Below are 71,765 nucleotides of genomic sequence, written 5' to 3' on the forward strand. Positions count from 1 at the left end.
TTTTGTAATGAGTTGGTGATAGGTAGACTATAACCAGCAAAACACATTCTTTGGCACTTTGTAAAGGTAAAATGTTTCACCACCCATGCAGGATTCAAATGGTCTGGCAAGTTTTATTTTCTCTTGCCAAGAAGATAAGTTAAATCATCATTGTTATTTGACAACAGAGAACTCAAAGGTCCCTGCTGGCAAAGCTCTTGGATGACCGGTGGCCATAAATTAGGCAGATCACAGAAAGGACCGTGTTTGCCAGGTGGCACTGTAACCCCCTGATGGTAATCTGTCTGGCCAATGCCAAGCTGGAGAAAGTGGCTGCACCAGCTATATTAGGATTGCTACAATTACACCCCTCCAAAGTCCATTACCTGCTATTCTATTTAAAGCTATACTGTAGCAAGCCTCCCTTCAGGCTGGCCTTTTTAGAAGTAACTTATACAATATATTATGCAGACTAAATAAAAAATATTGGGGATGCTTGCTTTTTCAGGAAGTACACTGATGAGGTGAATTCAGGTAAAGGCCACCATCCCTTACTGATTTCCCTCATTAAATGTATACCAATCACAAACGAGGAGATATACATGAAGAAAAACACACAAGGATTTTCAAGCTGTAAGTCAACTGAGACGTAGATTGTGCATAAGGAGCTGCAACCCAGTATCAGGAGGATGTCTGTGATGCTTTGCCCATTCAGCGTAGTTTTCACACATACAAAATGTTTTATATCCAGACGTGAAATTGCCCAGCCTCAGCTTTTCTAATTTCCTGTTCCATACCAAATCCAGCTACTGCACTGTATATTGTGTCTCACTTAAGATTCATGAATTCAGGTTGGACTTCTCCATGGCGCCGGTATTGCTCGGTGAATAGAGGATCAGAACTTATCCGCTGAAATCCTCTACACCTACTGAATCAGGGTGTAGACCAGAGATCAGAGGAGGGGTGCGGCAGCTCTACCAGCCCACAGCGGGCAGCACAGCCCACCAAGCTAAGAGACGCTCAACCTCAAAACCTCAACTGGCAAATGGAGTGATGACATCACCGTCTCTGCACCACATTTCAGCACATTGCATATGAGCTGCATATGTATTGCACAATGGAAAACAGACGCGAGCCAGGTTGTTCAATGCAGCACAGGCAGCACGCACTCCACGAACACAAGGAGCAGTGGAAGTGCTGACCTTCGGTGAAACTGAGCAGATGCCAGTGAGTCACAGGCCAAATTAAATGATATGCCTTTTCCAAAGTATTTTACAGAGCAGTTACAGTATCTCATATCACTCCCATTGTTCTTGTCAGGCTCCCCTTGCTTCTCGCAGTTTCTCCCTGTCTTAACATGTCATGCAGTCAAAAGCCATAACCTCAGCTATCCAAATGTCTATATTTTATCAGACATATTGTGTACAAGTGCCACAGGGAACTAAAACACCACTGTCTCTTCCACTCTGCAAATTTCTTCTGAGTGTTTTGCCTCCATATACCACTGGCCACAGGATATGTAAAGTCAACAAGCTGGAACAATGGCTAGATGTACAGGAAGGGAGATAAGCATCGAGTAGGTAATTTGAAGTTAAGCGGACTTACTGTAAACATGACCGTTATTGTTGGGGGTGTATTGCCAAGGGAACACATTAACAGCTGTGAACAGGCAAAGTGGCCATTACAAATAAATTATGGGATGTATTTCAGTGGTAAGATGAGTGAATGCTAGACAGTCCTCCAGTGAAATTATTTCCACTGTGGGAATACACAGGCTGGGGCTGCCAGAAGCCTACCAGCCTCCCTCAGTTTCAGGGGAATTCAGTGATATGCAACATCTGTGTCAATATTATGGAGGTTTTTGGGGGTCTTTTTGTTCTTTTTAAGTGGTGGAAAAAGAGAGCAACTTTCAGCGACAGTATGGAAGGCTTGGAGCCAGAGGGGTATAAGAGGGTTTTGGCAAACTTTACAGAGGAGCTGAAAACAAAGAAGTGGACCCGACTTTGGTCTACTGCTGTAAATATCTTTTGATAATGATATCATCACATAAATGCACAAATAAAGGGATGAAGAGACAGCTACACAAATAAATAGATCCTCTCAACCGCTTTTACTTGATAAGCCCTGAGATAATCAGGTATGTAGCAGTAGGGAAACCCAACTTAACTGAGCTCATCCACATCTGGACTTGCAAAGAGAGTTTACCACCTTTTAGGCTGACATTATTAAATCTATATTAATAATATTATATTAAGTGTTGCAGCATGGTATCAAATATGTGTTGATGATATATAATAGGAATCTTAAAGAAAATTCTCATGAAATTAATGATTTTCTGAAAACTTGTCTTTAACCTTATCTGTTTTATGAAGTTCAGTGATTGTTCATAGCACTTATCTCTATCTATCTATCTATCTATCTATCTATCTATCTATCTATCTATCTATCTATCTATCAAATTTGCCATCAATCAGCCATACACCAACTAACCATGCATACTTTTATTGCCCCTGCCATTTCTGCTTAAGAGTTTGATGACTTTCTACTAAAATGCTGAGTGTCAAGTGTCCTTAATGCTAATCAGCATCCAGCTGCCTCCCCACAGGAGCAGAGGGCTGTTTCCTCACTGCTGTGCTGTGTAGAGGGGCTGTTCCCTCAGCAGATCCAGGCTCAGTCCGTCCAGAGTAGCGGCAGGGATGAGCGCTGGGGACTAGGCGGCAACGCAACGACGCATTTCACAGGTAAAAGTGGCTCTGGGACGAGCGGCACATCGTTTTCAATGCAGATGTAACCGTGTGCCAGCCTTTGCTGAGGTTCATTTTTTTCATTTTACGACGTGTGCCGACGGCTGAGGAGGCAGGCTACTGTGCGGAGTAAACAGAGGTTGAGAGTCGCATCTGCTTTGCGTTCAACATTACAGCGGTCCCTCAACTTGCAGCCAAGCCAAGCCAGCTACCTCGGCGCTCTCCTGTCTCTGCCGGGATTAGAGGATTTAGGACAACACAGTGACACTTTCAGGACACGGCGTCAGAGGGTGAAAGACTGAAGAGGTGGCATATTGTATTTTCAACTTGAGGCAGTGTGGCGGTGAGTGCCACTATATGCGGACTAGCTCCTATCAGCTGAAGGTTAAAGATTGCTGATGGAATTAGCCAGGCTATCGCTAGCTCCGATTCGTGCCGCTCTTCTGCTATGGAAGAACGTCATGCCAGTGTCCACTGAAAAATCACGCCATTTAATGTGTCCTTGCCTTTAGGTGAATTTATGTACCCGGTGGAATATTAATTAAGAGTTTTTACGAATCATTACGACTGACTCTTTTATTCGGTGTGTATCCAACACACTAAGCGGGTATTACATAAATATATTGTCAACTTCTAGAACCGGTTCGCCTGTTATTTCCACTATTTCATCCCCACACAATATGCTGTGGTGGGCGGCAGCAGGCAACGTGAACCAATTAGAGAAAACTGCGATTTTATTGAAATGAAGGACTTGTCGATGAGTTATCTCTATGCCGAAATTACCTGAGGACCAGTGGTAATGCGTACAGTGCTCTAAAAGTATGTACCTAAGCCATTAAGCGAAGCAACCTTAAACGGCCAGATGTTTTAAGGGACTTTGGCGTGCCGTCTCCATCCGAGGGAGAGCGGCACGAATCGGGGCTAGGCTAGCATGCTACGGCAGCTACCTGCAACGGAGCCAGCCGGGCTAGCATCCTGCCAAGCCTGTCAATCAATTTCTTGACTACATGATGACAACACTCAAGTCCAATATCTGGCTGTTCGTGTAAGGTCGGATGTTTTGGAATAACAAATAGCGAAAGGGAGAGAGCTTCAAATAGCCCTTGGCAAATGGTCTGCCAAGTTTAGGTTGCTTTGATGTTTGCATGTTGTCACTTTGTCACACCTGCAGCATGTTTGCATGATGATGGCTTCTGCTTGACCGCTCATCTCTTTCCCCCAGTCTTCAGCAGACATTGCCTTATTACCTTACCTGGACAGGCTGTAGCCAGTATAACTGCTCTAAATTCAGTTTGCTGTGATTGATAAATAGTTAAATATTTCACTTTCCACATCAAGCGATGGAATCTTTATTCACGGATGTCTTTTAGACCGTAAATGTTCAATTTTAATGAACACACTCATGGGATAAAACAAGTTGCGTATACTTAAGTATTTTCAAATTAAAAAAGATATATATATATCAGAATGTTGTTGCACTGGTCGATGGCTTTAATTGTGGAGGGTCTCGACCATAAATTGTTTCTGGCGGTCTTGTCCTGTCACTCAGGGACCTCTAGAGGCCAGATTGTCATAGCCAAAATTTAATCTGAGCTGCTCAAATGTAAGTTATTATTAAGTTATTACATAATAAGTTGCAGCATTGTACATCATCTCTTTGATGCCTTGTTAGGATATTTGTGTAGCCACTGGTTTTATACAACTAGAGTTAATCTGTCAGTGTCTGCGCTAGCCAGGGTTCCTTATTATTTTGGATCACTGTTTGACTATGTATCTTTTAAAATGGTCCAGGAGTAATCTGTGTATCATTTCCAGGACCTACCATAGCTCAGCATATGTCAAAGCCTGTTAGTAAATGTCAGTGGAAGGAATTTTTCTAGACAGAGTAGGCTGGATCCTCACACAAACTGCAGCTGACAAACTACAAAGCCAAAGCCATTATCATTGCAAAATGTAGCACAGACCAGGTCCAACTAATTTGCGATTACACTGAAAAGAGCAGACAGGAAAGGGAAATCTTAAGTGTGTGAGTTTGTGTGTGTTTGTGTGTGCATGCTTTTGTTGGGATGTGTGTGTGTGTGTAAGTGGTGGGTCTTTCACACATCCCTGGGACTGAGATGGTGTGTGAACGCAAGGCCCTGTTAGATGCCCTGAGGGGGGTGCGGCTGGGGTGAGGTATGGCAGGGTGTGTGTGTGTGGGGGGGTGTATTAGGAGGGAAGCGGCTCATTAATTCCTTCCAGCAGAGGAGGAAAGGGTTGGTCAGCTAAAATGGGGGCCCTCCACGGCTATGAAATGAGTCATACCAGTTCAACTTTCAGGAGTGGTCCAAAGAGCCAGCGATAAGTGAGGGCCAGGCTCTTTCCTGGTCTTGGAGGCGGTCTGGTATCCCAGGGCTAGACTATCTCTTTCCAGTCAGTGAACAGCACAACTGGCCTAATGCATCAGACTGACTGTCTCATCATACCAATCTAGGTGCAGTCATTTTTATCAGATCTAGCTAGGCATATCTGCCGTTACAGCCAGAGAAGCCACAGCACTATCTGCTCCAACTCTCTTCACAACAGTGACAGTCTGCTAAATCTTGTCTGTTTTATTGCCCCTGACAGTTAGTCTAAATAATTATCCTAAAATGTTTCTCTCTCTTACACACACACACTATATCACACTACATACACACACACACACTATATATCTAATATATATATGTGTGTGTGTGTGTGTGTGTGTCTGTGTGTATTATCTATATATATCTATACCTATATCTATATATAGATATAGATATACATAGATAAATGTTTGTCTCTCTCTTTACATCCTCTCTGTCTGTCTTTAGCATTTGTGTGAGGCCAAGTGCATCAAGAAAATGAGTTTTTCTGAGATGTATCTGAAACCTTTTTTTGAAAGTCGTCTGATGTTTGCCTGACTACAGGGATCCCCTCGGAGATCCCTACGTGATGTCACATGTGATGTCAGAGCAGAGGTGACGCAGGCGGGAGGCTGGTGGATGAAGCCAGCCAGAAACGTGTGAAATCTACTGACATCTGCCAGTGTGCCTCTCAAAGTGAGAATGCAAGGCAATGAAGTGTGATCTGAAGCATGAAATGGAATGCACGTTTGGTTTATATTGTTATATCTTGGCTGGATGGTAGCCCATGACCATATGTTGGGCAGATGGTTGATCTGCCTGCTTTGAGATTTGGTGATTTCTGCTTGTCAGTGTTATGCCAATGCGATGATTAAGCCCCAGAGACAAGCCAGACCATTCAAGACTCTGAGGGAGATTTTTCTCACTTGTTTACATAGCAGTTTTCCACATTCAACATGTCGTCAATCATGACAACCCTTGTTTTGCTAGGCTACAGTATGAGGGCAGACTACATTCTGTGAGAGAGTCTTTGCATCCCATCCGAAATCTGCATCACAATAATGTGTTAGCCTGCTGAGCCCATGCTAACTCTTTAGAAGAGACTGCCAGACTGCCATACTCTAAATGAATATGGTCCTGTGTAATTATATCCCATGTTTCAATTCCGAAACAATGATATATGGAATATTTAAAATTATGCATTGCATCAATATGAAATAGTCCTTTTAGCTGTATTTAGCTTGTTTCTTTATCACCTTTGTATCTCAGTAGGCTTTGTCTGGTCTTCAACAAGTTAATGAAATGTTAAATAAAATGCAAAATAGGTTAAATAAAAGATATTTAACAGCATCTGCAAAAATTTCAACAAGACTGGAAACACTATATTTCTATATTTTATTATATTTATAAGAAATACATATAGTTACGTGTAGCCTTTCCATGTCTGTGCAGAGTTCACGTATGGTGAAGTCTGACCTGCAAATGTGACCTCTCATGGTAGGCCAATACAAATTCTGGTTTGGGCACGTTGACCTTTGTAAGACACCGATCATTGTGGCCGTCCCTAATCGTGGCAATCTCATGTAATTCAGATTTGGACAGCACTGCTTTAGATGAACACACAAATAGGCTGCAGTTTGACTTGCTAACAGTGGTGGGGCAGGATTAGATAATACAGTAATATGATGATTTGGTTTGGGTAGCAATACAAGAAAACGAGTATGTGTGTAGCAGTAGCTAATCTTCTACCATTCAGTGTTGCTCAGAGCATCACAAGCTGATGCTCTGAACAACACTGCACAGAAAAAAGGTTGCCAACAGTGGCAACCAGACAGCACAAAATGGTTCACAGCTTTCCAAATGTGGTTGCCAAATTTAAGCGTTACTGTTGAGCCCTGGCATAATTGGGCTGTTTCCTGCCCTGTCACCTATTTTTGATACCATACATTTCTAAAGTACCAGGTATCAGTTTTCTTCTTCAAATTTGCTTTACCTTGTGATTTTTTTTTTTCTAGAAGCATGCTTATGTGAAGTTCGGATTAGCATGTCATTGGAGTCCGAGCCTAGCTTAATTGTTTGTGTCTTACCTTTCCCTCTACATTGTTGAGCGAGTGGTGTGCAGAGTCCACATCTGATTAGCAGAAAGCCAGTGCTTGCTGACCCTTTGATCAGTGTGTTTCTGGCTGATAAACCATGCCACTGTCATCTCCAGCGAGCTCTGGACCTTGACAGACACTAATTACCATGAAACTAGTTGGGCAGGCTCAGAAACAACATAGGTTTGGAATAGCTCAATGCAGGTGGAGCCCACTGTTGTGCAGAGCAGTGCCTCAGTGGATTAGCCTACCTGCTAATCTCGCCGTTCCCCGGGTCTCTTTTTGTCTCACACTACATGATAAATGTTGTCAAATGCTTTCATTGGATGCAGTGATTTTTGAAGCATTTTCCCTGGAGGATTTCCTCCACACGTGACTCAGGTGCCGTGTGCATTCAGTTGAAGAAAATCTCATGACGTCAATTGTTACATTTTAGCTGAACCAAGCTATGCCTGCGTTACAATGGAAAATTACTCCATTCACATAATTACCCTTATGTCATCTTACTCAGGCTAACGCTGGATGATGCACAGCTTTGAACTGTGCATTAACAAGCTATTGTAATGTTCTTGTGGACAAGACTATTGTTATTGAAATGTTCATTGGAATGAGACATTGATGTTGTATTAGTCTTGGAGGACCTTTTAATTTCTGGGCTAGACTAGTTTTTGACATTCTAAAATGAATTAGGACCAGACCTTAATGTTGTTGTCTGTGATGTGTTGGGATATGGTGGAATAAAACAACATCCCCCATCCCATCCTGTCTTTGATTTTGCTGCCAATAGAGTCTGACTGTATTAAGTTTTGGACTCAAGCAATGCAGTGGGAATATCTTAGCAGCCCACATGCTATTGTCTGTGAACTGCCATTCACAAAAGCAAAACAACGGTTGCCATGGGAGATGCTCAACAAAATAATGTATTGGGTGTTTTTTTGGCTAAACCTTTCCACATGAGCTAATTGACTCACAATGCACAGGCCCTGCCCACTGCTACTCTCTTCACCCAGAGGGTGTGGATGTTAGAAATAGCACATGGATTGCAATGTGGTAAGCTGTTTTGTAATAATCAGTGGAAACCTTTTTGTTGTAACCTTGCAGTGATTGTCAAATTAACATCATTATGTTCTATGATCTAAAGACTTGTAATCCTAAATATATTGTGATTGGTCCTGATTGGCCTTAAGTATTTCTGCATAGCTCCTTAAGCTGATCACACTGGACAGAAAAATTGAATGTGAGAACAAAGACGAATATTTTGGACTGAAAAAGGGCACATAGCCCCTCTTGGCAGTATGCCCACACTGCATGTTATAGTTATACCTGAAGTCCAGATCATTTTGTTTTCTAGGGGTTTGGTGAGGGTGAAATTTGGCCTTGGGTTGTTTGCATGTTTATTCCTCTGGCCTCAGCCATAACACACCCTTAGTTCCCTTCTCTGGGAGAAACCAGAGCTTGCCGAGAGGCTGATTGGAAACAGTTGCGACACCGTCGGTTCTCCTCCATCCTCACAGTGGCGCACTTCCTCAGGAAGAAAGATGGCCCTCCGCTGGACAATGTGATGTCACATAGATAAACAATTTGTGGACGCTGTTTGCTGAATGTGATGGCCTGTCATCTCTGAGAAAGCCATGTATGTGCACAGTTGTAACAGATGGAGGCCAGAGACTAGCCAAGTACACACCCACTTGGGTCAGTGGTGTGTAGATCCAGGCAGACTGGAACAATGCAGTCCAGAGGTGCGGCTCCTCTGGAATATTTTAGGAAGGGGACTTAATGTCTTTTGGGTTCCAGCCACTGGTCTATGAGTTATTCCTAGATTTCTTTGGTGTGCTATCTTTTTGCTGGAGCTTGCTAGGCTCAGATGAAGTTTCATCTAGTCCTAGGCCTGATTCCCAGGACAGGTTAAGTGATTAAAGTTCACTGGTTGGTTGTTTCAAATTGTCTCAATAAATATGGAGCCATTCCATTCCTTCAGGAATGATTTGCTTCTTTAGCTGTGCTCCAGACTATTTTTATTATATGTGAATCATCTTCACTCTCACACCTAGATCAACTTTAATGAATGTCAAAATGTTGTCATCTCCTCAATTTGTTTTGACCACAATGCAAAAAGTGTTTTTTATTTTGTTAGTTTGGGCATGTTTTCATACACTTCCATATCTGCACAATATCAATTTTTCACTGTCTAAAATCGTCTCCTATTTTAAACCTCTATACTGTGCTGTAGCAGAGTATAGCTCATAGTATCTCTACAGTTTAAAAACCACAACATCGCCCTTTTTTTGTTGCAGTTCTGTCTTCCCCCAGGCGTGATCCAGGTCTCTGTCCTGCATTGTTTGCCACCCATGCTGTCCCTTTCCTCCCTCACTCCCTCCCTCCTCCCTAACCATCCTCTCATCTCAGTCGGGCCATGAATAAGGAGCTGACACCAAACTGTCAACCTGCAAGCCGTCAGGTCCCTGCAGCCTGCCGCTGGTGTAGCCACCAGTAAGGGCACATGCCCCCTACACAGCTAAAAATGCTTGTATCTGTTTTTAATAAACAAGCCATGGCCTTGCCAAAAGTTCACCTGACTACTAAACAGGCTCTCTTACATATCTCAATGCATTTTTAAATGTAAACAATATTAGAGTAGGGTACAGTGAGCGGTTAGTGATGTTGAAAACGTGGAGACTAGTTTGAGGGTCCTCTGTAGGGAACTGCCAGCATCAGCCCTCATGTGGTTCTGTTTATTTTTAGCTTACTTAGCAGCATATGTTATCCATAAACTCCATCATTAATTTCTCTTTTTTGAATGAGCCACATCATTAAAATACAGCAGATCTGCACTTTTTTTTTTGTCAATTTCCAGACTCCAAAGCAGCGCACTGCCTGCAATGCCAATCTTTTTCACACAAGAAGCCATTGTAGCGAAACACAATGTTGTTGTGTTTTGGGGAATGAAAGCGGGCCATTGTTGCATGCTGTTGCTTGAGTCTGAGGTTTTATTTGATATAAAATGGGTAATTCCGTTGCGTAAGAGCATTAGTAGTATTTAAACTGAGCTTGTCATGGGAAGGAAGACGTGAGGTGGAGGGAGGGCAGAGTGTGTATGGGGGCAGGTCACTTTCCAGGGGGAAATCCTCAGTTTTGGTGATGATGGAGATAAGCCCCATTTAGTGATGATAGTAAGAGCAATTTGCCTCAGATTTGGGACTTAGCTAGATTTGGCAGCATATGGATTCACTGTTAAGCCACAATAATACACATATCAAAGGTGAATTGCTGTGTTAATGAACATGGCCCTGAACTTGAAGCTAACCCATAAGTCTATTCCTGTTTTGGGGAAGAGGTTTAATCAACAGGAAGGAAGGGGTGGTGATATTGATCAGATAATGATCTCAAAGTCAGACACTGAAGGACCCTTTAAAGTCCTGTTTTGGTTGTTGCCACTGCTTCGGCATAGGCTTGTGGAGTATAGAGGAGAGGGGTGACATTTCACAGAGAGATGCTTGTTTATCTTGTGCGTTTGGGTGAAAATTCTACAGTGACACATGGCCACAAGTGTCTTGTGTTCTATTTTTGTGGCATTTGGCTCAGAAGCACTGAGTGAGCATGGGATAAACACAGTAACTGGCCTATCGCCTAGCTCAAGTTGAAGCTGAGTTCATAAAATAACAGTCATTGACAAAACGGATTGCCTTTGTCCCATGCCCAGATGCTCATCTAGAAGCAAATGAAGTTTGCATTGAAATTGTTCACAGTGAACCCCCTACCAAACTTAAAACTAGCCTGTCCTTGAGGGATTACTCAAAACACAAATGGAAAGAGTTAAACTCGACAAAAGTATTAACTGGGTAAGCACCAAGAGTCAATCCTCCAAAACTAACAGGTTTAAGGTTTTAAATGAAAAAGATAATCGTATTAGAGGGCCAGACATACAAAGAGAGCAGCATTTCACGGTCTTAGATCCCGTTAATCACCTAGTAGGCTATCTCAGGGTTCAGGTACAAGGAAGAGGCAGAAAGGAGCAGGAGGAGAAAAGAGAGAGTAGTGGCTCTGCCCTCTGGGTCAGGTCTGCTTTTATTAGGGGTGTAACAATATATCGTGTCATGATACTTTGTAATACTAAAATGTGACAATAATCAGATGTCACAATGCACATATTGGAGAGCTGCATGCAACTGCATTCAAGTCATCTAACAAAACTAATAAATAATAAAATATTAGATCAGCAGTAGGAATGAAAAAAGTAAATTTACTTTTAAAAAAGTTACTGCATTTGGGAGAGCAGGGCATCCAGTGCACAGCCAAACAATGGAGAAAAATAAAATAAGACTACAAAAAAGATTAAGCCTGGAGCACCTAGAGGTTGAGGATGTTAAGAAGACAAGAAGAAAACTCATTGTTTAGCAGTGATTATGCCTAAGAAATTATTGTGATTTTTTTCTTAATGAGAAAATCGAATCCTGTGTTGTGAGTCAACTTGAATCATGAATTGAGTGAACTGTTAACATCCTACCTTTTTTTCCAAAAAGGTTCACTGGACCAGAGTTTTTCATCTTTGTGGAGCTAAAAAAGTGCTATAAAATAATACAAATAATAATTTGTTTGCAGCTGAATACACTCAGGACTGGCTAAAAGTCCGAACAGCATTTGACTCTGGCAAAGACTCTTTTACTCCTGTTGTTGAATGCCATTTCTTATTATGGACAGCCAGTCTGTGGGCAGTCTTGAAATGGGGAGTAGTGAATGATTGGTTACAGTCCTGTTGACAATGCAGTAAGCATGACGTACCCAAGGGCATTACATTATGACTGGAGACTGGTACACAATGGGTATCAATCAATTCGTGCCTGTCAATTCTGATATCTACTTTTATTAGTTCCAGTCATATCATTTTTTTTTATTAACTTTAAATTGGTATTGTTTTTTCAATATCCATCCCTAATCCTAATTGAGCTGTGCAAAAAATATAGCTGGGTATTAGGGATGGGCGATATGTTATCGTTTGCGATATATCGTCAAAAAAATTCCCCATGGTAAGAATATGTCATCTCGCGATAATAACGATAAACTCCTGTTGATGACGTAATTACGTGCGCAACGCACTCGCCACTGGCAGCCGGCAGCTCACACGTGTAGCCAGTGTTGCCAACTTGGCGACTTTCTCGCTAAATCTGGCGACTTTCCAACTCCCCATGGCAACTTTTTTTGTCAAAAGCGACTAGCGACAAATCTAGCGACTTTTCCTGGTGTTACTGGAGACTTCTTGTATTTTGGAAACTGACATGAAAGCTCGTATCGTTCCTCTGCAGTTCCTGTTCTCAGTGAGCAGCGGGTGCTGCCGCGAGCCCCTCCCCCGCCCCAAAGTCCTCACAGGTGGTCACAGCCTCGAGCCGCACGCGGCAGTCGCAGGCAGCTGCAGTCAGGAGAGGAGCAGAGAGGAGACCCACCACTCTGCGGCCAGGCAGCAGATGAATCGCGCATGCGCAAAGCCGCTGTTGGTCCCGCCTTTCCCGTAAATTTGTAGTTCTAAAACATATTTAGGATGTTTTTTACTCACTTTTTGTCTCTCCCACGACGTTATTCCTCTCCTACAGCGTCCATTACAATCACGTGCAAATTGCCAATTATGCAAATTAGGCGATGACGTCATTTGGCGGTGATTACAAAGGATGCAGTACAGGTGTACTACTTAAACTTAATTGGTATAGTTTAGTAGCGTATTTGACTACAGTAAGTATTATTTTTGAGCAGTATTTGTGGGGTTCTCAAGACTGAATGCGGTGATAGATTTGTAGTCAAAAAGATGGAGTTGAATTGTTTTATATTTTTTATCGTCACTTTTATCGTTATCGCAATAAATGCCAGAAATTATCGTGATAAAATTTTTAGTCCATATCGCCCATCACTACTGGGTATCACAATATTATTTTACACAGTACTGTATAAATTCTATAGTACCTTGTATTGTCTTGTATTTATGCATTTTATTGTCATATGATGATGTGACATCTACATTTAGTGCACTGTGTTAGGAAAGTGCATTGTACTAATTCTGAATGTGAATTTTGATTTAAACTGAGTCAATTTGTCACCTGATTTATCATATGCTGTGCTGTACATTTTATAAGTCTACCCAGGTGTTATAGAGTAGGTTGTTTTTGTAGGTAGGCTGTGACATATTCATACAATTTCAGTCCATTGTGTAGACTGTTGCAACAAATTGTGATGCAAATAGTATCGTGACCCATTTATCTTGATACATATTGTATCACAAGGTCCTTGCCAATACCAGCCCTATTTTTAAGGCATATAGGCAAAAAATTCCTCAGTCTTTTACAATAGAACCAGATGATTATTTTGAGATAGATGGAAGAGAAAAAGAGATTTTGGGAGAGAGAAAGAGAGAATGACGAAGAGGGAGTGCAACATCTCTTTTCACCAGTCCCTAATGCTGTCCCCTAATCCCCTAGTGCCTCACTGATGCCAAATATGAATGCTGCTTGGCTGCTAACAGCTACCTTACAGCCACTCTATATAGGTCTACAGGGAACCCACTGTAAATAGTGACATTTTGTGTTTTGACTGTAGTACCAGCAACCTTCTGAAACTCTTGTCGTCAGTGATGCCAGTGTTATTGTGGGTCGTTTTTGAGAGGGTTTGTTTATCTCCCTCTCTTCCTTCGCTCTGGATGTAGATGGGTTTGGTGCCGGTGTTTCCGAGTGAGATGGAGAGAGGGTTGTTGCTAGGAGGACTGGAGAAGAGAGGAGGGAGGAAAAGGATAGGCAACACCAGATGCTGGGAAGGCGGGCGATCTCGGTTTGTTGCGGCGACTCAGAATTGGGGTTTGGGGTTTTTTTGTTCTGTCCTCTCGACTGTCCATTTGGGTTGGGACCCATGACAAAGACAGGACACGGGCAGAGGGGATAATGGTTTTAACGTCACATTCTTTTCTCTCTTTCTTTTTGTCTCTTCCTGTCGTCCCCCTCTTTCTTGTTTTCCCAGTGATGGCCTCAGCTGCGCAGCTGTGCCGGTGATCCCGCCGCTGCGCATAGGGAAGAAGCAGAGACGCCTTGACAACCGACCTCCCTTCCTCTCTCTTCCGATCAAAAAAAAAAAAAAAAAAAAAAAAAAAATAGAAAAACAGAAAACACACCAGCATAAACAAATGCGACCATGTACAGCGTGGAGGACCTCCTTATCTCTCATGGATACAAACTGCCCCAACACACCTCCTCCTCCACCCCTACCCCAACCCCTGCAACCTCGTCCCGCCAGGCGCCCCCCCCCTCACCACCGTCCTACAACAAACGCCATGAAATTCTGGAGAACAGGCCTGGCCACAGGACAGTGAACGGCTACGAGAGAGGGGCTGGGGGGCCTTATGGGAACAGTGGTGGCACCAGGCAACCCCAAGCCTACAGCGGCAGCTGCCCCAACAACAACAACGAACCCAGGGACAGGAGCCAGTCCAGACGAGAGGGTGACAGCCGGAACCAAGGTGACACCCACTCCTTGGGCGAGTCCCTGACCTCAGACAGCGGGTGAGATGTAGTCTGTTGTTATACTTTGAGACCAATCATATGCCTCTGCCTGACCAACACTTTTGCATGCTCTTGTTATTGTCTCTGTGGTTGTCCTTTTTGTTTATTGTAAAATGACAAAATCAGCCTTTTCTTATGGTGCTTTGAAAGATCAAATAAATAAAGTTAAAGATTTGGTCAAGGATCTTTTACATGAGGATTTTGCACCACATTTTGAGTGGAATTGCCTCACACCATCTCTCAATCCCTCTCTCCATCACTCTTTTCCGCTCATCTCTCCCTCCCTGTGTCCCTGCCTCCCATTTCATCTTTATTTCCCTCCCTCTCCCCCTCTTCCCAATAAAGTCATGGGCTGGGGAGGAGGGATAATGTGTGCTGGAGTCTTAATCTGCCACATGGGACATTGGAGTTGTAAACAAAGCTGCTGTTGGGCAGACCTCTGTGCCCCATTTGAGCACGCCCATTCTCTCTTTCTCTCTCTCACTCTCTCTCTGACATACACACTTTCACAATACAGGTACACATAAAGACTCACAGGTTTGTCAGACCCCCCCAAAGCATGATCAATATGCTTGACCCAACTCAACTGTTTCAAAGGCATTATGTGTCCTTATATAATGCATGCCCCATTAATAATACAGGTTTCATATAGGGTTTATTTAAATATGTATATGGAGGTTAGGCTATATTTAGCACAGTCTGGAGTTATGCAATTGAAACCCTCCTGGGTAAAGAGTGTTAAAATGTATGACGTTTCCAGAGATATAGCCTAGCTGCAGCCAATCTGTTTTTTCCTGAAAGCAGGCCTGTTTAGTTTGCCTATTCGCACCAGTTCTGGGGGTTAGTGTGCTGTAACTGAGACAAAGTCAATACAGCTGTTCCCATGTCCACACAATTAGACAGGCTTGTCAGTTTTTTTCCCTTTTTCCTTACATTTTGTTTGGATGATTTTCCTTTTTTGCCCCTAATCCCTTTTTGCCGACAGCCAGTGACAGAGCATCTGAAAATAGTCATATGACCTTGAATAATGTCAATGGGTGTGTTAGTGATTTTTTTTTTTTTTTTTTTTTTTTTTTTTGGAGACGGGTAATCCGCATTTTCATGTCTCTCCTCTGCCAGTGCTATCAGAGCATTCTATTGGGAATCTGGGAATTGCTAAGACATATGTTCTGCAATTTCAGTCTGTTGTTTGTTGATCCTTCTTTTTTTCCCCTCATCCAAATCCGTTTTGCCTGGCAGCTTTTAGTTTAGATAAGGAACAGGCCCCATCTTGGCACTCCCATTAGGCAGTGCTACTTAGACCCAATTAAACTAATGATGGTAACTCATCTTACATGAGATGCCCCGAAATGCAGCTGATTGGCATGGCTGACTCCCCCCCAGCACATGTCTCTGGCCAATGATGATCATGGATGGAAATGTCAAGGACGCTCAGCATCCTCGGCCCTGGGGGCGTACACATGTGCATGCGTCTTGTTTACATTGTCAGTCAGTCATTCAGTCACTCCACAAATAGCCAGAAATAACCTGGCTGTATCCAGAGATCACTGAGCCTTGCTGCAGCCCATCACAACTGCTATCACTAAGTCCCCTCACATGTAGGAGCACTCCTTATACAGTTCCAGTGAGGCATTACTCCTTTTGTCAGGTCCAGAGCTAAAGAACAGTAGAGTAGAAAGATGATTGTGAGCAAATCGTCCTCTGAGTGGTTGATCTGTCTTGAAGGACATCCAGGACTACCAGCTACACTGTGTCATTGTGTAATGTGTTCATTATGCCCCAGAGAGAATCACAGTACCAATCACAGTACAGATGCTGTGCTACTTATGATCATATGTCTCCATCTAGTGGGATATGTGTTGTAGGCTATTGCTATTTGTTATTGGTTTCATCTTTTTGCCTTTTTTCTTCTTTCATCCTTATTTTATTGACACTAAATAGTGAGAAATTAGTTTGAAAATTTAAGCATTTCAAAGTGATTGTAACTTTTGGGGCAATGTCTTCAGTGTGTCTTGTTCCCTTATTGTATTAGCTCATTTCTAAATCAGTTTATAGTGAATCATTATAGCTTTCCTTGTGTGTTTCCTCAGATTCTGTGATGGTCCCAGAGGTCAGCAGTTGCAGTCCAAGGATGTGTCCTACTGGAGGAGGAGGGGCCAGGACTTCACTGTGCTGCTAGACTATGCTGACTTCAGAGAGCCCCATGCAGGAGGACAAGGGGGCTACATCAGGCCAGAGGCACCACAACAGCCAAGAGGCCAAGATGTTTCTTTAGAGGAGCGCCAGAGAGCAACCCAGGAGAGGCAGCGCTGGGCATCCCAGGCCCAAGTCCAGGCCCAAGCCCGCTCTCGCGAGAGGGAAGCTGCTCTGCACCAGTGGAGGATGGCTGCTGAGAGGAAGTGTCAGAGCTTAGGGACTGATGAGTGGCGTCCGGCTGTGAGCTTTGGCCGCCAGCTGTCAGAGAATGAAGGTGAGCGCTGGGCACAGGAGCAGCAGCGGCTTCATGCCAGGACACCAGAGGGCATGGTAGTCCACCCCAGGACCAAAGCCAAATCTCAGTCCCTGCCCAGGATGATGCAGCCTGACAGCCTGCAGTATGTGGACATGACCTCGTCTGGTCATGAGATGTACAGGAGGGTCAATGGCCACCCACTGTCACCCCACGACCTTTACAGGGCTCCCCGCTGGCCGGAGAATGGCAGACCGGCTAGTGCCAGCCAGCTCTCCATGACACCAAAGCCCCGCTTCACTCGACCCCCCAGACCCCCTTCATATGAGGTGCACCAGCAGATCAGGGGAAGCTGTGAGGTGTTGTCTGGAAGAGAGTCAGCAGTTCCCCAGGCCAGGGACAGAACACCACTTCCCCTGTCCAGGACAGGTGACCCCCAGTTGGACTATTTTGCACAGGACTCTGGACCCCCTGGATACATCCCTCCCCCGTCATATAAAAGAGCCCCTATAATGAGAGGGGGTCACCGGGGCTATGGTGAAATCCCAGTTGACTACAGGTAAACTACTCTTTGTCACACATACATAAATTAAGCCTTGTTTAGCGCTAAAACATGGTCTTTACAGTGTTTTCTAGGAATGGGCTTGTGTCATCTGTCTGTATTAGCTGTATGTTACCCTCGACAAAAATACTGCTACTCATTTAAAGGTTTGTTCATGAACTGATTTACTTTTAATTAATTGATTACATTATATTGTCTTTGATCAACTAATTTATTATTGAAAGACTGATAGTATGTGACAGATGTTATACAAAGATGTAATACACATAGGGTTAGGTCACATTCTGTTGTTGATGTGGTTCTAAGTTAACAAAACACCCAGATTATTCGGTCCTCAAGCTGACCGAAGCTTTTAATTGAATACCCAGTTCCCCTCCATGATATACACTTGTGTCTACCCCCATCCCATTTGTCAACACTGGCGATTGACACAGGTGTTTTTAACAAATTGGAATTTGTTAGATTTGCGTACTGTCAACTAAGTGCAATGAATAAACACGTAGAAGTTAAGTACTATGTATTTGAAATTGTCTTTGCCCTTTCCCCCCCGACAGCTTATGTAAAAGGTTTAATAAGGGATTCAAGAGGATTCAGATTTGATATGAAAGTTTTACATGAATATGGTTTCGGGTTTGATAAAACACTTTACAACCCCAACTCTAAATGTATTTAGACAGGTTAAATAAAGCTATATTTAGCTGTCGTAAAGTTTAAAAAAATAGTTTCTGTGCATGTCAGTATACCTAGAAAGTACCAGAGCAAATAAATACTGATTAAAGCTTTAAGGGAGAACTGATATAATAACTAATATAATTGTCATGATGACAACATTACAATGATAATTTGTCACTGATAAAAGATGGACAATAGTTATTTATTACATTACCTTGTATGAACAGTAACACTTGAGGAGCCGTGTTTAGTTTAATCATCATTTTAGGTATAAAGTGAACACTTGCACAGAGCATTAGTATGTATTAGGCATAGGCCTAAGACTAGATATAGAAATGTAAAGTAGTGCAAATTTATAAAACCACCTAGAGCAGTTTGTAATGACAAAACAAAAAGCTCCAGGCAACACACCTTAGCTGTGATTTAATGTCAGTATATCACACCTAGTAGTGTATTATGGAGTAATTAATTACTGCATAGATAACTTTCTGACTGTTGGCCAGTGTCATGTCACTGTTTACAAATGCTGCTTAAATATACATGTGGTTCTAAATTTAGTTATTGCCCCACTATAATATCACTTGATAGTATCAGCATTCAAATGTTATTTTGCTGCAGGCAAATTCACTTGTTCCTGAAGAAAGATAGAACTGCACTTTAATGCATTACCTCACAAGAATATACAGCTCCACTGATTACTGGTGTTAAAAATATGAGAAATCTGAAAATAACAGTACCAAATATAATTATTTGCAAAAAAGCTCAGCTCAGATAAATCTACTCTAAAACTCAAGTTCAAGTACAGTATCTTTTCAACATTCTCTGGTGAAATTTGTTCATATTTGTTTTAACTGTCCAATGCAGTGAGGCTACATGATCTACTCTGAAATATAGAGGTGCTACTCTCTAACTCTCTAAGCAAATGTAAAATGGCTTATGTCCTTTTTATTATTTTACTATCATGTACTATTGTGCTACTATTTGATTAAGTCATTATTATGCAGACAAAGTGCATCTGTGTTTTTGTAATTCTCAGGTACAGAGGGGATGTGTACCAGCAGATGCAGATGGCTCCAGATGGATCTCACTGGTTCAGCAGACATCCTGCAGGTCCCTGGCCTGACCCCCAGAGAGAGAGAGGCATACCTAGCCAGAAGCAGCTCTACCCTGTCTATACCACCCAGGAGCGTCCTGGCGGAGGGGTCCAGTACATCCCCTTTGATGACCCACGTGTTCGTCATATTTCCTTAGCTCTGGGTGGAAATTCCCTGACGGATGCTGACAAGATCCGCCACATTCGCAATGAGCTTCCCAGCGTCACCGTGTCGGAACCTGTGTCCGACGACAGTGCCTTTTTACCCCCACCGTTGGGGCCCTTCATCGCGGCAAAACCGGCAGATGATACCAACCAGACGTCTTCTAGCGACTTTGACAATGATAATAACAGGTGGCACAGTGATTTGCACAAAGAGACTGTCGACAACTTCCCAGCAACTGACCAAAACTGCAACAACAGATATCCCAAAAATCATCGTCCTCCTCCCTCGCCTTCCTCAGCCTTCCAGGCTCCACAATCAACATCCTCCTCATCCCGCCAGGGCTCCAGCTCAGAGCAGGGCTTTGCAGAAACCATCACCCAGGTAAAGAAGATTGTCCCAGATTCAGGGCCAGAAAGCAGGCACAGTAAGAGAAGGGTGAGCGAAACCATCTTCTGCCTTGTGTCTGTCCCCATTCACATGCCGGCTAACATTAACAAAGACTTAGCGGCAGATCAGAACAATAATGAGACAATACCAAGCCTGACGGTCACCAACACAGACAGCATCACCTTAGGCCACACAGAGAGACAGAATCTCCGGAGCAAGTCGATGACTGAGATGCCCATCAGACCCCACCACTCTCACTTTCACACCAGCAGCACATCCTCAATGAGGAATTACAAGAGGGCACCTCTAAGGAAGGAGATAATAGATGCCTGGGCCCTCCAGGCCAATGAAGACAAAGAGCTATGCTACTCTGGGTCCTGGCCTGGAAACCAATACCGCAACCAGGAGACGCAGACCAACTCACCTTTGACTGTGGTGAAAAGCCCAGTCCCCCAGAGCCCTCCTGGGGGGCAGGAGCCTGGCCAGTCTGCCTCAGACACAACCACAGACAGTGGTGTGGGAACAGATAGTAGCTCTTCCTATGGCTACCCATTGGCAGGCCAAAAGAACCTCCATCCCTCCAGCAACAGCGCTTTCTCCCGTCTCAGCCTCATCCAGCCGACATCACTGCAACCCTCACAACAAGCCTCATCCTCCCCATCCAAGGAGGAGCGGGACCAGGGAGACCAGCAGCCATCCTCCCCTAGGAAGAGTTACTCCAGTCCCCCAGACAATGCAGAACAAGTGGCCTTTGGCCAGTTCCTCCTAAAGCCAGTGAACCGACGACCATGGGATGCGATAGGGGAGCTGGAGTGTTTCAATAAGGAGCTCCAAGACACAATTAGCAAAAGACCTAATGTGGAGCAGTGCATTGAGGATCTGGATGAGGTGCATAAGAACATTTTAGAGCTGAGTAAATCAGGAGATCAATCTCAGAACCCAGCACATTTCACTCCTGGTCCAGACCCAGGCAGGGAAGCAATCAGTCTTCCATCAATGCACGTAGACAAACCCAACAATATGAAAATCAGATCAGAGTCCTGGGCCTCTGCCACTGATTTAGACAACAGAGACATAAAGAGTGCATTCTCTAGGCCACAGGCCAACACCACACCATCAACAAATGAGCTGTCCATACTCTCAGACCCCAACCCCAGAGACTGCTGCCTCCTGTCCTCACTACCCCCACACACTGACTCCAACCGGATCTACAGACAGGACATTCCAGTCCCCCAAGAGTCATTGCTAAGGGATGTGGGGTTAACTGTCTACACAGAGACTTCTGGAGGTCCTGGACAACCAATCCAACGTTCACTCTCAGTCCCATCTCCACTTGATCACCCAGAACTTAGTCAGTCTGTGCAGCTGGCATGGGAGAGTAGGACAACACATAGTAAAAATAATGGTGGCTCTGAGCACAATTTACCTAAAGAGCTACAAACTGAGATGGAGACTGAGAGAAAGGCTAAAGCAGATAGCATGCCACAATTTAGGGGTGAGTTGAATCTGAACACCTGTAAGACCAGGGGTGAACACAGCAGATCACCCAAAGGTGATGGTTCGCCACATATCACCAGGCTGAGCAGGGAGGCTTCATTTGCTTTTGAGGGCAATGATGTTGATGAGAAATACTCCATCTCTGAGCCCCTTACATATAAAAATGAGTCAACAATAGCTGACAAGCATCTAGAGAACCTTCTGATTCAGGAGAAAGCCAATGCTCTCCCTGCAGAGGACCTCAGTAACCTGTATGAGGTCAAATATGCAAAAGGCATCCCAGAGAATGAGTCCATCGAGGAGAGGGCAGCCAGGATCCTGGGCATCGCTGTTCCAGTGGAGGCCTTGGGTGTGTCTGACAAACAGATAGAGGACAAGCAGGACCCAGATGTCAGTTTAGACATTAATGCGTTCCCAGGAGAGACTGAGGAACACAGCCCAGACAGAGAGACACAGCAGGTGATGGGACAGTGTGAGCAAGTGATAGAGGAGTCCCTGATTAACCAGGGATCAGAGACAGAGGAAGAGAAGGTGACAGGATCAGGTGTGGACAGTGTAGAGGGTGAAGATGCACAAAAGCCCAGCAGCAACCACAGTGACAATGAAGACAACCATGATAGTGAGACTCAGACAGTGGTAGTGCTGGACCTCCCTGAGTTCCCACCCAGTAAGCTTCCCCTGTCCCTACCTGTCACCCCTGATGAGAAGCTAGTTCTGAGCATGTGCAGTTGGGAGAAGAAGGGACGAGGTGGAGCCTCTAAGTTAATTGAATCCTTGCAGGACAAGCTAAGCTCTTCTGCCTCTTCATCTCCAGGCAGGTCAAACACAGACAGAATGGCTCGTCTGAAGGAGCTGGACTCAGTATCTCGAATAAGACGCCTCAGTCTCAAAAGTTCAGACTCTGGAGGAGAGGTTGACTCTGAGGATAGAGAGGAGGATATAGAGGAGAGTGAGGCTCAGGAAGAGATGAAAGGGGAGGTTACAGAGAAACAAGAGGAGGAGGAGGAGAAGCAGCTGGACGAGGAAATAACAGACGAGCTTGAGAAAGCACATGAAACACATGAGAGGGCAGAACCTGAAGAAGAGGAGTTGGAGGTAAATCAGGAAGTACAAAAAGAGCAGGCAGAAATACAACTTAAAATCAATGAAGAAGAGATGAATGCTGAGATTGCACTAATAGTGAAAGATAAGGAGGAAGAAAAGATTGAATTAGAAACAGACACAGAGGAAGGAGAGGTAGACATGGAGCTGAAAATTGAGGAGAATGACCAAGAAAAAGCAGCAGAGAGGGAGACGGATGACGAGAATACACTTGCGGTCAACAGAGCAGAAGAGACACAAGAGACTGAACAAGACGTGCCCAAGCCAAAGCAGCGCACCAGGCTCCAGAAGCCTCCTCTGCTTCCGAAACCCCGCAGTGTTCCCAAGAGAGAGATCACCCTGCCACTGAGTTTCAGCAGCAGCACCTGTGGCTCCTCAAATATGGAGGATGAGGAGATGCTCTCCGTCTCAGGTAGGAACAAAAGAAATTAGACATAATCCATTTCATAGGCATTGTTGTTGCTTCCACAGTGAAGCAGCATCAGAGCAAATGAAAAAGGAATATACTTGGCAAGTTACTATGTATTCAAATAAAAAATATTATTGACTGTCATCCTATTGCAGTTATCTTAGGATTTCCAAGTCTAAGTGGAAATAACATCTTTCTCATGTGTTTTTAATTGTGTCCTCATCTCTTCTTATCTCTCTTTTCTCATCAGACTCATATGACCCCAGTCGAGTGGAGAGAGTGTAACTCATATTGGCTTCACCACTGTGGAAATCTGTCCTTTTCAAGTTAACAGCTTTTTCCAACAGCAAAGCTTTCATCTCACCTCACAGCTTAGTCTGCTGTGACCCCCAGTGTTGTTACACAATAGTCCTCACAAAAGTGACTGTCCTGGTGCTGCAAGAGCATTTTTACAGCCAAATAAAGGTACCACTGGTGCCAATTCTCCAAGCCTTCACTCTTTTTCAACCTCCTCATCCTCATCCTGCTTCCATTCTGTCCATCTCTCAAAAGTTTTATTTTGCTTAAACAAGAAAAGGTCCTCTTATTTCACTTTCCAGAGAAAAATGCATGTCATTGTTCCATTCTGCACTTGGGCTCCTCTTGAGCTTTAGTGTCGAATATGAATGTAAAAGTGCTTCTGCTCTTCAAACAAAAGAAATGTAATAGAAAAACAAAATAAGAAAAAAGTATTGCGTTACAATCAGTGTTAACCTACACCAAATGTAAATAAGAAAGAGGTATGAGATTTTATTTAAAAAAAAAAAAAAAAGGATTGAAACATTTCATTGCTGAAGAAATGTATATTTTCTTACTTATGTTAAGAAAAGACTAGATTTTTGGAAATGTAGTTGTGGGGTGTATTATCAATAATGATCCCCCCTGCTCTTTATTCTTATACTTGTGTGATAGAGAATGTACTTAGAGAGCCTGGATTGGAATGAGAAACACTGTGGTCCTTGAATAGATTCACTCAAGAGCAATATTGTTGTTGTACGGGGCTTTCGTGTCAAATGTTCTGAGTAGCAGTAAATCTCCAGTGCAAGGAGCTGATCTCATTTAAATGCCTGCTTTAAAGCTATACCTTTTGGTACAATTTAGGGGAGTTTCACTGCTAAGATTACTGGCTTTGTGTTACTTGCGAGCACCTGATAATCTCTTCAAGTACTCAGAGATTACACTTGGTCTGTTATGTTCTTAGTGTCACTCCCACCCAACTCTTCAGCTACATGATTTTCTGTGTCATCAGTTGTGCTTGTTCTCTCAGCATCAGCAACTGCAACATGTATTAGAAATACCTGATTTTGGAAATGTGTTTATTTTTGTTAGTCAACCCCTCATACTGTACAAAAAGAAAATATATATTTTATGGCATTAACAGAAGTTTGTATTTAACCTTGCATTTTTCTTTGCTCACATTTGGATTTCAGTTTTACGTGTGAAAATAGATTGAATTTCAGAAGTGCTTTTTTTTGCAAGACATGATAGATGTAGCTATATTGATCGCAGTGTGCCTTGTACACACTACTGTTTCTGTGGAGAAGTCTATTTGTGTGTAGCACATACAGTATTTTCAGTGTACAAATCCTAGTTTTACTCATTTAAACTGGACATCCGTAATCCATTTTACTTTTGTGAAATAACAAAATCTGGCATTATTTTGGCAATAATACTAAATATTAAGCTAAAGATGCTTAATATTGTTGCTGTACAGAACATTGCTGTTGGAATACTTACTGCGGTATCTGAAAGTGTTCAATATTTTAATGTAACGTTTGACATATCAGTGCTTTATAAGTCGAGAACATAACTGGCAATTGGTTTACACGCTCTTCACTTATGGGGTAGCAATACAAGAAAAGTGAATAACATACCAAACAAAACTATGCTATGCATTAGACACAAACATTTACTGGGTTTAATACCAAATTGAAAGCTAAAACTGGGTTTTCAGCATATGATTTGCTTGTTTGATCATGTCACTTGGAAGACTGCTGTTGTCTTTAACCCCCCTGATCCACCTGTATTTGATGTCGAACTTGTTGGATCTGGTTCTAGACTTGCATGAAAGTGGCTTTCACTCGAGTTCATCAGTGAAAGTTCAATATGCAGTTTGTCATTGTCCTGTTAGCAACCCAGTACCTGTACCTCTGTGTTCCAGGAAGACTAATGTTATCTGGTCATTCTCATAGATCTTTTTGTACTGCAAGTTATTTGTAACATATATAGACTATTGGTGCACATCTTGCTTTGATATTTTCTATTTTCATACAAAGTCTGTACAGCTTGTTTTGTATGCGCCGGCATCCCTTTTTTTTTTTTTTTTTTTTTTTTTTCGTGCATGAAATGCGTAAGAAGTTACAGAGAAAAAGGTGTATTTGCATATAATTGCATTTGGTACTATATAGTCTATCCAATAAACAACAGTTATATTTCATATAATGCATATTTTATTTTCAAAGGTTATGCTACATATTTAAAACAGAACAAGGTATTTTTAGATTATTGTGAAAAGGGAACTGTTTTTGAAGGCACAACATTTGTCTATTTGGCATGATCATTAAGAATGATCATAAACAGAGACAAGTGTGTGTTATTGTAAAATACTACAGACTATTCATAAATAAAAGTCTTTGCATGTAAAATCTTTGCCTCTTTATTTAATTGCATCCATTTAGAATCTACATGAATCTACACATTCAGTTCAAACATGCAAGTTAGACAAAGTTAAGTAAGTTTCTGACATAAGGGCAGAATGATAATATTATGATAGAGAGTGTTGAAATACATCAGTGATTCACTCCCACACAGGAAAGTCAGGGTTTAGCCACAGAACACAGCTAAAGCTGGTGGGGATGTAGTGTCTTGCACAAGGACTCTCAAGCGAAATGTGTGATTTGAACCAGGCTAACCTGCTGGACACTCAGGACAGATGATTTATCTTAATGGTAAAGGATTTCAGCAGCATAATATTCAAATATAAAATACCATGCAAAATTGCTTTAATTTGATGCAACATAGCCTTAATGTTCTAAAAACATGTCTTGATAAATATATCTTGCCACAGCACAGTGTTCACACAGTTTTCCATTGAAACTGAACTCACCTCCGTGTAACTGGCGAGTTAGAAAATAGAAACAGTAGAATCAAGTTAGAGAATAACAGTCTCTTTTGGGGTCTTAAATGAGACTAAGGACTACCTATAAAAAAGAAATATAAAAGAAAAGAAAGAGAAGAGAGGGTGCAGGGGAACTTGCGATAAGACAGACATTGAATCCAGTGAACTGCTTGGAAGGCAGCTCTGCTCCATCACTGAGAGACAGGTCAAGTCTTGCTGCACACTCAGCACTTTCTGTCAGGAATTCAACTGGAAAAGGAGGCGAAGGGGAAAGAGGAGGAGAGAAGAAGAGAGGAGGAGGAGAAAGAGGATGTACAGTGGCAAGCAAACACCGCAGACCAAAGAGAGGGGAGGAGAGAGAAGAGAAGAAAGTGGCAGCACTCTGCTTTTGATCTAATGATTTTACTACCACTAGTAATTTCATAAACTAAGCTTCTAAAACCAGCTTCAGCACTAATGGCCAGCAGCAGCCAATCAAACGCCTCTCAGTCTCAAGTGCTCAGTGGGCCGATTCAAGTCAGTGAAGCTTAACTTTGCATTGGAAAATCTGACAGAATACAGTCTGTGTGCGGCTGTACAGGCAATCTTCAGAATCAAAGAATATGTCACTGCTTTGTTGCCTGACTGTCCCTGCACTGTGTCTCCTGAGCTGATATACACCACAGAGCATTTCAAGCAACTCAGCTGCTCCAAATCAGAGAGATAGCAGTCGTCAGCAGGACTCTGAACTGTGCCAGCAGACTACAATAGATTTGTAGTCCACTGATCCACAACAATTCCATGTATAACAATACAGCGAACTGCATGATGCTTGGACAAAGGCATGGAAGTTTCTCATTTTTCTGAGCTGCTGACTGGACTGTTTCAAATAACCCCAGATACAAACTCCACTTATGTGACTGTTGGTATTTTGTGTGATTGAGACAGATGGGAAGGCCTTCAAGGCTCTCTGACCCCATTCCACCTGGCTTTAAAATGCATCTGGACTGATCCCACTGCAGTCCACATGCACTTATCCACAAAAACATCCAGGCCTAAAAGCATCCAAAACACAGTGCGGACAGATTCAAATCCAACGGCACTGTGGCTGCGAGTTGGCCAGGAAATGTCTCTCCAAGCCACAGAAGTAATGTCTACTCCCAAAACATAACGCATGGTTGAAAAATAGGCCTACGTTGAGAGGAAGAGGAGGGAAAGCCTAGAGGAAGGGCAACTGGGTTTCTGTCTGGCTGTATTTTTGATAACAAGTGTAATGTGGACACATCACATCTGGATACACGTCACATGAGAGGCCAGGTGTAAATTGGATCTCTGTTGGTCCAACGCAGTCAAGCCAGCAGGGCCAAACGTTTCACATCTTGATGAAAATAGTCTGTCGAGGCCAGCAGGACTCCAACATGCGCGGGGACACCCCGAAAGAGTTTGTGATTCATTACCTGAACCACTTGGCCACAACACACATTCAGTGTCTGTGTGCAGCGTGCCACTCTTACACAGGTGAAACACAACCTTGACTGCAGTTTGCTGATGTTGTCCTTGATGTTTTCCATGTACAATAAATGAAAAGCATGCAGTATTTCACTTGAAAAACAAAAGAGTTGACAAAAAGGTAAAGATTGTAATGCAGACACCTCTTCCCTCCTCAAGTGTTTTCAGCTTTGCTTTGTACGGTTTGACAAGCAACAGACTCTAACTCTTTAGGGCCTGGACACACCAAGCGCTGATCGAGGCCGATGGTCAGATCGCTCGGCTAAAAGTTGGTCATGAACACAGAGGACTGCAGCCAACAGGCACCTGAGTGAGAGGAAATAACTCTCTGCACCAGCAGGGGGCAGGAGTCTTTCAGAAAGTACAGCCAAAGAAGATCAAAGACCAAACTGGCCTCAGTCATCATTTTCACTTTTACTTTTTTTTCTGAATGAATGGAGAACATATGTGTTGAGTTGCAGCTGGTACTGTCGTTGACGACCCAAAACTCTTTTGCTTGTGGATGAAAGTTTGCCTCCCACAGCTCTTTGTGGTTAGCTAGCTTGCTACATGCAAGGTGTTAGGGTTAGGGTTAGCTGCATGGTGTGGGACACACTGCACAAGCTGCAGACAGTCACAGGACACAGGCTTGGTGTGTGAGGAGCTTTTCTATCCCAGGAGGAATACCTCACAAACTCATGACTGAATTTGTTGTAACTCCATCATGGCGACATTTCTAGTGCTTACCTCTGTCTAACCATGCAATCATGCATTGCTAATGTATGAGAACAGGTCTTGAACTTCTCAGTACACTGAGAAATCAGAAACTCGTCACATGCCAACCTATAACCTTTGCCATTACAAAATGAATCCTTTCAGATAAATCAAAGCCCAGCAGTGCACAGTCTTGACCGCTGAACGGACAGAGCTGCCATCATGTGGATATTTAGTGTTGAATGGCCACTTTGTGTTTCGTTCTCTGGGGAAATGTGAACAAAACCCTTTTGAAAGAGTTAATGTTCAGAGCACCATGAAACTGACAGCCAGTCCTGAATGAATGTGATGGAGCCTTAACATACAACACGGGCAAGTGATATCTGAAACACCTTTACCATGCCATGATATGGAGGAGAGTCTCCATCAGCTCATGCCTAATTTGTGGAACTGTCAGTAAAACAAGGACATTAACAGAGACAGTGAGGAGGACAGAGGTAGGTGTGTGTGTGTGTGTGTGTGTGTGTGTGTGTGTGTGTTCTTATGAATCGTGCTTCAAACAGCTAAAAATTCCATTAAGTCCAATAACAAGAAGCACTTCAGTTCCCTACTTTCTCCAACTTTTCTCCTTAATAATATGCACATTTGTCTCTCAGATCATCTAAAAGAGGCCAACTGGTGTAAAGTATCTGTCCTATACTGCTCTGGACTTGTGGTGTCCACAAAAATGTGGCTCCACACGCTGACAGAAAGACAGACTGACGGACAGAGGAAATCAAAAACATCATCACAAAGACATAATGTCCCACATATCATGAGCTGTGCTGCTGGGACTTTACAAACACACACCTCAAAGTTATTTTTTGCCACAGTTTGAAAACAAAGATGCTAATTTTAGGATTAGGGCGCTGTGTGTATCAGGTCTGCTCTGTTCAAAGAGTCAGTTCATCCCGAGTACAATCCTCAAAGCATAAAACAAAACAAAAGAGCGTTTATCAGTTTAATCTCATTTATCACTGATCCATTTGACTCCTTGGACATCTGAATGGAAATGACACTACAGAAGAGTTTTTCTCAAAGGCTAGAAATTCACTTTGTGGTGCTTCATATTCACATATTTGTATTACTGAGAAGACAGAAAATAAATGTAGGATCTCTGCTGGATTGGGAAAACTGAATCTTACTGTAAATGTGCAGGAATTAGATGATATGGAGAACCTGGAAATGAGAGAGGAAGTACTAGAGGAGGAGAGAGAGCAAAAGGTTTCTGCGATGGCCGGGAATCGAACCCGGGTCAACTGCTTGGAAGGCAGCTATGCTCACCACTATACCACCATCGCCACAGGAAAACAAACCCTGCAGCAGAGAGAGAGCAGCGTCTGTGAGGAATTCAGTCCTAGCAGAGCAGGGGGGAGGAGGGGGGAGCACTTCTCTACTGGTGACGAACTGCAGAGCAAAGTCAGAAGAAGAGAAGAGAGCAGAGCACAAGACGTTCAGTCAGACGGCTTCAGCTGGAGCTCTGACTGCCCTGGACCTCATGAAATGTAAAAGTACCAGTGACTTTAGAAACTGTGCTTCTAAAAGCGACTCAACACCAGAGACTGAAATGCTTTCTGGGATCATTGTGGCCTGATATTGAGAGTGGCTGGCCATTTCATCATTTTGACTGTCAGTATTTCAGGGACTGATTCAGGGGCCAATGCACGGCAACAAAGCCTCCAGTTTTTTGATTGTCTTACCTCAAAAACTTCCAAAACAAAAACAATCTTGTCAGTGAGACTTGAGCTAATGTACGTTATGGACACCAGGTAAAATGTCAAGTCACTGACTCACAGATCAACCCAATCATTCATCTTTTATTTGTGACTCATAAACTGATGTTCATGCAGCCACGTTGTCAGTAGTGGAAGAAATGACAGCAGCTTTTTCACTATTAGCAAGTAACCAGATAACTTGGAAAACTGTCACAGAATATCTTCTGAAAATATTATTAGAAAGTGTCATCAGGAGCGACTGAATCAACAGTTGATATGTAATATATCACAATATGTGTGATTGATAACAGAGCAATATAAACAGTCAAAACTCCCAAAGTAGCACTTCACTGGAAGAGGAGTTGTGGGCTTTACTGGATTCCCCATCCAGACAGTCTGACAACACCTACACAAGATAACATTAATGATTCAACCTTTAGTGAGGATGACTACATTTTTCTTATCTGTCTTCTTCAGTAGTGATCAGCATCTGCTACTCATTATGCATCAGGGAAGCCCAAGTGGTTCCAAGTGTGAACTCTGGTTCATATCTGTGGCTCAAGCCTACTCTTCCTCTTTCAAATATGATCACATGTGAGTGGGCGGTGCTTTGGAGTTGCCTTTTGACTTTTGTCATGAGCTCTTATCAGACACAAACTGCCAAAACCAAATTTATTGGGCCTCCTCCTGTGAATATGACAGCCTGATACCGCCATCTGCTGGAAAAAACAGACATCTCTGTTTTTTCCTTTCTCATCTTTGTCTCAAGCCTTCAGGCCTCTTTCTCATCTCTGATTTTAATAATAAGAATAAGAATAAGAATTCTTTGGAAACCTTTAACCTTTAATTGTGATAGCCAGAGATATCTTCATCAAATGTTTGTGTATTCGATGTTAACTGAGTGAACTGGAATGAATCATACCCCTTGCTTTACATGAGCACTGGGTTGTACTCTAATGCCTTCAGGGATATAATGAGAGGAACCTACAGAAAGAGCTAAGCAATGGATGATTCTCTGACACACACTCTCTGGAGAAACGCTGCATTCAGTGAAACAAGTCCAGCGTGATGTTGTCTGTGGAGGTTCTCAATCATCCAGGTCATGGTATTCAAGTAGAGTTAAAATCAGTGTCAACTGGACTTGACGTAGACTGGACTTAGTAGATTCTTGACAACTTTTCGGTTCTCCTCCAAGAAGCTTCTTCAGTTCTGACTAACTGGCAGGGAATCCCAGGTATTTATCCTCTGTGGTCATTATCAGGGTCATTGATACCACTAATATGTAGGTGCTCCTGGGTGTTAACCATCATGATTGAGAGTCGTTGGCATCACAGGGTGCCAAGTGTGAACGACCGTTGTCACATGAGGTCAAGTGTGAGTGCTGGTTCATTCTACTGGGAAGGGATGAAAGGACAGCATTGTAGATGGGGTGGTATCTGAGGCCTCCTCCTCTGTTGAGTGATGGTTTCCTTACTTTGCCACCAGGACACACCTTTAAGGACAACAACGTACATATTCTGGACAGGGGGGACAGGTGGGTGGAAAGAGGAGTGAGAGAGGCCATCTATGTCAAAGTAGAGAAACCATCACTGTGTTTGATTCTCACCTCATAAACTTACCAAAGTAAAGTGTCAGCGGGATTCAGCTGGAAGTGAAAATGACGAGTCTGACCTCAAAGCAGGACTGTTCCTTTTCTCCTCTGCACTAGAAAGCATAATAGCTGTTGGTAGAGTGTTTCCTGAAATGCAATTAGGAAACCTGAACATCTCTGTGGATTGAGCTGCGTGACAGTTGTGCAAATGACCAACAACGGCAGACAAGGTTGAGCTGCATCACCCTCACAGTACACAAGAATCTGTTGCAGGTATTCCTCTGTGACACCACAGTGAAAACAGTCGACCGTTGTTGGCAGGATTCGAACCTGCGCGGGGAGACCCCAATGGATTTCTAGTCCATCGCCTTAACCACTCGGCCACAACAACTCTGTGCTGAGACATCAATGAAACACCTAGCTTCATCTGATCAGTGTTCAACATGAAAAACTAACTTGACAACAGCATGAAGTTATCCTTGATGTTTTTAACACAGCAATAATCCTAAAATGAGCAGCAATCCATGCGAGAAAAAGTTAAAATTATTTATTTTGTATGACCAGCAGCCAAAAAACTATACATGTTATAACACTATAGCATGGAGAAAAGCAAGCAAACCTTTGCATTTGTGTAGCTGTTTGATATATTCACAGCCTGATTGTTGTATGTTTCACCCATAGAAACCTTCTTGTATTGAAAATGTCTCAAATCCAATTATGCTTCCAGAAATTAGCTAGATGCTGTAAGTGTAGACAAGTAGATTGTTTAAGTACATATAAATGCACTTAAAGACAGAACATCTGATTTCACTCCACTGTCAGGGCTTTATTTCCCCACACACCTCCTGGTGTTCAACAGAGAGCCTGCTGGAGATGCCGGGGATTGAACCCGGGGCCTCATACATGCAAAGCATGCGCTCTACCACTGAGCTACATCCCCCTGCTGACAGGACAGATGGGACAGCACTTCACATGTCACAAGAACTGATACTGCCAATATCATGACCATGGCAAATTTCACAAAGCTTGCAGTAGCAGTGTTTAATGCAGTATCAGTAGTACTGCCTGGTACTGCATTTGTGAGTAACTGTGCACCAGCTGCTAACATAAGAAAACACACAGAGCAACAACAAAGATGACGAGTGGTCTTCCCCCTGCTCCTCCTGAGCTGCAAACTAACAAAAAACTTTTGGTAGAAGCAAATTACAAAAGCAACCAACCACATTCACTGTTTGTAACAATGAGGGCTGTGCAGATATGTCATTATCTGTATCTGTATCAATTATCAAAATGATCTGTGTCTGTATTCAGACAGAAGCCCATAAGTGGGCGTAGCTTATACTGGAAGTCACATTAGATCGGGGAAATGTTGGATTCTCTAACCTAACATTCATGGGTAATGCAATTGTTGTGCCTTCAAAACATCAAATTTATGTAACACTGGCAAATGATTAATAGTGAAATATATTTCCACGTCTTCATCCTGAACTTTTCATCTCTCTCTAATTATTGACTGAACATCAGTGACACCAAAACCAAGAGACCAAACAAATGAAAAGTGCAGGTTTATGTGCAATTTGGAGCAAAAGGGTCTGCGATGGCCGGGAATCGAACCCGGGTCAACTGCTTGGAAGGCAGCTATGCTCACCACTATACCACCATCGCTGACAGAAGGAGCCAACTCCTGCTGCACACTCAGCACTTTGTCAGGAATTCAACTGGAAAAAGAGGAGGGAAAAGAGGAGGAGAAAGAGGAGGTACAGCAGCAAGCAAACACTGCAGAGCAAAGAGAGAAGGGAGGAGATTAGAGATGACACGACACAACATGACACAAGACTGGGTTTGATTCTCACCTCATAAACTTAAGTGTCAGCAGGAGTCAGCTGGAAGTGAAAATGACAAATCAAACCTCAAAACACTTCAATTTCTCCTCCCACAAATCTATAATCAGGCAGGCCATGAAAAATTCCACACTGAATCAGGTTTCTAAGCCAACAAAGCATGATACTTGGGGCGGCAACGTTCACATGACATCCACTTGTAGCAGCTGCACTACATTGCTTTCAACAAGTACAAAACAGTGCTGTTCTGTACTTGTTAAAACTTCTCAAGTCTCCATTAAGACTAGAATGTATAATCATTGTTGGCACAGTGTTTCCTGAAGTGCAGTAAAGGTAATGAAACCACATGGATGTTCCTTATGCATGGCACTATTCATTCATTCTCAGTGAACTGTGTTCAGCAATGAACTGATCATTATGCATAGCAGCAACAACAGCCAATGCTGTTTTGTCTGAACTGAATAATACCAAAGATCACAAATCGGAAGCCAGTTTGAGTGTTTGTGGGTATTGTTCCATAAGTTCTCCTATCCGTTGTTGACAGGACTCAAACATGCATAGTTAGACCTCAATGGATTTTCAGTACATCGCCACTTGGCCACAACAATGTTGTACTAATATGCTTCTGAAACACCTATCCTCATCTGATCAGTGTTCACCATGAAGAACTAACTTGACAACAGCTCACTGCAGCGCACTGAAGTTATCCTTGATGTTTTTCACCCAGCAATAACCCTAAAATTAACAGCAATACATGCTAGAAAAAGTTAATGTATTTATTTTATCTTGATAGAAAGATATATTTACATGGCACTCCCAGAAATCAGATTGCTAATTTAAGCAGCAACCTCTTGATTATTTTAGTACACATATACACCCAGACTTGAGAGTCACAGAACCTGAATCTACTTCACCATCAAAGTTTGGCTTCTCAAAGGCCTGCTGGTGTTCACCAGAGGAAAGCCTGCTGGAGATGCCGGGGATTGAACCCGGGGCCTCATACATGCAAAGCATGCGCTCTACCACTGAGCTACATCCCCCTGCTGTCAGGACCAATGGGACAGCACACTAGGAAACACACTTGCTGAATAATGAATAATGTCAAATATTAGCCATACAATTAAATTTGAGTGGTCTAAACATTATAGTTTCAAATTTTAATATTCATAAAAGTTCATGCACTCCTGAGGCTTCTTAAAAATCCCCTCTCCTTTCCTTTTCATCCGCCAGCAAGAAAATACAGCCAGAATGAAGGAACTACGAGTTGGCATTAAATTTCACAATTGCCATGGCCTCTCCGGTGGATCTGTGTCTAATCTGTATATTAGACAATAAGCTGAGAAAACATTTCTCCAGCAAATCTAACCAGATTAATAAGACCAGATATCTGCAGATATTTTAATCACTGTTTTTATGAAACTAGAACAGCCAGGGCTGTTTGCCAGCCATGTTTAATCTTGCTAGGAGGCTCCAGTGGGGTATTTTTGAAAAAAGTCAGTCAGTCAGTCAGTCAGTCAGTCAGTCAGGGAGTGCCATCTACATGCCAGCTTCTAGATCTTCTAGAGGTCCAGCTATTACTTAGTACCAAAGCGCAACAGGTATGTTTTCACTCAACATTAATTTTTTTATCCTTCCAACTGTCAAAATCTGTCAAACCTTCCATAAAAATCACTGAAATGGAATTGGTGTAATGTTTGCTAAATTGATACACAGTAAAATGCTTTTCAAGTGAAACTTGAATTTTACTTATACTGATTTGGTTTCAGTTTATGATTTGTGCAAACGCTTGGCCTGCAGCAGTTCTAAGTTTGTTTCCAGATTAAGAACAAATTTGGAACATCATTGATGAAACCCAGATTTTTGCTTAAAACGTTCATACAAACAGCTGAAGTACAGATTTGTGCAGACACACTATTTGTGTATGAGGCCCAAAGACCTGAGAAAACATTTGTACAACACTTCTAAGAAGACTTATACATGCTAATATTTCTAGGTAATTTAATCACTGCTCTTAAGAAATCATTTGGCACAAAGGATGCAGAATAAAACCTAATAAATTCTAGTCATTTCAATTCCCCGTTTTGTAATCATGTATTAATGTTTTATTATTTTTTTTTTTCAATTTCTTGTTATCCTGGAATAAATCACAACAACTGCTTTACATGAACACTGAGTTGTATCCTAATTCCTTCAGAGATATAAAGGATATGCGATGGCCGGGAATCGAACCCGGGTCAACTGCTTGGAAGGCAGCTATGCTCACCACTATACCACCATCGCTTACAGGACAGCTCAACTCCTGCTGCACACTCAGCACTTTCTGTCAGGAATTCAACTGGAAAAAGAGGAGGGAAAAGAGGAGGAGAGGAGAAAGGAGGAGGAGAAAGAGGAGGTACACCAGCAAGCAAACACTGCAGACCAAAGAGAGAAAGGAGGAGATTAGAGATGACACGACACAACATGACACAAGGCTGGGTTTGATTCTCACCTCATAAACTTACCAAAGAAAATAATGTCAGCAGGATTCAACTGGAAGTAAATATAGAAAGTTCATCGTCACAAGAGGCAAAGAAACCTGATTCACTCCATCTGAACATCTCTGTGGATTGAGCTGGATATGTGTGCACATATCCAGTGGCCTCACCTGGAGTGCCAACACTTCCCATCTGGTCAGGAAGGCCCACCAGCGTCTCTACTTCCTCAGGAAGCTGCAGAGAGCTGGACTGGGGAGCTCCGTCCTGAGAAGCTTCTACCACTGTGCGGTGGAGAGCGTCCTCTGCACCTGCATCACCGTGTGGCACGGCAGCTGCACTGCTGCTGAGAGGAAGGCTCTGCAGAGGGTGCACCCACCACCTCAGACCTCTACACCTCACGATGCAGGGGGAGGGCCCGCCCCTCCGCATTACTGTTTCAGCCCCTCCCTTCAGGCAGGCGGCTGAGGAGCATTCAGAGCAAGACCACCAGGCTCAGAAACAGCTTCTTCCCTGAAGCTGTCAGACTGTTAAACTCGAGCTGTGCTCTGTAGACTCCCATCCCTCCCATCCTCTCTCATCTCATTCTCTCTCTCTCTCTCCCATTTTCTTGCACTGAAAACACTTTATCCACCATAAGTGCAATATCTCACTGACATGCGTATTTAGCATTCAACAAGCTAATTTCAGCACTGTTTATATCTATATATGCTGTTTATATTTATATATACTGTTTATGTTTATATATGCTGTTTATACTTATATATATACTGTTTATGTTTATATACGCTGTTTATATTTATATATACTGTTTATGTTTATATATGCTGTTTATATTTATATATACTGTTTATACTTACATATTTTATATTTTTACCTTTGTTGTTTTATTATTCCTGTTGTTTTTCATTTATTTATTTAGGTTTCTTATACCGGGACCTGAGTCCTAATTTCGTACCACTAACATGTAAATGTGAGCTGGTATGACAATAAAAGTTCCTTGATCCTTGATTGAGCTGCATGACAGTTGGCAAATGAGCAGCAACGGGAGACAGGGTTGTTTTGCCTGAGCTGCAAGACATCACACCAACTGTTGCAGGTATTCATTGGCAGTGATGGGAGTAACGGCGTTACTAACGGCGTTACTTTTATCAGTAACGAGTAATCAAAGAAATTACTGTTTCCCCCGTTACAACGCCGTTACCGTTAGACAATAAAATGCGCCGTTACTTACTATTAATACTTATTATTATTATTATTGTTGTTGTTGTTGTTGTTGTTGTTGTTGTTGTTGTTGTTGTTTTACTATCCTATTCGAAAAATGTGCGTCTTAGAAAAAGCGGTGTGTCAATTTTCAAACCAGTCGGACTTTGCAGTTTTTCGTAACTTATCAACATGAATGGGGAATGAGCGCAAATTACAAGAAGCGTATGTGTTCCCCGACGGCAGAGCGGATATCTCCGCCTGCCATACAGAAGACTGGGGGTTCAATTCCCCAACCGGACAAGCTGGCATCACTACTTTAAACAATAATGAATTACTTTTTCAAAGTAACGTGCCCAACACTGACAATGATAGATGAAATTTGACAGCAATGTCCACACTGCAACAGCAACGCAAAAATATGTGCATTAATAAGAGGATTTAAGAAAAGAAAAAAAGTAATCGTAAAAATTACTTTCCCCAGTAAGTGAATTACTCATCTGCAGCAGTAACTGAGTAGTAATCAAAATTACTTTTTTACAGAAGTAATAAGCAATTCACCATTCCGACGCTGGCAGCACGCATATGTCTCACAAGCCATTGCCCTTCCTCAATGCAATCACCTGGTCTCACGGCAGTTACAACTTCAGAATGTCAGATCATTTAGCTTTAATCCCCGATACTATTGGGCTACATTTTCTAACGAACGACATAACACATTTTTCCAAGAAGGTGTTGACTAAAGGGCTAAATTATTTTACCCAGGGATATGTCCATAATATCATTTTTTTTTTTTTTTTATAATGTTAACGTTAGAGTGGATGCCAAGTGTTGGCGTAGCATGAGGAAAACACAACCCCCTCATTCAATGTCAATCGAGATACACCAGGAGAAAATCAAGGAGTCCTACTGCAGTTGCAAAGCTGGGTGAGTAGGCTATTCATTCATTCTTATAATGGTTAGACTGTAACTATACCCAGCTAACGTTAGCAAGAATGATAGAGGGCCAACACAAACAGTTAACGTTATAACGTTATAGCTAGAACTAACGTAGCACTTTTTGACATGTCATTACACTACGTTAGCATATCCCACGGTAGCACTCAAAGCCACTTTACATCTAAACAAATGAATCTGCTTACCTGCTAAATATGCATCATAGGACAGAAGTCTCGTCTAAGTCTTAACTCCTTTTGACCTCCTTGGGTGAACTGCATCCTTAACTGAAATAACCTCAGGTTTGGGACCGGATAGCTGGGCGGTCTTAGAGCGCCTTCTAGTGTCAAGGACTGGTAACGTTACTAATGTATTGTAAATGCACTAAGAATCATTTTCTTATCCATTTGATTGTTGCCTTGCGTCTTTCCAGAATAAATGGACAGTGTTCACACGTCGTTGGCCTGATCAAGTCCCTCCAGGCGTTGAAATTACATAACTTCAGCCATGTCCCGGAGCAGCAAAGCTGTACAAGTATACCACAGCAGTGGCATGTCCCCAGAGGTGATAAAATAGAGCCTGTCCCCATCAACCATGTAGTGGTAGTAACTTATTAGTTTTGTGAGTGATTGGTCCCAACACTGTTCATTGGTGTTGCTCTGTGACACCACAGTGAAAACAGTCCTCCGTTGTTGGCAGGAGTCGAACCTGAGCGGGGAAACCCCAATGGATTTCTAGTCCATCGCCACAATAACTGCACTGAGATATCACTGAAACGCCTATCTTCATCTGATCAGTGTTCACCATGAAAAACTAACTTGAAAACAGCTCACTGAAGTTATCCTTGATGTTTTTCCACACAGCAATAATCCTAAAATGAGCAGTAATACATGCAAGAAAAAATGAAAAAGTATACATTTTACAACAATATGAAATAGAGAAAAGCAAGCGACTAGCAACTGTTTGATAATTGTACTTTTTAAATAAAAAATAAAATCCATTAGGAAGATTTCAGTGGCCTAGTTTTCTGATTGTTGCATCAGGTCTCTTGAGAAGAAAGCTTACTATATTGAATTTCTCTTAATACCTCAAAGCCAACCCAGAAAGTTAAGTGCAGAAAACTTGATTATTATTTTTGTACTATAAACACACCTGGGGTCACAGTTTTTGATTCCATTCCACTGTCAATTTCCCACAGAAAGTTTCAAGAAAGACCCTGCTGGAGATGCCGGGGATTGAACCCGGGGCCTCATACATGCAAAGCATGCGCTCTACCACTGAGCTACATCCCCCTGCTGATAAACTCCTGGGACAACACTTTGCGTGTGACAAGAACCGATACTGCCGATATCATGACTACACTACTCTGTTCCACCTAGTATTAAAATGCATTAAAATATTAAAAGGCGTCTTTGGTGTTCCGAGCACAAGTGGACAGCTGTCAGTCTGTCCATATACACACCTGGCGTTAACATGCGTGTCCAAATGCATCTTGCCTGCCCACTTGTGTTTGGATCTCACTTGCCCGCTCTAAATGCAAATCAAATTAACATGTATAATTTGAGAGAGAGAGAGAGAGAGAGAGAGAGAGAGAGAGAGAGAGAGAGAGAGAGAGAGAGAGAGAGAGAGAGAGAAAGAAAGAAATTGGGTAACCGGCAGCCGGCAGAGAAAAGCCGTCAGCTGGCGTTTTGAGGGGATTTCCCAGACGGGGGCAGCAGATGTGTTTGTAGTTTCCTTATATTTTCACCAGACGTACGTGGACATAAAAAAACAACTGCCATATGAGGGCGAATAACCCGTTTATTAAGGTGCATGTATGATGAAATGCAACAAATACAGTCTGCAAATGTTACACTGAACAGCCTTACTTTGTCGAGCTGAACATTATGACACCCAAACCGAGAGACAAAAACTAATTATCAAAAGGGCAATCTGGAGGAAAAGAACACACTCTGCGATGGCCGGGAATCGAACCCGGGTCAACTGCTTGGAAGGCAGCTATGCTCACCACTATACCACCATCGCTTACGAGAAAAAAGAAGGTGAACTGCTGCTACACACTCAACACTTTCTGTCAGGAATTCAACTGGAAGGAAGGAAGGGGGAGGCACTGCAGACCAAGTAGAGTCAAGAAGAGTCGAGTCGAGTCGTGGAGGAAATGAGAGAGGCTTTTTACAACACCTTTTACAACAAATCACTTGCAACTAAACCATGTTTGGATAAACCAATTTAATGCTTCTGATTAGCCTGAACTGTTCACTGGGCTGTTACAAGTCAGCAGAGGTTCACTTTCCATTCATCTGATGATATAATGCAGCTTGTGAGCGGCAGAGCGGGGAGGGTTTCAAACCAAAGGATGTGTCACTGGGATACTGGCCGATAGTCAAGGACACATCTCAAGCCCTTTCATTCCAAACTGCGTGGGAGAAATAATCCATGGCCTTAATCACCCACTAATCCACAATATCTCTATGTAGAACAAAAAAGTAAAGTAAGTTTAAGAGTTTTTTCAAATACGTTTTATGAGGTTGGTGGTGTTGTGTGTCTTTGAGAAGGAAGTTCTGTTGAGCTCTCTTTTCATCCAGTGCTGTAAAACCACAGGCAGCAGGCATTGAACCTGCACAAAGAGACCCCAATATATTATTAGTTCATTGCTAAAAGGTCAAAACATCCTGTCTTTAATGAGAGGGTGACATGGACACAAGTGGTCATGATTCATATACTTACAGCTCAATACATATAGCAGTCTATACAGTCTATACTTGATCATCCCACAAACCACTTGTTCACACTTGTTCAACGTCAAGAGCCTTCTGTTTCTGAGAATGATAGGGGAGAATGGGGTAATTTGTGCCAAGGGGCAAGTAGTGCCACCCCTGTTATCTAGAAAACCATAGAAGAAGTTGGTCATGTGACCACATATTTTTGAAGAGGCATCCATTTCACTCATCCTGCAAAGAAGGGAGACACATGGCTTGAGAGGTAAGCACATTTAAGTTCAAAAAACTTTTTTTTTTTTGCCCTCCAAAGTAAAATTTCTATGGTCAAGGTTTTTTGATTTCTGGGTTTGAACAATTATAGAAAACTTTGAAAACAGTTCACACAGGTTTTAGTACTTTAGTAAGCCACACCATGAGTCTATACAATTAGCATGATGTTAGCTCAAAACAGCTGGGGGATGCATTTTTTTCAAAATGGTGGGCTTGGGGTAATTTGTGCCAAAGGGCCTGGGGTAAGTTGTGCCAGTGGCACAACTTGTGATTATATACTATATATTACTTTACTGTATTTTATTGTTATTGTACATTGTCCTCTTACCTTTGATCACTAAAACTATTCAGAATCAGATGAAGATGATTTGCAGGTGCTCATTTTGGAAGTTTTATTTTGTTCTTGGTATGTGTTCATGTGGCGCTAGGCCTTGTTATAGAAAAGTGGCCTGTGATCTTGTTAAAATAATAAATAAATGTTAAATAAATAATTTTGTATTGAATTTATTTTGCTTTTATATAGCATTATCATTTGTGAGATTAAAATGACCTGTTTTACTTCAATTATCAATGGCACAATTTACCCCAGTGTATTCTCTCTAATGGCACAACTTACCCCGCACTGGGGGCAAGTTGTGCCACAAAACCACTTTTTTTTTTAAAATCTATATTTCTCAAACAGTTTACATAAGATCCAAAGTGACTGTTCCCAAGGATGCACAACATCCTAAACTATATGTGCATATTTTAATTGGAGGCATTACTGTAATCCCCTCACTTTAAAGGCACTTTAAGTAAAAATTGGCACTACTTACCCCACTCTCCCCTACTCATTCACCAGGATTAACTTCTCAATAAGGGTGGTCAGGGAGAGATTAAATCATGGTTACCAGTGGTTATGAGGGACATGAAACCAAGTTAAAGGAATGACAAAAAGTAAAAAATTGTATTTTAAAAGACTCTTGTTCCATCAGTCCTGTATAATTCAACAACCTTTGAAGTGCAGATGAGTGAGACATTATCTCTCCTACACTGTGGAGAATAATTTGTGAAGTCTTCACGCTGTTGGCGGCATATCCTATATTTTGACTGAAGCAGACTCCAAGCATGTCATCTTACAACATCACTGCATGAAAACAGTACTCCGTTGTCGGCAGGATTCGAACCTGCGCGGGGAGACCCCAATGGATTTCTAGTCCATCGCCTTAACCACTCGGCCACGACAACCCACACTCATCACAATTACACTTTTCAAGAGAAACCAGACATATGTCAACCCATAGTGACATTTCAACTTCTATATTTGTAAAATAAGTAAAGCACTGTGAAAGACAAAGCAATCAATTTTAAAACCAAGACAGCTGAATGGACAAATCAGCCATATTGTTGATGGTCGAACAAAGAGATGAACAAAGAGGAAGCAGAACTACTGGTCGGCTCTCGTGGGGTTTTATTCATGTTGGATGCAGGCCTCAGGGACTTTTATTTATTTATATGGTTGTGACACACACACACACACACACACACACACACACACACACACACACACACACACACACACTCCCTCCCTCCCTCTCGCTCTCTCTAAGTCTGATTATAATGTACTGGCACTGGCTTGTCGTCTCTTTACTATTTGTGTATTTGCTTTGTCTATTTGTCTTATGTATTTCTTACACCGGAATTTAAGTAAAAGTTTACACCAATAGTATTTATGGAAAAAGTATAGGTTTAAGTTATGTTTTAGAGACCTCAGCTTTCACTGAATTGGGGTGGCAAATTTTTCCCTGTCTTTCCAAACACTCTCATTCTGTACAAACTGACCTCAACTTCAGTGGGCGCCCTCCTGGCTCTGCTGCAGGGTTCTCCTCTGTCCAACACTTCAGCTACCTGCAGTCTTCCTCTCCCCCAAATGCCACAGGGTTGCACTCTGCACAGGCTCGTTTCTGGATGAAAGGGGATTCCTCTTTTACCCCTTTCTGACTGGTTTGCCAAAATATATTACACAGCAGGAATGACACTGAGTTCACTCTGGTGCAACAGATTTAATTTCTGTTGGAAATACGAAAATACAGCATAGGTTAGAAGCACCCTTTGTCATGTGCATAAACCTGAACTCTCATCACATACTGATGACTTTTTCTACTCTAGTCTACTTGTCTTATTTTAACTTCTAACAACCTAATTCTTTTACACTATAACCAAATATAATTAATGACAGTGGACATTTAAATGTCACTGACAAGTCATACAACCTGATATAAACACAAATTACTATCTATACAAATCTGAATTTTCTTCTCACAGGTCTTCCCTCCTGGATAGCCAACATAAGAGCTCAGTTAAACTTCTTTCTTTTACAGCAATTACAGTACAGCTATGCGTGTTGTTAAAAAAGCCTGTTGTTAGCGTTAGCTAACGTCCGCTAAAGCTAACATTAGCGCCCAAATGCCGGTTAAAAAGTGTGTTGTTAACGTTAGCTAGCACGTTAGCGTTAGCTTGGTAGTGTTGGCCGTGTTGCTAGGGACGCCTGCTTCTGTTGACATCACATTGCGCCGTGAGTAAACCCAGGAGTTTTTTCGGGGCCGCTCAGAGTCCCTACCCCGAGGCAGGGCCGTTTTTTAGCCCCTGTAAAGGTTCCTGAACTCTCTCTTTCGGGGTAGTTCCGGCGGTGGAGACACGCGACAACGGCCACGGCCCCGTAAAATTACCCCCAAGTTCCGGCGGTGGAAACGGGCCTTAAGTGACAGGTAATAAATGGTTCAGGTGTATAACCAGTCCTCTTTCAGGTGTAGACAGGTAAAGACTGGACAACCCTTGTCTTGATACAACTTTTACATTTAAATAAATTATGTTATGAACTGACATCATCTAACTTCTCAGTATTCTGTGCCAAAGCATCATTCCCTGTAATTCTCTTTCGCAATCCATTCACAGGAATGACAATAAAAATCATCAACAGTGAATATTGCATGAACTCTTATATTGAAAGCGTCCTTACCTGAAACACATTTTTAACGCAACAACACTACCGAGACCAAGGTTATTCTAGTTAACTACACTAAAAAGAAGAGCTAGCTGTGTAAAAAAAAAAAAAAAAAAAATGAACGGACGTTACACGGAAGTGCGCACTTGAACTCCTCACGTCCTGACAACTTCTGCTGCGTTCAATGCAGCTCGCAACTCGGGAAAAAACAGCTCCGAGTCCTTGAAATCGCTTGTCAATTTCGGAAATTACCATTTAAAAAAAAAAATAATAATAATTCTTTTTTAAATAAAAATAAGTCTTTTTTTTTAAATAAGCTTCGTTAACTCAAGCAGCAGTTAAGTTGTCGTAAAAAAAAAAAAACAGTAAAATCGTAAAAATGACATAATACCATGTAATGTTAAAAAATGCCAAGAGAAGTCAGTCCGGTAGCACATGCTAGAAACCGAGAAATAAAAACAAGTCAAAAAAGTCTTTCTCCTTACATATACTGTAAATTTATGCAGAATATTAAGATGCAGTCAGTTAATGAAAGGCAGACAGCAAACATACACAAGTGAAAGTGGAGAGCCTGAATTTCAGTCAAACGTTGTGCTGTTGCTCCCTCTGTTGGAAGATGACGGTATTACAGCAGTACCACACCTTTTAAGGGACATAAAAGTAGTACTGACTAATAACTATATCAGTATCTTTATCGGAAGTTGAGACGTTTTAATGTTGATGCATCTTTTATGAAAATGTTTTACTCTTGTTGCATCAAGTCTGTTTAGCTTTCTCTTTTATCTGCTGGTTTGAACCCCTTGCTTAGAAAAACAAGCACAGACTGAACAACATAGTGAAAGGGTGTGCAGGGGTAAATTTTGACGAGCTCTCCCTCCTATATAGAGCCAAAGCCACCTGGAGGGCCAAATCTCTCCTTGCTGACCACAGTCACCCCTTGAAAACAGACGGTGGCCATCTGGTTGCAGGTACATTGTACCAAAGTGTAGGACAAAGACATACAAGACCTCATTTGTCCCGGTCACTACTAGCCTCATTAACAGCTTGATGTGGTCTGTCCTTTATAAACTCTAGCAGCCTAGCATACATCTCAATGTTGGGTATCCTGTGTATGAACTGCTGTCTTTACTTATTTATTCTCTGTTGGCTGTACAATGAATTGCCCCTTGGGGATAATAAAGTTTACTTACTCACTTACTTCCTCAACTAACAAATTTCACGTTACACTGTTTAATATAAATTTCACATATTATAAAATAAAATATAATACATACATTTTCTGTCACTATATCGTGTAGATGATGGAAGGAGGAAGGAGAAAAAAACTAAACAAACAAAAAAGTGACGTGAGTAGAGAGATCCTGAACTACAGACACCTGTGTGTGTGTGTGTGTGTGTGTGTGTGTGTGTGTGTGTGTGTGTGTGTGAGTGTGAGTGTGTGTGTGTGTGTGTGTGTGTGTGTGTGTGTGTGTGTGTGTGTGTGACAGTTAGACGTGTCCTTGGTCCATTAAATTAATTCAGACTAAATAATGCATTTTCAGACTGATATCAAAAGTATTTATAATGGCAGTACTAAACATTAAAACTAGTGAGTAAACACTCACTAGAATACTGGCAACATTTCACCATGTGTAGTACTGATACTGCATCTACAGGTTATGGACAGAGACAGAGCTATGCCTGTTTTCCCCAGCAGGTGGTGCTATCGGTCTGTGATATTCACCGCAAGAGAGGAACTCCAGGCTACTTTTTGACATTTGTATTACTACAGAAACGGTGTTCAAGTGCAAATTCACATTACACACAAGCAGATCTTCACACAAGCTGTAGTTTTATTTCCTTAAAACAATTGCAGAAAAACACTTGAAACAAAGAATTTACATAAATGTTTGGCTATATCCAATCTAATTCCACACAAAACAATACTCCATGTCTAATAAATGTGTCATCATCTCTCCATCAAAAAATATGCCTCTCTCTCTCTCTCTCTCTCTCTCTCTCTCTCTCTCTCTCTCTGTGTGTGTGTGTGTGTGTGTGTGTTTGTGTGTGTGAGCTCTGTACACTCACCCAGGGCTAACAGCAGAGTCCAACAATGAGGCCTTTGTCTTGAGCGCAGAGCCAGCAGGTGAAAACTTTGCCTCAGACCTTGGAGAGGCCATGTGATGGAGAAATGCCTCACTGTACACACCACTGTACCGTCTCTGCCTTATCTGTGTGAGAGTGCGAACGTACAACATGGGTACACCAGCTCGAGTGCGTGAGTGTGTGTTTTCTGGCATATTTGTTTTTAAAACCCTTGCAGATGAAAGGATACATAAATGGTTCCTAAATTGTTAAGATAATGCAAAAATGCTTGTCTGAACAAGTGATATTTTGTTTCAAAATCTTAGTTTTTACAAAAGAGTTTTGCCAGTGGGGAAGATTCCACTTGTTTCTAATGCAGCTTCACTGGTTTCAGAAATTTACTGCAAAGAGTTGCCAGATGCTTGAAACAAAGCAGAACACGGCAGATCGCTCCACTATCAACAAATGACACGATTCAAGAAAATTTGTATTGGAAACAAATGAAATGATCTAATCACATTGGCAGAATTTCCCCCCCTTCTTGTTTTCCGAAAGTAGGATCTTAAGACTTAATCATACAGTAAATAAGTTCCTCAGATGGACATTTTCCTCTAGGGTGTTATTACCACAACACTTTTTATAATATGTTATCGCAATGTCTTCTACAAATCTTCCTTATAATTATGACACTGACATTGGGAACGACATGATCTTGGAATATAGATGTGATCTAGACTGCATCAGCTCAGTGAGTTGCACAAGTGCGACCGGAGCCAAAACCTCATTTGTTCAACCAAACAAACAAAACAAAAAACCGAAGCTGTTTCTCCAAGAAGCCATCAGGAGAGGCAGTATGAAGAGGCTCTGGCAGCAGCCCCTATTCAAGCCTGAGGTGCTCCGTCATCACATACAAATATGGACGTGAATAGGGCCGGTCTCCTCTGCCAGGCTGACAAAGCTGTGTCTGTGTTAGCGTGGACCGGGCCAGTGGGCCACTGGCCACCAGGCAGCCCCGCATGAGAGCCACGCATTCAGCCGCCGACATTTCATCAACCATTTACCTGACTCTCAGGCCATGAGGAAGCCCTCTCCTTCCATGCACAGAGCATTTGGACTGACTTTTTCCAGAATATAGCTGATTTCTATGTCTTTGATCATTGCATGCATGAGTACAACCGAGTCATCTCCCTCGCTTTCCTCATTCAGAGGGCTGTAGCTTACCATACAGCATGCATACATTATCAGTGGATATATGCATTGCTTGCCAGTCTGTTTATTTGCACTCAACTTAGTGTGTTGACTGTGACTATGAAGTGCGTTTGAGAGAGTAATTGCTTGTGTCTACTGTATTTGTGTGATTTTGAGTGTGTGAAGGAGAAGGAAGTGATTTGTGGTTATGAAAGCGCACGCATGTCCATGCATGTAGCTTGTGTTTGTGCATATACATCGCCATATGTATGCATGTAGAGCGTCCCTGTGCACGCTGTACATATTCCATCTCTTTTTGTTTTCCTTGGCCACCGTCGCCTCCTGCTGTTCGCCTGTTTGTATTGCCCTCCACTGAGCTGGGAGCACAGCAGGAATGAGTAAGAAGGACATGACACATATTCTCTGAGGTGAGTTTCCCCATACTCCTTGGCGCTGTCCGACTTGTCTGGCAGGGGGCCTGTGGGCAGGGAGTGATGCCCGGTGAAGTGGGTGAGGGGGTGGGGGGGTCAGAGAATTGTTGGACATGCACGCGGTGCTGTCCCTTGAGGAGAGGTGGACTGGTAAATTTCACCCAAGCAAAACCCGAGTTGTTCCTATTAAACCGTGTGTGTTCCAACCTCCGTCCATAACGCACAGAAAGACTCTCGGTTGCTGCGCGGCTGAGCCACACCGATAGAGTTATACATCTGTAGTTTATGAAAATGAAATCAAATTCCAGATTAGTCTTACAGCCCAGGAGGAAAAAGGTTGACACGCTCGCCAAGCTTGCAAAGTTCCCACTCTGAATGATAAGTAGGAATATTAGGGGAAAGTGAAAGCAAAACATGCAAGTGACCTGAAGCAACTTCGATTTCACAGCCTCACCACGGAAAAAGCTGCTTGTTTTCAGATGAAGCAACCCTGGCACCGGCCTGGAATGGCCTCTGTGTTCAAAATCTGACTCAACACTCCTGAGACTAGAAGCTGTTTCAAACACAAGGTTAACCAGAATTTCACTGCAATTTCACTTTGAGACACACAGTTGAACAGCACACAAACATTCGAATGAGGAAGGGGAAAAAACAACAACAAAAAAAAAAACAAATTGGGGAAACTTTTTCACCAGATTATTTTTCTTTGTGTCACATTCTCGGGCACAAACACTAACACACAACTCTTTTTGAAGACTCAGTTTGTGGTTTTTCTCGACTTTCCAGTCAGCATGCCAGCACTCAGAGGATTGTATATTACCATTGGCAGTATCTAGGGCACAGACATTTTACACTATAGCTGAGTCAATCCAGTGACAACAGGGTGACTGTCATCTTGGCAGACAAATAATCTGGATATGTTTAGAGCCAATAAACATCTGTAAATGAATCCTTTGTGGCTTGCAGCATAGTTTCGCAAACAGTAGTTTCCCAAATCACATGCAATCTCTCCGAGAACGCATCAAACCCATCACGGGTGGTCCTCGATGCAGAAGATTTTTCACTTTTCCTTCTGTATAAAAATCTTTTCGCAAGACATCACATTCTGCAGGCTCCAGTGCGATCGCATGTGACATTTTATCAGGCCTACCTAAAAACCTTTCATAAACACGACGTCAAGTACATTTAGCACGGACTTGAGTTCACACAGCGCTGTCAGATTTCCCCCCACCACCACAAAGACCCCGTCTGCAGGAGTCTGTCAGGAGGGATTCCACTGCTAACAGAGGCTTTGGGTAGTTTAATGTGGCCTGGACCGGGAGAGGTATTGGTTCTTGAAATCACAGGCCCTCTCTCATCGAGCCACCAATATGGATTCCATCTGTATCGCATTACTAAGTCCGAGCTGCTCTGTGTTGTTTGTGTTACCGCTCTGTGTATGTTTCTCAGTCTTAACAGCACAGATACCAGTAATCTCTCCCGAGGTAAAAGAGACCAGCAACCCGCCCCCCACCCCCTCCACTGACCCCACTGGGACCCCCTCGGAGATGGATATCACGGTAGCACGAATGCTAGCACGAAGCAGGATCGCTATCACGGCTGGCCACTGTAGGGGCACGCTGGCTCGCATCCTGACATGAGGCCGGTGCCCAGCAGAGTTAAAGGTTCACTCAACATCCTGGCTGTGAAAAGCTCTGACGGAGAGCACGATGGAGTTTCTGATCAACAGTCTGGTGAAAGCTGCTGTGGTGACCCGCAGTCTGTCCTGATGTCTGCTGACACAATGCACGCAAACACAGCTTGTGGCGCTATTGTGGAAACAGCTGAGACCGAGTTACCTCACGAAACTGAATGATTGCAAATGACTGGCGCATCAGCTTAGAGACAGAATGACTAGGATTTTCCTCAAAAACAATGTATTGAGTCACACAAAAATAATAAAATCATAATAATGTTGGTGTGTGTTTCTGCAGAGATCCTACCCTCGGCCTGAATTTTCTTGTTTTGCTGAGCTCAGGACTCTTCTGGCCACCGGCCTTTGGCTCAGCGGGTGTGTAGCTCCCAGCCAATCACAGCGCACAGTGCCAGATCGATAGCACCACTTCCAATAGGTATGAAAATCACGGACCATGGATAAAAGGCAATATAGCAAGGCGAAATGCCAAGTGGACAAAGCTTTTTCCACAACAAGAGCGAATCTGGGCTTGGCTTTCACCCACTGGTGAGAACTGAGGGGGAGGATGAGGATGAAGGTTGAACAGGTAGGTGCCGGCTGATGTTTTACATTTTGGGCGGTCATTTCATTCCGTCGCCGTCCTAGGAAACCAAAACTTGCTGTTGGCGGTTAGTTTAGCCAGGAAGGAAGGGGCAACTTTGACTGTTGCGTTTACAAACCACACCAGACAAATCCTACTCATGCTGCCTTTAAAAACCAAAGATAATTTATTTTTCTATGACAAAGTACAACATTCATTGCCTCAACATTTTTGAACGTGAGCAGGATGGCTTTGTTGTTTAACCGAGTCGCTTTCCAAATGCCAGCCTCGCTGCACTGATGAGCTCCGAATTAAAAGTCGGCATGCGCTGGTATATTTTGGGAAGACCAGCGGATGTGATTCACTGCCATTAGTTGGCATACTAGCCAGACCAACTTCAGCTTTAACTTCCCTGCTTTGGATAACATTGTTGGTTTAGCTTTAATCATCCACTGTCTCATATTAAAGATAGTTAACTTTATGACTTCCTCTGCGTCCCTTTCTGAAACTCGAAACTCTCAGCTCCGGCCCCCACCACCTTTCCACTCCTATGAAAGTCTACAGAGCCAGCCAGGCCACTCTCCTTCTATTCTCCGATACATGAACCAGAATCCAAGTCTTGTCCATGTAAATACAGGTGAAATGTGAGATCCGCCTGAGGGGGAAAAAATAGGTTGGATATAGCGGGACAGGCCGTAGTTATTTTACTGTCTCCTTAACCCTAATCCCTATTCCAGAGGACTTGGCACGCATTGGAGCTTTCAAACACTGCCCGGCAAATGTTAATATAAGTACTAAATCTCAATTAACAATGAGGAAGCATATTCTGTGGCGTGTGAGGAGATTTATCTTCTGTCGCGGCCAGGCTTGGGGAATGAAGAGGGAGTATTAGGGAGGATTGAATATGGAGTCTAAACAGACCATACACTTTACAGCTCATTAAACAATCACTAGTCTACAAACATAGCGCCTGTGGTATTTTCCCACTGATATATCACTTGTGTATCTCTGGTGACAAATTTTAATGCTTGCAAAAGAAAAGCAACTATTCTTGTCACAAACAGCCGTCCCATTTATGAGCTTCAAACATTAATTTGGTAGAGTTTTGGCATTCGGACTCTACTCTCAAAATTTACCCCCCAAAAAATGTTCATTTGATATTTTTGGAAAGATCACACACTATGTTTGGTTATGTTTTACCTCTTTGTTTGCTTGTTTGCCTGTCTGCCAGCACATGTCAAGCAGTTGTGAATGGATTGTCAGGAATTTTGGTGGACCCACTGGCCTTGCACCAAGGAACAATTAATTATATTTTGGTGGTGATCCAAATCTGGGATTTACACTGTGAGACAATTTTAGACAGAGACCACTTTTTTTTTTTTTTTTTAGTTAACTGAAAGTAACAGAGATAGAAACTTGATTCCTGATCCTAATGTTGTGTTTACAGAGTCAAGAAAGTGACTTCAGTTTTAAATTGAGCTGATAGGAATGATTTGGTTGTAATAGCAAGGTGGCACCTTGTAGATTATGCATGTGGAAAATCAAAATTATAGATCAAATCAAATGTATTGGAGGTTTCAGGATTTGCCATGGATCGTTCATTGACTAAAAGCAAATAAGCTGTTCTGTAAAGGGGTTGGGTTGTTGCTGGTTGGAGATAAATGAGCATTCAGATCTACAGTGACCCCTGACCTCTGAGAAAGGCCGTGCCTTTTTTATTCTTTTCAGACAGCAAGCGTTCACATAAAACAGGGGACCAAACACTTATGGAGTCCACATTGTTCTTTGGGCAACCCACTGCTCTCAATCCACTTGTCCTCACCACAACCCTCCCTGTGTCCGCCCTCCTGCCATCCTGTGCTCCCTGTGTGGGGCCGGACAAACCCCCGACTCCCTGAGCCAGAGGCCACGACCCTGATGGCCCCCACAGGTCAAGCACGACTTCAAAATTCAGTGTGTTCTTGAATCAAAAACTGAGTTTCTTTAACATTAGCTATGTATATGTACCTCTACTTTTAATTTTTAGCATTTTCTTCATTTCATTTTGCCCCAAAAAATCCATAATCTTGAATCATTTTAAAATGATGCTTTATAGCCTTGCAGCCCAGCTAGTTAAGTAACTGTCTACAGCTACTCGAGCTTGAGCTAACTCCGAAAATTTTGCAATGAAAAAAAAATCAAGGAATTTTTATTTGTATTTATTCTCTTTACAACTGATTTTATCACAAGGACAATGAGCAAGGTCCTCAGTTTTTTTTTTTTTTTTTTTTTTTTTTTTTTTTTTTTTAAATATATAGGCCTATATACATTATATTTGGTTTTTTGAATATTGATGCTAGCTAGTAGCCTGTGCTTGCTATGACCGACAGGGGTCATGGGGTCATTTAGTTTGGAAATTGTAACAAAGGTGTTGCAGAATTTGTTTCAATGAAGTCGAACAAGGAACAAAAATGTAATGACTCCAACATGTTCCACCACAACCACTGCACTCACATAACTCATTTTGTTTTTCATTTTTTTCATTTGCACATTTTCTTTTGTGTGTGCGTGTGTGTGTGTGTGTGTATGTGTGTGTGCAGTGACTTGCTCCTCGTTGACAATGATCGTTTCGCACAGTTGACACACTCGGAGTTCACATCTGAGAATAACAGTGTGTCTCTCAGAGCTGTAACCTTCCACTTTGTCATGCTGGCTGACCTCAGTTTTGCCTCCACTCATGTCTGTTTGCAAGGCGAGACCACACTTTCACCGGCCCTGCAGCGCGTAAAAGGTGCCTTTAGTTTGTATGAAAAGGGGACAAGAGGAGGCGAAGCTAAACTGAGTCTCACGGTAGACAGAAAGTCAAGTCTGAGGTGGGAGAAGAAGGAGATGTATTTATGGCAGCGGTCTGTGCTACCACTGACATTTTCTTGTACTGTAAGCCTGTGTGTGTGTGTGTGTGTGTGTGCTGCTCTCTGTGTGCGAGCAGACATGTATGCAGTGAGTGTATTTGCATTTGCATGTGTGTGACCCTAATCGCTGCTCTGTCTCTCTGGGCCCTGCCTGTCCGGTGTGTTTGCTTTGCGCTGACGTACGGTGCCGCGGCCGTTTGTCTGCACCTTAACAAGACACACAGGCTGCTAGGAATGTGTGTGGGAGAGGACAGCGCTGAGCTAACAGACTCTTCTTCAGCAGCCATCTCTGTTTACCTGCCATTGTTCACGGCTTCTGTGTGGAGACGAGCAGAAAGGAATGATTTATGTGCACACTGACAACAACAAGTGTTTGGGCTGCGGTGGCGCCAACAAGCCTTTTATCCTGCGGAATCGGCTGAAGCCCAGAGCTACCCGACTCTATGGACTACTGTTTGCTTGCGGAAAAATTTGCAAACTGGCAAACAAGAGATCAATGAGAGTTGTTTATGCCGTGTGTTTTCATCCGATTATTCACCGACACGCTCCAATTCAAAGCCCCGAGGCATATGGAAATTTTAAGAAAAGATTTTACAGGCAAATGAGTCTTTCTGTAAAGGCAACCTCCAGTTAAAAGCGAGCCAGTGGCTCCATGGGAAGACAAACGCTCAATTTTGTTTAATGAAGTTAAGTCGCCCACTTGTCGACTCCTCCCTCCCTCCCCCCTCCTGTCCTGCATCTGATATTGTTGATGTTGTTTTTCTTTCTTTCTTCCCTGAAAAATGAATAGTGGCTGTGTCACGTCAGGGAGTGCGGGGTTCTGGGTAGTCTCCTTCCTGTTGCCTGTCTTATCTCGCACCGAGATCCTGGCCTGGCCTTCTTTGGTGTCAAGCCTCTGCTCGCTCCCCTCTGAGGAGATAGACAGACGGGGGGTTGGGGCTTGCTTTTCATCGCACCCCTTCATATTCAGCTCCCTGGGAGTTTAGAGGGAAGGCAGGAAGTTCCTATAGAGACTCCTTCCTTGCCCAGACCAGACTGGGACACTGGAGGTGCTGGGCGTAAGTATGAATTTGGGTTTTAGATGGGATCGGGCTAGATATAGGATGGGGAGGGGTAGGTGGATGCAGGGCATAGGGGGAGGGAGGGCCTGAGGCTTTTACTGGAGGCCCCGCCATGAGGTCCTCATTTGTTCCTGGGACCATTACTGTGACAGACTGTTTACAATCACCGACAGATTACGTTTACTTAAGGATTTATGTTATTCCTTCAGCTGAAACGTATAAACACCAGTGACGCTTTTCCACCGCTGCACTGTTATAAATTAATACTGCCTGCCGGGGCCGCGGGGCTTACCTCTAAGCACGCTGAAAATGTGTGATTTTCAAAACCCCGTGCAGGAAAAACATGCACTAATTCTTCCCAAGGAGATCGACAGAACAGTAGGGCAGGCCTTGGCCTACGGCGGGCCTTCTCACAACATGCCACCCCTCCCTCCGGATCCATGGTGCCAAGCGCGCCAAGCTTTGGCATTACTCACTCTCTTTTCACTTAAGAGATCTCAACACCCTCTTAAATAGCAGTACCTGTGTCAGGAAAGGTCCTAATGTTTGCTAGAAGGTGGTGCAGTTTTGGAGAAGGATCATTTTTAAAGCTGGAACATAAGCCCATTATTGATGTTGTTATTGTTGTTATTACCAGTAGTGGTTGTAGAAGTAAGAGTAAGAGCAGTAATGACAGAATTATAAGTACTATTCATTTTATTAATATTATTATAGCACTGTTTTAGTGCTAATTATGAGGAGTGTGTAGTTATAGCAGAGATACTCAATTTGTATACATATTTTCTGCGCTCCATTGTCTTTGCACAATTGAATTTTTTCTGGTATAAATGATCTTTGGACATTTCCCTTGTGTGCTTTTGAAAATAATTTTTTTCAGGTCATTTAAAGGAGCAGTGACTCTTAAAATAAATCTGTCAATGAGGTGAAGTTATTTCACTGATCCAAGACCGAGTGGCTGAGATGGGCAAACAGAAACTTTGCTGAACCGCCGAGTGTGTCTCCACGGCTGAGGCTCATGCCACACTGTGCAGTGCTGTCGTCGTCCTGTGGCCCCGCCCAGACCTGTCACAGCTCCTCAGATCTCTGTCTAATTACACATCAGAGCCTCCGTCCCAGAACGGCTCGGATCCTTCTGAATAATCAAAACAATCAATGGCATCATCCTTCCTCCTCCGCTTCTAAAGCAACAACAATAACTAACAGAAGAGAAGGGAGAGGGGAAAAAATGCCATTATCTCCCTGGGCTTTGTTCGGCCTGCTGAATAATAACTTTCTGAGGGGAAATGATAAACATATGAAGCAATTACACAATAGAAAATTCAACTCAGTTCAGACTCTGTGCTTTCAAGTTTATGACGCCAGCTCAGTGCTGACATTTTTAATTTGAAGCCAGCCAGGCAAAGCTGCATTTGAAGTTGAAGTTTTGAGCCAACCTCAGTGACAGTGGTGGGCAACTGTCATATCATTATTGCTCTGTATTTATAGCTCTGTCTTGTCATTCCTTTGATCTCTCATCTTGTATTTTTCATCCTCACACGGAATCAATAGTTGTAGCTTAAACACCAAGATGAGGGCCTAACTTTATTACCGAGCTGGCCTCTAATCCATGTTTTTCAAATTTGAAGGAACTTTGGCTGACCTCTTACCCACCTGCTTATGGGCATATTTAATTAATACATTCCATTTTTCCATAGGTTCATTCTGAAAAAAAAAGAAAAAAGAAAAGAAAAAAAGAAACACAGCATCCTGGGCGGGTTGGTATCCGGAGCAAGGTTTGGCATGCCGCTCCGTGAGACCACAGATATTCTCCAGCCTTCCATCTCTCTCATCACCAGAATATCCTTCGTCTCCTTCCTCACACACTCACACACTCTCAGCCGCACTGGGACTGATACTGTGGCACAATCGTCACTGTGTCTTTTTCGGCGTTTGGGTCATAATCCCGCTTTACCACGCTGCACTCTGCCTTTTCTTTTGGCACGGGGTGGGTTGTGGTGCCCGGACAGAGAAGACTGTCTTTCATTCACTCTCTCTTTCTAAACACAGACACATGCACACAAACACACACACAGAGCGAGGACTGTCTCCCATTCTCTCCCATTTATGCATGCAAACAACTGGGGTCTATGTAAGGCGGTGCCCGATCCCTGTGGCTAAAAAAGCTAGATTTACAGTGTGTGCTTTCCCAAGCGTGACCACAAAGGTCTTCTTCCTCTCATTCATTCCTGCAGCTGCCAGATCCTGCTCTGCAAAAAAAACAACAAGCATTGAGTGTTAAAATCACTGTGAGTGCTAACACTTTCACATGGAGAGTGGACTGAGTGGGAATGACTCATTACTGATTATGTGCACGCAAGGCGGGAAGAAACATGATTACTTACTAATTCTACTTAGATTGCCAATGATAATAAAATTAAAAAAAAGTATTTAAAACAGTTGAGAACAATTACCTTTTCATATAAGCGATTACTGTGTTGATATGTTGATTGGCCCGAAAACATACTGTAATATATTAAAATACTTTTTAAAAGCCTACACTGTTAAAAAGTTCACATTGTTAATGTTGATGGGCAGTCATGTTATAAGACAAGCAGCTATCAGGTTGAGTGGATAGTTCATTTTAATAATGAGTCTAAACCTGCCAGCTGTAGGCGGCTGGAAACAAAACATATAAGAGAATGCAGTTTCAGGAACGACACCGGACTTCACCTTCATATTTTTAGGAATACTAATACACTTTGATTACTTAACGGAATATGCCAATATTCTGAGCAAAATACCCAGACTGATACAAGATGTTTGATACCATTTTCACATATTTGTACGTCCAATGTTTTGGTTCCTACTTGTAGCATTTCATTTTAGCTTAGCACAATGACTTGAAGTCTATAGGAGTCGTTAGCGTAGCTCTGTCAAAGTGAAAAAAATAAACCTCACAGCAACTCCAAAGTTGTCCTATTTACACAGTGTATTATGTGTACTTGAAATACACGTCTAGGAATTTAAAAAATAAAATTAGAGTCATTGTAGGAGAAGTTAGATGGTGGAACTTTTTTTTAAAATGTTGGAAAAAAAGGTATTTTGCCCAAAAAGTTGGAGTATTCCTCAAACATAATGCATGCTGAAGTAGGGAAAGTCAGAGTGGTCCTTTAAAGAAATAGTGAAAAAAAAAAAAAAACTGTAACTGTGGGTGAGAGCATTGAAATTCCCAAGTCAAGTGTCATTTGAATTTGAAAGTAAATTATTTATTAAGATGGACATTTCTTGCAGTGTGGCCTGTGTGCGCAGACCACCGCTGACACATGTGTTATCCAGCCCAGTTTAAACAATCTCATGGGGTTTGTTTTTGTCGTTGGTATGCCTGTCGAACACATCCTGGGCACCGGAGCCAACAGGAAACACCACACGGCTCACCACTCGCACACACATGTGACCTCAACACTTGGACGAAGCTCTCGGGGTCGGGGGTCGGAGACAGACACACTGGTCCGCATTGAGATGTTTTGCGATAAAATCAGTCAGGGAGACCGGCGGCTTGGCGGAAAAAAACAGAATTAATGTGGCGTTTGATCTGCGTGGCTAGAGGCGGAAACCACCACCAGTGTATAACATTATTCAGCCACTGTCAATTGCAATAACACAGCAGACGTTCTCCAACATAAAGGCCAGTGTATGTATCACACACTAAACACAGGAAGCAGAGAGTGAGAGGGGGGAGAAAAATCTGGATTCATGAAGCAGAGTCTTGGGGATTTGCAGAAACGAGTCAAGCTGCCCCTTGTGTGGATGAGAGGAAATGTGTGTGAGAGTGTGTGTGTGTGTGTGTGTGTGTGTGTGTGAGTGGAGTAGGGGGTTAGGCACAAAAAATATGGCAATCAGGAACTCAGCTGACTCACTTGAAGGCCGGGCCATTGTGTTGTGAATGCCGCACGGAGGATGTGTGTATTTTTGGATGGCGTGGTTCCGGTGAGCTTCTGTGGACCTGGATCCTAAGTCGGGCTCCTGGCGAGTGGAGGAAAGTAAATGGAGCCTATTTTAGGTCAGGAAGGCTGAGGCAGAACAGCAGTCCAACCAAAACAATGGGAGAGAGACAGGGGAACTGTCCCATCCCTTCCCCATGTCCCCTTGCATCCTGTTTTCTCTCAACCAAGGGGCACCAGAAATCTGCGTGTGCATTTTTGCTGGCTTTTCTCCATGTACGTGTGTGTGTGTGTGTGTGTGTGTGTGTGTGTGTGTGTGTGTGTGTGTGTGAGAGAGACTTGAGGAGGATGTTTGGAGTGGTAATGGATTTTATTAACACTAAGAGGGAAACAATTTCAAAAGGCTCGTGGGAAACGTTTAAAACTGAGGAGTGGGTTATTAGTGGAAGATAAAGTCTCTTTGTTTGTAATACATCATGGACACATTACTGAGGCCATTAGAAACACCGCGGCTGACTCAGCAAGGTGGAAACAGGGATATTTAAAGTGTTGAGGTTATGCTTTTGCACAAAAACAGAGCCAGTAAAAGATGGGATAAGTATAGGGTCGAGCAAAATAGCTGTTAGCACAGTGGTGTGCTTGGTCTCAGATTTACACAACAGCACACACACACACACACACACACACACACTCCCACACACATGCATACATGCAACAATGAATCAGCTCTGACCTCTGACAGTGTTTACTGTTTAAATCAATGGGAAGAGTGTCTGCATGGATGTAGTCATACCTTCATGTGAGTGTGTGTGTGTGTGTGTGTCCACTATTCTTTCATGCTTTTCTCATGCTCAGTCAGCTTGGAGCCTCCTCAGCTCTCATCAGCAGCACCTAAAGAGTCATTCTGGCCTCAGGAAACTTGAAGGTTTTAGATCTTTGCCTCCAAGTTGGAGGTGGGCTTACAAGACAACATTTGATGAAAACCCTCTCCGCTGGGTGACACAGACAGAGGAAAGGATAGATAGGGAGTGTATGAATGACCATGTGTTCCCCATTAAAATAAGTCACACTAGGGGAAAGTCAGAGGGGGATTTTCAACAAATTTGATCATTGAAACAGTTTCTCTCTCACCCACTCATTTGGATCCTGCAGCTTCTCTCTTAATGATGAACATGACAATGGGAAAAAAAAGCTTTTCGATTTTTATATCCACTCCATTTGTTATAAACACTAAAAAGATTGCAGCACTCTAGCATGAGCTAGGCTAATGACTCCCATAGACTTCAAGTCCTTATGCTAAGCTAAGACACAAAATGCTCCCCATAGGAACTGGAAGCACAGAGCTGAAAATGGTATCGAACATCCTGTCTCAGTCTGGGTAAGTTGGAAAAAGGGTATTTTGCCCAAAACATTGGAGTATTCGTTTTAAGCATTGGCAGCCATAAGCATCTGGGAGACTTTCAAAAAAAAAAAAAAGAAAAAAAAAAAAAACAATGGTATATTTTCAGACTTCAACTCAATGCATTGTGTGCACTTTAAGAATTCATGGACGGCTCAACATAGTCATGATCGAAACAATTCCTTTAATTAAAACCTGCAACAGGAAGTGCCTCTGTATTTTTCCTGTGAGAGGGCGGGGCCTGTTTAAACTGAACCGGGAAACAATCCCTGCGTTCCAAATCGCATACTTATACTTTTTACTTTTAGTATGTACTGCAGCTGCCCTTAAAAAGTATGTAGTTTAGTATGTATTGGGACATACTAATTCTTTTTTTCCCTACTAAATAGTATGGTAGTATGGGTATTGGAACGCAGGGACATAGCTCAGGCCGCCCACGATGGTTGCCGGTTCATCTTTTTGAGCCCAAAAGTGTCTCAAGGTTATATTTCTTTTCTGCCTAACCTCTGTATCACCCTCGTTTGCCCCGCTGGCCTGCCTACATGCTCGCTGACAGGGGGCAAAACATCCTGGAGGCTCCCTGGTCTTGCTCCGTCACTGACTGTATTCTTGACAGCTGATATATTTATGTGCTCATAATTGGCCGACCTGTTTGCACATAAAACAGTTGAAAAGACAAGATTTATGCGGGCGAGAAACACCAAGACTCCTGTTTCGATACGGTGAGGAGCGCCGTGTACGTGCCTGTGCATGTGTGTGTTTGAACATGCATGTGCGGCTCGGGGGCCGATTTTATGCTCCTTGAAGAGAATCACATGTGTGGCCGTTGCCGACACACAGGCCACCCTCAGTTCCCGAGCCCTACCACGCTTTGCTCAGATATTCTAGACCTGCACGGACAACATTCAACCAAAAAAAGCGGAGTTGTGTTACACGGCACCGCGAGTTTTTCTCCCACCGAAGATGCAGTTCTAAAGATAAAGCATGAGAGAGGATGGCGAGGAAAGGAAAATGGGGATGACAGACTCCCGAGAACATGGAGACAGCAAGTCGCAGAAAGAAAGATAATGAGATATGTAGAGGGTTGTAATATATGCACAATGACACCGCAAGGGGTATTGTCTTTAGAGAACATATTTTCTTTTTCTCTCTTTTTTTTTCCACTGTTTTTCCTGGTTTCTTTGCCTTGAAACAGCCCCAAAACATACAGCATTGCACAGATTTGATGAACTCTGTCTACAAGCTAAAGTTCAATAGGATGTCGACACTTTGAGGGCTTTTCTGTTTTGGTGCTTTAGAGGGTGGCCTCATGTTCGGGTAAATAGAGTACCAGAATGGAACAATGTTGGTCGATTCATCAACCAACATGTAAACATGGTATTTAAGCGAGCACATTCCCTTCATGAGACACTCTCACTCCTTCTCCCTCACTGAGGGAAACTGACATTTCTGCACTTCTCTTTCTGTCCCAGTCAGCACTCTTTTTTTTTTTTTTCATAATGTAACCCAGTTCATTGAACAAGCCGATGGTTTAAAGGCTTTTTCGCATTTTCATGACTCGTGACTTGGATTTGCTGTCCTTTCTGATGTGATGCTGATGCCGAAAACCTACCCTAGACCTTCACTGGATGTGAGATGTTTGTCTCTTGCCTGTTTCCCTGCGCCCTTAAAATTCACTTGACAACTGAATGGGAACATGCCTAGAGAGAGAGAGAGAGAGAGAGAGAGAGAGAGAGAGAGGCAGAGAGAGAGAACATACGGTGAGGGACTCCCACTCGAGCTCCTGATGATCTTTGATCCTTGAATCCCCATCCCCGCTCCTCCTCCACCACCTCCAGTCTGTTGTGGGACTTTGGGAGCCTCAGGCCTGCTGAGCGTGTCTGTCCACTGGCCATGAAGGGGGTCCAAGTTTCAATATGGGCTTCTATAACTGACCCTCCACCTCGCCCTGTTCGATGCCCCCCTCCAAGTCCCCATACAGCCCCTAGAACACACACACACACACACACACACACACACATACACACACACACGTTCGTCTGAATGTTCTGCTCCTGACTGATGGAGTCAGCTGGGCTCGTCTCAAAGGGAAAGCCAAGAGAGCCAGTGGGGGGCTCTCCCATTTCTCTGCTGCCCTCCCCGTCTTTTAATAAGGCCTTTCTCTGGGTGTCAGACTGAGATGGGAGAGGGGCCCAGGGATGGAGGTCAGGGTCACAAACAAAAGACGTTACACTGAACATTTGCTTCACTGGACATCCCGCTCCAGCAGGACAAAAAAGTTGCAGTCACCAAACTGAAGCTTTTGAATTTGCTTTGAAGGTGGAGAAAACACCGGAGGCAAAAATGTTATGTGTTAAATGTGTTAAATGTGTATGGAAGCACATGACTGTCTTTCCCTCCACACACACACACACACACACACACCATTCTCTCAGGCCTTTGGTTCCTGCGGTGGTGTTGAACTTGCGCTGTTTTATTAGTTGTAAGGCATCCATCACGTATGGGGAGCACTGACCTTCTCAAATTCCTCGCCGTGATTAAATACCAGAAACAGCCTTTCAGAGTGCCAGCTAATAGACAGTTTCGGTACACACAGCACAACCTTTTCCGCAGAGGTCAAGTTATTAACACTAGAAAAAAAAAAAGCAGATGACAGTCTCTCCCCGCCTTTCTCACTGGAGCGGGACGGGACCTGTTGAGAAGGCGTAGCGATGTGGTTAATGGCAGCCATTAGTTTTGCTGGCGCTCGATGCGGAGCGTATTAAAAGTGATATGTGCTAATTCCCCGGACTCAGGGCCAGTTTAATTAAGAATACTGTTGAGGGAGGAAGTCACACTGAGGTGGAAAATGGGATTATAATTCTAAAGGAGGGCAAAAAAAAAAAAAAAAAAAAAAAAAAAATCCCAGCGTAGGCAAATGTTAAGGATTAGGACAAAAACCGCAGAGAGTGTTTTGGGGACATAACTTTCCCACACAAGCATGCACACACGCCCAAATGCTCACACACTTACATTTCTTGGACTGTTGTAGGAGTTATTATTAAACATTTTTCACAACCGCCGTGTTCCACACAAAGAAAGGCTTGTCCGAGCGTGTTTGCTCAGTTTATTAAAATAGCCGCTGCGCTAAAGTGATCAAACCCCCGAGTTCACCCTCTAAATCTAAGTAGTCACTCTAAAAATATTTAATACGCACCATCAGCGCAAAACCAACAAGCCGCCTCTCAGCCTCCCCTCCAGCCTGCGCTTTTAAAACAACACACACAGACATTGTGGAATGCAACCATATCTCCCTGATAAATCCAGGCTTTTGATTTTCGGCGATGCCTCTCGTGGAAAAAATGCCCTCTCTGCATGGAATGTCTCTCAACGTTTGCCCCACTCATATGTGACCGATATTGCCTTTAAAAAAACAAACTGTGAATACAGACATTGTGCAGCGGAGGCAGAGTGAGAGCGAGGGCGAGGGAGCGTTGGTGTTATGTTGGCCCAGGCCTCCCTTTTGCCATGTGAGGCTTTATCTCCTTCCCTCATCAGGCAAAGTCTGCTCTGGGTTATTATTGCTGACCTCTGGGCCCTTTAGCCAGTAGAAAGAAAGCTTTTAACCCTTCTATAATTTCCTGACTGTGTACATCATGCTTTAACCGAGTACACGCTCTCGTTTATCCCCAACTAAGCTGTGACCATTATTTGCCGGACTGAAACCAAACCGTTTTTTTGAACACTGTAACCTGACTGCAACTTTCTCATAAACGCTTTCCGCTTGTGTAAATACTCCACCAGAGTGGGCTTGACATTACACAGTGATTAATCCCATGGTTTCCATATGACCAAAATATAGCCCCCATCTCAGCCCCTGTGTGGAGGAATAAGCGAAAACATCCGTGCTCAGCTCGACCCAAAAAACAAACCCTACATTCATAATATCCACAAAATAAATGACCATCTCCCTCTGAACTCTGGGGGAGCCGTGTACAGTGAAACCTAATCTGCATTCAAAGTGTCAGTCGCACAGGCCTTTACTATGTCCCTCAGCGGTGCCCTCCCGGTCGACTCCAAAAAATGACACACAGTCAGAGCAGCACTGTCATCCCCTTGTCCTGTTCCCACCCCAACCCCAACCTTTACTCCCTGCTCCCCCCCCCCGCCATGCCCCACCTCTCCTTTCATCTGAAGAAAGTGCCCATTGTGTGGGCAGTTTGTTGTAAGAGAAGGGTGTAGCAATGCCCAGTTGGCGGGTGCCGAGTTTCCGTCTCGGAAGAGAGGACACCTCTGCCTTGTTGTGATTTCAAGCGCTTTGGTTTGATATTCAAAGGAAAGGAGACCCTTTTAAAGTTATCTCCAGAGGGATTTCGGTGGAGTCTGGACTAGTGTAATTGTGGTGCACAGAGAAAAAGAATCTGTGAGACAAACTCACGTTTTTTGTTGGGGAAGCAAAGGTTGGTTTTCTAGAATTTGATTTTAATTTTTAAACCAATTGCACCGAACAATGTGCACTTCTCCTTTGCTTCACAAAGGAGAAGTGCACCGGCACATGAGAATTAAACCCTTACAAGAATATTAAGAACACCCCCTTACAAGAGTTGATTCTTCACAGTATGAGCCTGACTTTTATTTTTCCCCTCTTTCCTTCCCCGACGCCTCTGGAAAATCCTCTTCAGCAAGGCACACAAAGCCTGTCTTCACAGTGGAGAGGAAGGAAGCTGCGGGAGACTGGAATACCAACGCTCTCCACGTCAGAGATTCAGAATGGAAAGTCATTATAATCGCCGGCGTGGCGCTGGCATAATATTTACAGTGTGTGCAAATGCACTGGTGCCCAGTCGCTTACTATAGGAAACACTGCCCAGCGCCTTGGCCTAGAACTGGACGGACCCGGGCTCGTCAGCATCCCACTGCTCCACGTGCTGTCAGCTGATGTTGTCGTGGTGACAGGTTGCCAGGTGTCCCCGTGCACACACCTTTCAGGCAGCAAGCTGACACATCTGTTGGCCGTCACAGTGGTCCGCTTTACCTACGTTCTGTTTTGTTTTGTGTCAATGACTTCTGAGCATAGTTCTGTCCTTATTCACTTCAAACACCTTGTCCCGCACTGTCCAATCTGGGATGCCATCTTTCCCCCCCATTATTTGCTCTGTATTTTCTTCCTGGTGGTCTGGACTCTGAAGAGGACCACTGCAGGAGGGAGATGAGAGTGTCTCTTTGAAGCCGAGCGCCTCTGTAAGGAGGCCCAGCTCGGCCTGAGTGACAGAGCCCGCCTGCCTGGCAGACATCAAACAGACAGATCACGCTGCTCCGACAGAGGCGTTTCAAGACAGACCCCACGCCATCTCTTCCCCCCGTCCCTCACACCCTCACCCCTCCCTCACTCCCTGTCAAGCCGTCCATACACATCAAACTTTAAACTTTCTTCAAAAATCTTTTTGAGCCCATAATTAAAAGCAGGCAGGCTGCAACAGAGGTGAGTTGTTTGGGCTACAAACGTGCTGCTGGGGGCAAAGGCCACGTCGGGTTTGAACCTCCTTTTGTGGGAAGGGACTTGGCCCGGATGGACCAGGGAATAGACTTCATGTAGGATGAAAAGATGTCTGAAAGAAGGCAGGACAGGGAGGGGGGTAACCATAGAGTCAGTCTATCCATCCCTGAATACAAAGATCTACACACTTTTATTAAATATATTTGTATAATGCTCCAGTATTCAACGAGTACACATTTGAATTTGTGAACTCTAACTTAGGTGCAGCTGGAGGACTTCCAACACTGCGATGGACTGGGGGGGTTGTTAAGCCATCGAGCAAAGTTTTTATGTGGCCTCGGTGACACATAATGCAACACTCAAAGATCAGAAGAGGTGATTCATGTAAAAGCCTCAAGGAACAATGACATTGCCGTGTGAGGTTATATGGTATACTCAACCAAAAAGCATTTGCATCACCGACTTTTCCTGTAAAGACAACTAATACGGGAAAAAACACAGCACACTCATCCTCAAATTGAGCCCTTCAGGACATTTTATGGGGAGGTTCTTAAGGAATCCCATATTGCACCGTATATCGTCACATCCTTCAAGTACTAGTGAGTAAACATATCCAAACTGTTCTTGGGTCTTTGTTTGTTCCACCTGTTAAAACATGACATTTATGGGCTTGGTGTTCCTTTTCATTGGGGCTTTTAGCTCCATTAGTCTCTTAAGTTGGCCTTTTATATGTCTGAGAGTGTTTATCTAACTATGTTGACGAGGAAGGATGGAGGGCAGGGCTGGGCGAGGGGGCAGATGAAGCACAACGTGCCAAAACTAGTCACTCAACAGTCTATCAGTGACAGGCCATCCAGGCTGAAATGTCAAAGTAAGCCTTTTGGCTGGTGACCCCCTCCCTCCCCACCCGACTCCTCAGCTCCAATCTCTACAAACATTGGCTGATTACATTCACTAGTCCTCTAATTGCTAATTTGCCTAATGGATGTGAACTCAAGTGCCTGTGGTTATCTGGGCTGGGAGGGGCCAAGGGGGTGTAGAGGGGTGGAGGTCATGCCGGAGACCTCTCCTCAGGGGAATTTCTGCCCCGTCTGAGCACTTTACAGGATTATTTAGGCTAACTTTCATCTCCATTGCTGGGGCTAGAGCTTGCAGAGTGATCTGACCCTGCGACCTCCGCCTCTGCTCCTCTTTCTTTGGAAGTAAAATTCCAAGATGTGAAGTGTTTCGTCCTAACCGCAGTCTCGTTTGTGTCACTCAGGCTAAGCTCCCTGCCCGGCTTGCCCCCCGGCCAAAAGACGGGTTGTCATTACTGGAATAAGCACCCACAAGGTCAAGTTTGTACAACGGGTTTTTTCACAGAGGCTAAGAGGAGCTTCTCCGCTGAGGTGAAGGGGTGTCTCTCTATCAGGCGTCACAACTGATCGAAGCAGGATACGCTGTCAATTCTTGCTTAAGCATGTTCACAGAATTTGTACCACGAGACGTGCATGCACTGATTAGTTCTCCACAGATGGCCTCGTGCAGAGAATGTCTTGCACACAGCCTGAGGCACATTTCCAATTTATTTGGTCACTGATTACATTAATTTGAATACTGTATAAACATGCAGTAATGCGTGTTTCCAGTCAATGCAGAACTGCTTTATCACATGGCTTACAATTGCATTAATGTATAGACAATACGACGATAAATTCCAAATACCTAATTTACCCTGTACAATATCACAAGGTTACAAGAAACGCTACATAATGGTCTGCTTACTAAAACATTACTAAAACTAAAAACTTTATATAAAATGTTTCCTGATGCCCACAGAGAGGCACAGTCACCTAATGACCTGGATAAATGTTGGAGACTGGCATGCAGACCCCCCTCCTAACCCCCCACTGCTCTTACGTCCTTATGAAGGAATGTAATTGTATTTTGGCTGGGCCTTTCAGCATGTGTATCAGATATTGACTTGGTGTGGGAAGATGAGGGGCGGTGGGAGGGTCCTGGAGGCCAGGCTGAGGAGTGGAGGGGGGGCACGAGGGCGCTGGAGTCAGAATGGTTGGGTCAGGACTAGGCAGATTATCCACCTCCAGGCTGGTTTTGTCTGAAGAGGTTGTCACTTTGTACACAGCTGGAGCTAGAGGTAGATATATCAACCTTTGGATATAAAGATGGAGTGGCGGGTTGACACACTGCCTCCTTTTGATGTCAGTTCATAATGCACCTAATAGTAAGAGGTATCAAGCTAATGTAGGAAATGTAAAGATATGGGCTAAGGATTAAGCCTGGTCACAGACTAAAATGCCCTTTTACCCTGGAACAATTAACTTTCTACATCATAGGTCAGTCCACACACACACACACACACACGCACACACACACACACACACACACACACACACAGTCTAAAGACCCGCAAATATTAGTCAAGAAGCCCACTGATGAAACAGTGACGGCTGTTTTACATGTCATTTTTTTACAGTTGTGAAGCATGAGGCTATGTAAACTATTTAACCCCCCACTCTGACACTTTTTACAGGGTTTTTCTTCCCTGTGTATCTGCTCTGTGCCCTGTTCACTTAGTTGTCAGCAGTGTGTAAAGTTGCCCAAAAAACGCGAGGCACGTCCTGGATTTTGTCATCCATGATAGGAGCAAACATGGCCCAAGCAGGTAAGACAGTGAATGAAAATGAGGGAGCAGCATATAGCTACCCTATAGGCTAGGCAAAGAGAGAGAGAGAGAGAGGGAGAGAGAGAGAGAGAGAGAGAGAGAGAGAGAGAGAGAGAGAGAGAGAGAGAGAGATCAGCTAAGGTCGAGTGAGCTACACAGTGAATGTAGAGAGTGAGCGGAAGTAGCAAAAACAAATGTTTTGCAAAGATTTTGAATCACCACAACCATGAGAGGTTCCTCATCATGCAGCCATAACAAAACAAGTTTAGGTTGGTAGGCCCAGTTATTTGTGAGATCAGCCATTGACAGACACATCATTTGTCATTTTAAATTTGATCTCACAAGTTCAAGAGTAACTAATCTGAAGTCAAGATGTATTTTGGAAAGTCATTTTTTTATTTCATAATTAAGTCCTCCAGAGTAAGACCTAGTCCTGTCTTAATTAAATCCCTGCCGCCCAATAAAAAAATAAATGCTTTTCTTAAAACAGAAATGATTTTTCTTTGTATTGTAGGCTTTTTTTTTTTTTTTTTTTTTTTACCTTATAATGATCACTGGGTGGACGTCATAGTTGACATCCCTGGCTCTGTTTTAGCTCATCGGTTGATAGCCAGAAGACAACAGATACAGGAACCTGGAAAGTACAAGGCCCTGCAGCCACTGCACAGATTTTCTCTGATTCAGTGTCTGACTAAGAAACAACAAAATTAAACCCGCTGTTCAGCTTTCTGCCTTGTATTTTCATAATACTGGGCCCACTGTTAGTAATAAAAGAAAATAATCATTGTGTATATGTAGGGATTTCAGGGTAAATGAAATAATGAGAGAGTAATGAGAGAGAGGGCCCCCTCTTGCCAACACACAACTGGGAGTTGGAGTCGGATTTGGCCCTGTTGCCAGGATACCAGGGTCACCCCCTGTGGGCGGTAGTGTTCACTGGACAGTCTTTGGGACGGGGAAAGAGAAAGGGAGGTAGAGCACGAGTGCTGATCAAAGTTTAGCCAGTGCCCTGCTGCTGTCCAAATAAATCCCCCCACCGCTGGGCTCTCAGTGCCAGCCTTGTTTCAATAAGTCCCCCTTATTGTACACACAGCCAGGGGTCTTTGAGCCAAGCCATTCACTGAGAGCTTCCCAGAGGATTACATATCTAAATATATGGTGTGAGAAGAGCTGCACCCATGTGTATGTGTGTGTGTGCGCGCCTTTGTACATGCATATGTGTATGTGTGGGGGTTGTTTAGTGATTCTGTTAAATTAACCAGAGCTGAAGAGGATCAGTCCATTGAACGGCCCACCTCACACTGGCTGCTCATGTATTAGTGGGAATTTAGAAATGATCCTACTGTGCAACTGCTGTGCTGTTTGGCCATAATAACTTCAACCAAACTGTTGCCAGAAAACCAGACATGTTTCACAGGAACATAAAGCCCTACACCTTCTGTTGGTTATTTTTTATTATTTTATGTGGGCTTAGGTTTCTAAAGCAACTTGTAGCTGCAGATATTGAAATGCCAGATCAGGCCCAGTCTGCAGGAGCAAAGTACATGAGGGCACAAAGCCCGCGGGGAGCTGGTAAGACTGCACGTAAAGTCACACCGACTCAGTAGGTGAGGTGTTTTGTTGATACCATAGCACACATGTATGGAGCGTAGAGGAAAGGGGACTAGCAGGGGGTTATTGACTTCTGAGGTTTCTAAACAGCAGACAACACTGTATATGTGGGTCTAGACTAGACTAATAGGCGGCTGGCGTTCCTACTGTCAAGCCTGATGGAAGCCACACGTTGCAATGAGTAATTTTATAAATATAGTGGCAGGTGGGACTTGTTGGACATGCCTACTCTCTCTTTTACAAATGGTGGGTAATGTTCCTGACCTCCTCACCCCACTAGGGGCCACGGCAGCTGGGGCGCCTCAACCTATACAACTCATACTGCTGAATGTGTGTATATGTGTGCACTTAAGCACACACACACACACACACAGACACACTTGTGCGTGCTTGTCTGCCTGGATAGAACGGTCACCCGAGCTTCCCTTTATCCCTCACCATCTTTCAAATCCGCCACACACAATTTCCCCTATGAACAATTGCTCTGCACTGCCCATTCATCAGAATCTCCCCTGCATTAGCTTGCTACTATTATCCTCTATCTACTAGAAACAAGTTAGCCTTGTTCATTACAAGGCCTTTTTTTGCAGTGACACTCTGTCACTGTGGTAGGGGGTAAATCACTGCCTCACTGCTTGGTATAAACATGTCAGCATGTCTCCTGGGGGTGGGATGAGGAGATCCAGTGCTACTGAGGTGGGAGTGGAGAGGTGGGGCGCAGCGTCCTGACTTGGGGAGGTCATCGGGGTTACAGACTCTGACATCAGGGTCAGGGACACAAATCTGGCCCTATTGTCACAAATCACTGGATCCTGCTGGAGGTGAGACAGGATCCTCCATAACTAGTGCTTACAAGCTCACCAGAAGACTGTGAGGTTTGCTCTAATGGGAACATAAAGGTGACACAAGCAGAGACAGGGTGGTAGATGCAGTAGGTTCCTCGACTATCAGGAGAGAAGATATGAGTCTGAGTGCTGCTGCTATCCTAACGTCATGTCTTCGAGCCACCGAGGAGCAGAGAGGGGAGGCAGGAGGTCAGGCGTCATGAGAGAGGGTGCCATGGTGTGGGATACCGTCATGTCTGCTGCTGCCAGCGGTGTGGTGAGCGCGAGGTGAAGGACAGGCTGGGAACGGGCGGAGGAATTGAAGAGAACATCAGCGGAGGACGTAAAAGAGAGGTGGCAGTGAGTGTCAGAGGGAAACAGAGAGCAAATCAGAGGACGAGGACAGCAGCAAGAGCAGAGACAGTAAGTGGGTGGCCGAGACAACGTGCAAGAGAACAAAAGAGGCTGTCTCTTCAACACTCATCCCCACAGTCTGTTCCCAGATAGCGAGGTGTAAGATGTTACAGTACATGGCTAATGCTCGCCTCATGTGGAGAGACACAGAGGGGCAGAGTGTCTCCATATCCTCGGGCCACAGGGGTCAGCTCATTAAAGCCAGCGGCCCTTCCCAAAGACACCAGTGCTCTTTGATGACACCGACGGCTCCATGACAGCCACAAGGATCCAGATAAACTGCCAATCTCTGTTCCCTAAAAGCCTCTCTTGTCTGGGGCAGGGAGCGTGGAGTAGCAGGGGAGGCTGAGGATGGCAGGGGTCCAGTGTGGGACTCAAGAGGAAAGAGAGCTTCGGGGGATTAAGGCAGCAGTGATAAAGAGGCTCAGCTCATCCTGCTACCTCAAGCTGTGAGGATCTAATGCTGCGCTCACATGCCGGCAAACCAGATGTGCATCATTTTCAATAAAGGAATGGCGGTAAATTCCACCAACACTGCCGACGTTGAGTTTTCCCTCCCGACTTTTGCCTTCTACTGAAAAAATGAAAAAAAAAATTCAGCAAAATGGATGAGCCCATGTACTTTTTGTTCGTCTGCTCATGTCTGCTCCTCCAACAAAGATGAAGTTGTAAATAGGCAAAAGTTTTCCTCGTCTTGCTGACCATTTAGGAGTCCAGGGAGACTTGTCACAGAGAAAAGGATGTACTGCCAAATTTTGGTTTGGCTGAGCAATTCCATTTCCCTGCTTGGCTTCCTATTCATTGTCAGTGCAAATATGTCCAATTGGACAAATTGTGAAATAAGATGAAACACTGAAAATGAACAGTCGCACAGTACTATTACCAGTAAGGCAGCGACTGGTATGGCTAGACCACAATGTGAAAAATGTGCAGTGTAAAAGAAAGGCCCACTCAATAAATCTATGCACAGTGTTGTCACTCCAGGGCCAAAGGGATCATCGCACAAGAGGCAACAAAAGGAAACTTTTCCATAGAAAGGTCTTTGAGTTCTGCCAAGCAAGGGACACATACTGCTGACATGTGCAGTATGAGTACAGTTTATGTGCATGCACGTCTTTGTGCGTGTGCATATGCATGTGTGTCTCTCTGTGGCCCTCAAGCTGTTATTGACTTTACATAGTCAAATACGCAGAGGCTCCTCCACTGTTTGTTTGTCAGTATCGCTGTCTCTTTCCGCCTGGCCGTCTCCAAAGGACCTGCTGATATGTCTGTGAAACACATAAACACCGCACCGAGCAAGCAGTCCGCATCAGTGATGTCATTGTCACGGTCTGGTTTTGTCTCCTCACAGCTTAGACAGTGGACAACAGGTTCAGAGCGGTCACATTTTGGACATGAAAGACTTG

General features: G+C 43.4%; 1 protein-coding gene and 9 non-coding genes across 12 annotated transcripts; 1 reads left to right on the forward strand and 9 right to left on the reverse strand.

The window, feature by feature from the left end:
* The first annotated feature begins 2,624 nt into the window (after nt 1–2,624).
* On the forward strand, nt 2,625–25,737 carry jcada (junctional cadherin 5 associated a). 3 transcript variants are annotated; one of them, XM_030079258.1, is made up of 5 exons: nt 2,625–2,720; nt 14,179–14,717; nt 16,808–17,725; nt 19,437–23,056; nt 23,304–25,737. In XM_030079258.1, exons 2-5 carry the CDS (start codon nt 14,350–14,352, stop codon nt 23,336–23,338), a joined length of 4,941 nt encoding a protein of 1,646 aa, XP_029935118.1. In that variant the 5' UTR covers nt 2,625–2,720; nt 14,179–14,349; the 3' UTR covers nt 23,339–25,737. The 3 variants fall into 3 exon arrangements, with proteins under 3 accessions (XP_029935118.1, XP_029935120.1, XP_029935119.1); XM_030079260.1 differs by lacking the exon at nt 2,625–2,720 and adding an exon at nt 2,789–3,066; XM_030079259.1 differs by lacking the exon at nt 2,625–2,720 and adding an exon at nt 12,883–12,906.
* A 3,922-nt stretch (nt 25,738–29,659) lies between these two features.
* On the reverse strand, nt 29,660–29,731 carry trnag-ucc (transfer RNA glycine (anticodon UCC)). Its single transcript has one exon. It is a non-coding gene; the product is annotated as a tRNA-Gly (tRNA).
* Nucleotides 29,732–32,045: 2,314 nt separating this feature from the next.
* On the reverse strand, nt 32,046–32,127 carry trnas-aga (transfer RNA serine (anticodon AGA)). Its single transcript has one exon. It is a non-coding gene; the product is annotated as a tRNA-Ser (tRNA).
* Nucleotides 32,128–32,604: 477 nt separating this feature from the next.
* Nucleotides 32,605–32,676, reverse strand: trnaa-ugc (transfer RNA alanine (anticodon UGC)). Its single transcript has one exon. It is a non-coding gene; the product is annotated as a tRNA-Ala (tRNA).
* A 653-nt stretch (nt 32,677–33,329) lies between these two features.
* Nucleotides 33,330–33,401, reverse strand: trnag-ucc (transfer RNA glycine (anticodon UCC)). The gene has a single exon. It is a non-coding gene; the product is annotated as a tRNA-Gly (tRNA).
* Nucleotides 33,402–34,545: 1,144 nt separating this feature from the next.
* trnaa-ugc (transfer RNA alanine (anticodon UGC)) lies at nt 34,546–34,617 on the reverse strand. The gene has a single exon. It is a non-coding gene; the product is annotated as a tRNA-Ala (tRNA).
* Nucleotides 34,618–35,785: 1,168 nt separating this feature from the next.
* On the reverse strand, nt 35,786–35,857 carry trnag-ucc (transfer RNA glycine (anticodon UCC)). Its single transcript has one exon. It is a non-coding gene; the product is annotated as a tRNA-Gly (tRNA).
* Nucleotides 35,858–39,407: 3,550 nt separating this feature from the next.
* Nucleotides 39,408–39,479, reverse strand: trnaa-ugc (transfer RNA alanine (anticodon UGC)). Its single transcript has one exon. It is a non-coding gene; the product is annotated as a tRNA-Ala (tRNA).
* A 661-nt stretch (nt 39,480–40,140) lies between these two features.
* trnag-ucc (transfer RNA glycine (anticodon UCC)) lies at nt 40,141–40,212 on the reverse strand. Its single transcript has one exon. It is a non-coding gene; the product is annotated as a tRNA-Gly (tRNA).
* A 2,110-nt stretch (nt 40,213–42,322) lies between these two features.
* trnas-aga (transfer RNA serine (anticodon AGA)) lies at nt 42,323–42,404 on the reverse strand. Its single transcript has one exon. It is a non-coding gene; the product is annotated as a tRNA-Ser (tRNA).
* Nucleotides 42,405–71,765: the final 29,361 nt, after the last annotated feature.

This window comes from Myripristis murdjan, chromosome 20 (genome assembly GCF_902150065.1).
Source record: "Myripristis murdjan chromosome 20, fMyrMur1.1, whole genome shotgun sequence".
NCBI classification, from domain to species: domain Eukaryota; kingdom Metazoa; phylum Chordata; class Actinopteri; order Holocentriformes; family Holocentridae; genus Myripristis; species Myripristis murdjan.

Excerpts from the sequence above, each read along its gene's own strand:
- jcada (XM_030079258.1), top strand. The coding sequence starts at position 14,350 with ATGTACAGCGTGGAGGACCTCCTTATCTCTCATGGATACAAACTGCCC. Across the intron at positions 17,726-19,436 it reads GAAATCCCAGTTGACTACAG|GTACAGAGGGGATGTGTACC; the intron begins GTAAACTACTCT and ends TGTAATTCTCAG. Across the intron at positions 23,057-23,303 it reads GGAGATGCTCTCCGTCTCAG|ACTCATATGACCCCAGTCGA; the intron begins GTAGGAACAAAA and ends TTTTCTCATCAG.